This window comes from Anguilla rostrata, chromosome 9 (assembly GCF_018555375.3).
Source record: "Anguilla rostrata isolate EN2019 chromosome 9, ASM1855537v3, whole genome shotgun sequence".
Taxonomy (NCBI): Eukaryota; Metazoa; Chordata; class Actinopteri; order Anguilliformes; family Anguillidae; genus Anguilla; species Anguilla rostrata.
In genome coordinates this window covers 24,829,183-24,900,909 of record NC_057941.1, presented here as the reverse complement: position 1 = coordinate 24,900,909, position 71,727 = coordinate 24,829,183, and the positions used below count along the sequence as shown (strand labels likewise).

Genomic DNA, 71,727 nt, shown 5'->3' with positions numbered 1-71,727 from the left:
CTATTTTCAAAATAAGTTAGATATTGAAATGTAGAAATGTTGATATTGCGGAATTAATGCATGAACTACCACGGAGGTTATGCGACGCTGAACTTGGTTCCCGGATCGCAGCTCCAGATTCGTAATTGCCTGTCCTTAAATCGGTTGTGTTATGAGATTGTAGGCTATGCATCGTATTTGCACGTTTGCAAAGGCTATAATGTTATGATATTATTACTGATGGTGCATACATATTTCAAGTTTTTTTAACCAAAAAATAAAAAGTTACATATAACATTCCAAAATAACTTAAAAGACCAGCTCGCTGCTTGTTGTGGCTTTCGCTTTTCGCAGTTTCATTGAGCGTCTTTCACTTCGCTCGTTCTGGCTTGCCCTCTAGTGGCCAGAAAATATCAAGAGTACCCATCTGCAGCCTGCAATACTACAAACCACTCCCACTACAACATATGCCTACTAGCCAATTTTAGAGTTGTTAATTCAATCACTGTTTACTAAGAGTTATCTTAAAGACGTTACACATGGTACAATTGTGATCGGTTGTGCTACTTTTTGATCGGTTTAAATGATATTTGCAAACGTGTTTATTCAATCACTATCTAGCTCAAAGGCATTTCACATCGTAGGCTATAATTTTGTTGTTCGTCCGAGGGGATTCTTGGAGAAATTATACCACTTTACGCGAACATTACTTGATTGATAAGCCTACATTAAAGTACAGGATGTTTTACATTAATTGCATTCTCAATCAGTGAATGAAATGTGATTGACACACGTAATGAGAAATGATTAGGCTTTAACCTGTAGACTTCATCCAATGATAGCGAATTAAATAGCTGCAAAAATTATTTAGGCGGATGGTTGACAGGTTAATAAACAAGCTAGATAAATAACGAGTGGCTTAACTATCGTGAGAAAAACAAACAGGTCTAACATGTTTTTGGGATACATGTCAATGTATAATTCTGTCATTTTGATAATATAGGAGGCTAATTCATCCCTTTTCTGTATGAACTAAATTTACATGCATTTGTTGATCTGTTTGCTTATTGTTAGCCTACATTCTGTCTATGAAATGTAGCTACATGTGATGGATAGCTACTAGCTAGCGCCACTACGGTTGGCTATGTGAGTCTACGGTACAAATGCTGTCAAAATACAAAGTCAACAATTTTTCCTATGAGAACAAATAGTCACAATATGTGTATTTTATTCGTCTTATGACTGTCCATGGGTCGATTTAATGATTTATTGTGTCATTTGGGCACTGTTATAATATTTGTTGTGGACCAATGAGGTACAGTTCGCGTCACTTCCTGATTACTGCGGACGACTAAGCTACTGGGCTACAGTCTATGGTCACTGGGGTGGGAGGTGGCGCCTCTTGGCATTGACATTGCGGCTCCGACCACGGTCAGAAAATGCAGGCATCCCATTTCGTAGTGATTTAATTATGGCGTGTGCTATTTACAGCTGCACTAGATGACCATAAAATAATCTTCATGCAATTTTTTTCAGTTATGTTGCCTGTCAATATACTGTAGGCCAAAAACTTTATCATCAGCCTTCCAATGTAATGACTAGACAGCACCCATTTTAGTTTCAGGATAATTGAAGTAACTATATTATGTTACAAGTCTGCAATATGCATTTTACTGCAGTCTCAACACAGTAGAAATAGGATTAAAATACTGAAAACAAAGTAAGAGAAAATCATGAGAATACACAGTCAATGGCTGACAGGGAATGGGCAGCAGAGCTTGTGAAATGGATGGAACCAGGCAAGCCAATAGCAATTTGGCAGCACCAGGGCAGAGCAAAGTGATTGGTCAGCTCACTACCAATCAGACAGCAGCAGAAAACAGCTGGTTGATCAGGAGCAAACAAAGCTGCTGGCAGCTGGAGCCTGATGGGCCAGCTTGTCCAGGGTATCAAAAGTGAAATGCATAGATGCTGTCAACACAGTGATATAGACTAGTTTGGGTTCTGCATGCTGATCAACAAGTAACCCTGTATCATTTGGCATCAGATTCCACATAGACTGTTAGGGAGCAATGTAATGAACACATGTCCTGAATGTATGGTCCAGCTATGGAGTGAAAACCAATAAAGAAAACATAACTTCAGTCTAAACTACAGAAATACAAGTTCAAAAACTAAACAGACCATATCAGAAAGGATTTCGTACATTCATTCAAGCAACCTGTTTTTCTTGATCTTGTAATATAAGCTGTTGTTTAATGTCTTCATACGTTTGGCCACCTTAAAGAGTGCAATCCTTGTTTCTGTTTATGAAGGTTTAGTGGCAATTTGCCATCATTTTGATTTTAGTGTTAATAAATTGGTATAGATTTTTAGGAACTGATTGTATACGAAGAGTATATTTGTTTTTTAAACTCCCATTGATTACATTTGTAGTTTGATGACAGTAGAGGTTTTCTTCTGGCAAGCTTTCCAAATAGCCTGTTAGAATCTGATTGTAATTTTGAGGACTTTGATACCAAGATGAAACCAACTTCTGCAATTCTTCAACTGTGATCCTTGGAGAATGTTTTGACTCAACAAGACCAGGTCAAAACCTAGTATATGGCTGGACCAATGGTGTAACTTCATAACTCGGCGACCAATGGTGTAACTTCATCACTCAGTCACTCAGGCACAGACATTTGCGTTTGTAGGGCTGGCCATTTTATATAGCCAATGCCTGATTTATGAAGGTAAACAACTTTTTGCAACTTTCATTTAATTTGTGTGTTCTCTAACTGTCCACACAGTGATGGATGGCTAAGGGAGCTTGGCACATGTGTCACCTCATAGGCCTATTCATGAATATATATATATATATATATATATATATATATATATATATATATATACACATACATATGTGTGTGTGTGTGTATAAGTCATGAATTACTGCTTAAGAGTTCCTCAAAGACTCAGATAAATTAAGAAAAAGTAAAATATAAATACCAATGTACTATGTACAATTTCTAAATGAAGAATTTTTTTTTTCGAATCTCTGTGTGTGCGTGCACATTAGGCTATATAGGAGGAGAGGCATATCTCTGTTGATGCTTTGTTAGAACTGCGTTGTCCTGTAACACCATATACGACACAAGGTGGAGCTGTAGCCCACTACTGTCGCTGAACTCGGTCCAGAAACATGTATTCTGACAGTCATAAGCCATTGATTTATTGGTAACGGTTCCTACAGTCCCCTAAATACTAGGTATTTACCAGGTACATTTGTGGTAAGAATAGCACATAATTACCCCTGGTAAAAAGGTAACAATCGACTAAGACATTCAGGAAATTCAATTATGCATTAATAAACAATGATATGGACCAGATGGGCTTACCAAAACTGAAAGTATGGTGTGGCATCGTATTCCCATTGTAGCCTAGGGCCTAGGCCATATATTGGAATTTTGATGCAATATTGAAATTAATGAAATATTCATGTAAATCGGCAACGGATACAAACACTGACCAAAGGGCAAACGATTTTTAGAACAATGTATTTGAATCTGGCTTCTCTGAATCCAGCAGAGATGCAGTGTTGCAACCGAGAATATAATGGGCCTATGTCAAATGAGTACTGCTGAGCCTTCGACAATCAGCTGACTTCCAACCAATTGTTTCGTTGGTTCGTGTTGTTCAATCAATTTAATTAAATCAAGCCGTCCGCATCCACTGTATGCTATTATGCCTACATTTGAAATTATGCTATCAAAACGAACAACTTTATGTTGCTTGCATGTCACGTTCACTCACATTCATATATTTTCTTCTTGTTTTCATTTCTCTTAACTGGTCATTGCCTAAATCAACCTTTTCTACTTTAAAATGTACATGATACCACGACGTAAGAAGCTCTCATGCTCTTAATGGTTTGATAAAATATTGTTATTACCCTTTTATTTGTATTTGAATGAGCACACAGTAGGAAAATTTTCGGTGGATCCCAGCGTCATTATGCTCCTGGCAACGAGGGCAATTAACGGCAGGCTGTAATGCTGTAATGATTATTTTTACAACGCGTGGATGGATAAATGGCTCTGTCGAGGGACGAACTTTTCCCAAAAGGTAAGCTTCCTGGCTTTTGTAAAAATTCGCAGAGATCCTCTCCAATTAAACCAGGTCGAAGTGGCATGTAGGGTAGTGCCACCGTGGGTGATTCTGGGAATATTATAGGCTTCGTTTGGAATTTGCGAATCATGGGACTTTCCATTGGAGATTTCCACGTCCAAAAATCCTATCGGATTTTCTTCCGGGTGAATGCTAAAGCACAGTCCAAAGGACAAGTCAGCTGCTCTTCCCATATCAGATTAATAAAGCGTAATCTACGTGGGATACTATGTGAAACAAAGAGATGGTTCATGCATTTCTCGAATGAAAACGTGTTGTTTTAAAGATGGGTGTCTGTTTTGGAAGTGTTTTGTGGTTTTTCTTTCTTTTTTGCATTGTTCGTGTTGGTTATGTGGTGTATTCAATACGACCATTACCTTGGGAAAATGTAATCGCAGAAGTGAGAAGAACAGTGCAATGAAATAATATTAAACATGGAGAAAAACTAGGAATAAGAAATCCTTATGTAAACCGTGGACGATTATTTCAGGAGATGGTGTAAAAGCAGATTATTTATTTTAGCCCAACCCCAGGTGCCCTCAGTTGCCAAGTGTCTTCGATGGCTTCCTCACAGACTGCTCTGAAGAATAAAAATCACAAATCTAAAACCGTTCTGAGACAGTTCACTGTTGCTGGAGTTGTCAGGAATACCCTTGCTGTAATTTTACTTGGGTTTTTCACTGTAGGAGATATCAAAAACTTGCTTAGCCTACCCCTTTTAACAAGAGGCACGAAAAATGTAGAAACTTCAGCTTTTGTATATATAAAAAAATATGACTACCCACTGACAAGTGGAACATCCGGTTCTGTCAATGCGATTGTCTGCAGTCTTTTTTATTTTCAGCGCCACACGGCGGAAGCTTTTCGGGAAGCCCCTGCAGTTTACAGTATGACGTGTGGATAAAAATAGACGCAAGGTGTAGCCTGTCTTGCATAAGCATAATTGCTATTTCCATATCATTAGAGTGCTGTTCAAGAGTCTGTTTGAAAACTCAAAAAATACATTTTTAAACCTTTTGTACTGCATGCCACATCAGAAAGACTTGGACCGTCCCCAGAAAAGTTTTCTAGTGAAGAGATGTTTATCTCCAAAGCCAGAGATAAAGCTCCCATCACGAAGATGTCAACTCGCGAAAAGCCTACGTGTTACAATTTACTTTATGTGTAATGTCATGCTGAATCATTAAGGCTCGGTCTATGCACTGAGGCACCCGATGAGGTTCTGCTGTTTTAAATTGCATGCAGCGGCGGAAGGATGGATTTCTATTCCCCGTGCAGGGCTTGATGTACCCAAATCCAGTCATTAACAATGGGAGGCTGATTGTTTTTTTTTTTTTTTTAATGTATTATATTTTTTCTTACCTCGGTGTTCCAGGAAGAACGTTTTTTACTAATTGTGTTATTGTTTCTACCGAGCACGGAGTTGCCGATGGGCACCCGGGTATTTTCCGCAACGGCCCGGGATAAACAAATTATATTTTGCATGTATTTATCCTCCTTGGGCGTAGGCTACTGTACAACAGCACAGGGGCCTCTATGATGCAGGTCAGGGCCATATGGGTCTGCTTAGTGACATGCTGAGTTATCATCCGTTACTGCCCCCGTGTTCACTCCACTATTTATGATTAATGCTCCGATTCATTGTATCTGACGTTAGTTTCCTTATACCCCACTTGCTCATAACGGAGAAAAGAAACTTTAACCGCCATCTGGCTTTGCCGCCCCCCCCCCCCCCCCCCCCCCCTTTTCATAGGTTTTGAAATTGATACCAGACTTTAATAAGATCGGGCTCTCCGTTATGTGTGAGCTTTAGAGAGTTCAGGCCTACGTGTTCTTAGTTTATGTAGATTTAGCTGCTGCTGCGATCAGCAGATATGCTCTGCTTGTCATATTTATGTTTCTCCTGAAGGAATTTGAAAATATAGCTTATTTATGATCCCAGCTGTAACTCATAACCATGAAGTTATATAAATATTCTCTGTTAAGCTGCCCTGGCCGTATGGTCAGTGTCTATTTAAAACAGTCCAGCTTGCAGAGGGTAAGATTGGGAGAAGACCTTACCCTAAGAACAATGTAGATTTGCTGCTAAATTAGAACATTTTTGGATATCAATTCAATAATGTTTACGCTATTAGGGGAAAGAGCCTACACTGTAACAGTGGACAAATTGTTGTTATAGCAGAAAAAAGAAAATGATGTAAAACGGCAGTGTCCCTTTGATCGTAATGTAATGTAATGCAATGTATCCACTGTAAAATCCAACTAAATACTTTCTTATTTATTTATTTTTTATGGTGCCCCCAGCTCCTCCCCCCAAATCCGAGAGGTTCTTGCCACAAACAGTGTAACTATACATTTTCTCCTTCAGTTGTTTTTTATTTTTTTCTCCTTACCTTGAAAAAGAAAAGGTTCCAGTAGACTTAATCCCACAAATATGGTGAGCCAGATGAAATAGCTTCATGTTTCTTTCAGTGTGCGAGTCCAGTGCTTTTATGAACCATTGGTCTAATATATTTTTACCTTGTATCGGCCATATATAATTTTATAACACATTAAATGTAATGTTTTAAAATGCAAAATGTAATTAAACTGTTAAAATATATACATATAAAAATAGAGGATTGAGGATTGAGGAAAAAGTGAAAATGTAGAGGTGTAATACCTGAAGGCAAGAAATATTGTACTCACGTGTGACTTTACATACTGGAAAAAGACACAATGTGAGTGCTTTTTCCGGGTTCTTCCTTAACCTCATAATGAAACATGAACTGCGATTTCTGCTGATCGGCTGTATAACTCTACAGTTTGACATAAAGGTCTGGAGTCTGTTTATTATTCTCATGAGTTGCTTAGGAGATGCATTATATCACTTCCTGGCCCCTGTGGTGACAGCTGGCCAGTGGTGTGCAGGTGGTTAATGGCTGGATGCTGAGAGTCATGGCTGACACCTGGAACTTTTGCACCCAGAAAAGGCTCAGAGGGAGTTTGCACCAGCCATGCCAGATAGCAGCACCCATAATCCTCTCCGCTCTCTGGTCACATGATGACCAAGGCTGCAGTGTCAATATGTTTTCAATTTTGTCGTCTGTTTAGTATGACATAGTGCTGAGTCAAAGCTCCAGTCAAAGTTTTTGAACCTCATTAACAGACTTGATTTAATGAAATTTTAACTTTTCCAGCTGAAAGGCCTGGAGCAACAAGCATTCTTTCGAGTTTGACAGATTAGAGGTTATCAGAATATACATCTTTGTCTGATTTTGTCTTAGCAGCCAGTTTATTCATCAAACAACATGTCTTTCCTAAGTTTTTTATTAATTAAAATCTTAGCAAAGTGTCTGCCTCAGGAGAGCTTCCCTCACTTTCCCTTATCTGCTCAAACTGAGGACAGGGCCCTCAGTCACACTTAACGGCCTCTTTCAGGGATACACTCCCCCATGAGCTGTCATTGGGTGGGGGGGAGGGGGGCTTCAACAAATCGCCGACCGTCAGTCAGGACTTTTCACCAGAGAAAGGACAGAGTAACACTTCACTCATGCCTATGGCATGTGGTGAGAAATGAGATTACTTATCTGTGCTTTGAACTTCTGACCACTTAGCCTCCCAGTTATGTTGAGTGGTGGTGGTGGGGGTTTTGGGAGGGACTTGACAGCTCGTAGGGAATTATGTGACCACTGGAAGGCCACAGCTTTGAAACCACAAGGGCCAAGAAATACATCCTGGGAAGAAGGGACTTCGAACATAAATAACTGTGGCTGCGATTCGGCCTGCGATCTCTTGGGCTCTCGATTCCCTTCAGAAAGGGGGCTGGGTCTCTGCCGCTGCTCTCTGTGTCTGTTGTTCGCTCTGTTTGTTGTGCAGTCGTGCTGTTTCAGAACATAAGAATGCAGGAATGTTTGATAATCAGAACAGACCATTCAGCCCATCTAGGTCTGTCATTTTGCCTCCTGTTGAGAGTGCTCAGCACTGTGCCAACCCTGGCCTTGACCACCACAAGGGTCTCTGCCTCTATTGCTGCAAACCTGGCAAGATGTTCTGGTAAATGGTAAATGGACTGCATTTATATAGCGCTTTTATCCAAAGCGCTTTACAATTGATGCCTCTCATTCGCCAGAGCAGTTAGGGATGAGGTGTCTTGCTCAAGGACACTTCGACACGCCCAGGGCGGGGTTTGAACCGGCAACCCTCTGATTGCCAGACAATCGGTCTTACCTCCTGAGCTATGTCGCCCCGTTCTGTAGCTATGTTCTGTGCATCAGTGACCTTCTGGGTGGAAACTGTATTTCCTGATATGGAGCTGAACGTCCCAGCACACTGGGTGAGAAGCAGGAATATGCCATGGACACCCTGGTTGCCAATCCATCACAAGGCACACATACCATTGACTCATACCTACAGGGAGAACATGCTTTCTTGCTGTGAGGTGACAGTGCTATCTACTTTCTACTTAAGGACAGCATGTTGGTGCAGTGGATAGCTTTGTCAACTCACAGCAAAAAGGTCTCAGGATCAAACCATGACTAGTGCTGAGTATGGTTTGCTGACAATAAGTAATTGCCTGGATATTTATTACATTTTCAAAGAAAGGAAACATTGGTCATATCAATGACTGTCAGTGCATGGCACCCACCTGTGTGGATGTTCTGACTGACCTGTCAAAATCTTGGATTTATTAGTACAGCATGCTGTTGCCTCATCGACATTTGGCTGAGAGACTTTGCATTTAACATTTGGCTGAAACCTCTCATTTTAATTAAAGTTCCTCATGTTGAATGACTTCTGTTGGTGATGTCCACATCAAGGACACTATGTAGGTGAGACTGCAAACTTAATTGCCTTTTACGCATTCACGTGTTCTGCGTCCACTAGTCCTTTCTCTCCATGTCCTGCTGCCCTATGGACTGCTGGGATACGATCATGTGGCTGCAGGGAGAGACATGTCGGTGCTGAGCACTCAAGATTTTTCTTCTTCGTTGTATTCAGGTTCACTTATGATGCTATTTTTTCTTCAGTTCTTTCTACTTATTTCTACCATTATCATTGCTAACATTTGTATTATTGGGGGTGTTATTCTGGGAGAATCAGAGTGTTTTGGGGTTGTGCTTCTGTCTGAAAGACTCAAGGCAATAATACTGTCATGTCCTTTTGTTTTATTTAATGTTGTCATACTACAAGCACATATTAATACATTTGTGATTGTGATTGAATAAACTCTTTTTATATTTACAAAAATACACTGCAGTTTGACATTAGGTTATTTGAACACTGTCTTATAATGAATGGTGCTTTTGAGAAAACTCAAGAAGCTAACAGAAACATCTTGAACTAGTTATTCAAACTTGCACAGTACTTTCAGGGGTCATGCCTGGGGCTTTCTCTTTAATTGCTCAAATTAAATTCCTTTCAACCGATTAAAATGATAAAAAGCAACAAACAAAATATCAATGGCTTTTTCCGCTGCTGCCATATTTGTATTTGCTGATGAAATTGAAAGCAAATGAATCTGGTGGTGTCCTTTTTCTGCTGGCAGTGTCCACTTCAGAGGAAGTAGAAAAATCCTGTCCTTAGAATATTGGGAAACTCCTGCTCCCTTCCTCCAGTTTACCATCCTTTTAAAGTGATATCATGTTCCACCTCCCCCACTGGTTTAATGAAAGGTAGAAACAGGTGGGGTGTGTGTGTATGTAGCCAGTCACAGGGTATGAATGTCAGTTCTCATGAATGGTGAGCAGAACAAAAGCACAATGACAGGGACAGCCCCGAGTCAGGGGAAAGAGCCAGGGGGGTGTCTGCATGTGACGCGCTGCTTCTGCTTCGTACGCGGTGCTTTTTCATACCACGTGCCTGGATCATGGGGGTGCAAGGTGCATGGGCCTCTTATTCACGGGGCCCCCATGTTTCTTCAAACCTATCTTTTAATCACAGGCTGTAACTGACATCTTCTATCCTTCTGCAATAATCGCTCCATGTTGCTTTCTGTGGGCTGTCATGCCTGTCATGCCTCGAGCCATCGGGGAGCTCGGCCGGAGTGCCTGGTCCTCGTCAAGCAGTATGTTTTTTTTCTTTCCTGGAGCTTGGCTGCATGTTTAGAGGTGGGAGTTTGGCTAATACACTAGCAGCTTCTTCAGTTCTGCAGTTGCAAAACCTGCCAAGTTGTAGTCAACGAGAACACAACATCTTCACCCCTGAAATAAAAAAAGTCAACAAATATATTTGAATGTAATGCGCTTGCCAAATGATACATTTTTCAATTGTGCATGGACTGGTTAAATAGTGCTGAGGTAAGTCTGACGCACACAGTTACACGAGCAAATGTGAAACCATTTTCTTCATCAGTGGGTGAAGAGTGGTTCATGAGAATTTGCGTAATACTGTAATCACTGTAGCCTATTTTGTACAAGAATGACATGGTTCATGGAAACTAACCACTCTAATAAGAATATTTGATGGCATCCCCCTCAAATTATTATTTTGTTTTATCTCAGAGCACTTGCAAAATAGTACTGAGATTGCAAAAACGTTAGAGGGTGTATGTCAGATTATAATTTTACTTTGTCAGCCACAAAAGGATAGGTGTTTTTGTTCGAACACAGTATGGTACATTTAATCAGCCATCAGCAGGGACCCTGACACTGACAATCACACCCCAAAGCTTTGTAATGGGTCATGAAAATCTCCAGCATGTGGTCTCAGAAGATCGTAATATAAGTACATTTTGTCAGATTGAAATATAACTCAAACTGTTTGTAACTAATTCATATCATCATGAATATAAACTTATCTGCTTTGCCAAAATAAGAACATTTCAACAAAAACACAGCTCTGTGTTGTTATTTTTCCTGCCATTAGCACATTTTGAAATCCATGCTAAGAGTCTGCGCAACAATGCCTGTGTAACCACATCAAATGGAAGCATTGCTAGTGCTTCTCTACAGTGTATACCTCTTGTTTTGGTCATTCAGCTTTGGCAACTTTTCAGACCTACTTAACTGTTTCAAGATGCCAGTTGCATCTGTTTCCACTTACGGTCTCGTTTAATTAGGATAAGGTATTGCCCAACACTGTCTGTCGGACATTTTTTGTTGAACACTTATAATCAGGCTTGTTGTAGAAGTGTTGTAAGGAAATGTCTCACCGGACCATGCAGCATTGACCTCTTAACTTTCTTTCTGGAATGGAAACTCCCTCCCTTTCCTTTTCCTGAGCCAGTCAAATCAGCTCACACCCACACTCGTTCAACACGTCAGTTTAACATCTACGGTGAGTGTGTTGTGTCGTGTCATGCCTCTGACGACCTCCTTTGCAACCCACTGAAATATTCTACGTCTTCAGCATCGTAAATAAACCGAGCATCTCCATTTTGCCAAAAGAATCGAATGAAAACAAATCTCACAACATTGGTTGTGTATGGTCAATCTTTCATGGGGCTGTGCCTGTTTAATAAACGATAAAGTTTGAAACACCATGTGACTGGAATGTAATAATCCTATAAGCTAATAAGCTAATAAACAGTGTTACTAATTTGGAAAGTTGTTGTTTTGAAGATAAAATGTTTTTTATGAGGCCAGAGATATCATATTAATAAATTGGTGAAGTCCTTGGTGCCAGGTGTTGAAGAATTTGGTGGAAAAAAAGGCAAGTGGGATTTATATAAGGGACGATTCTGGAAAGGAAGAATCGCAGCCCGTGTGTCTTAACACATGTTTTCTTTTTTCCTGGGAGAGCTTCTGGCCCAGTGGGAGAAGCCTATGAGGAGCCCCTGGGTGGTGGGGAGGGGGGTGTAGGACAGGACGGCCCGTTTGTGTTGTTTTTGCGTGACGGGGAGAGTGGTAAGAGCCTATGAGTGATGGTGACGCGGCCCCGCGGCCCGTCTGCTTCGCGTCAGGAGAGTGCGTGCGCGAGAGCCCAGCCGTGCCTGGCTCCTGGCTCACGAACACCCCATTGCTTTCCCATCTCTCCATTGCATGATCACCAGACTCGGAGGAGACGAACACCATCACATAACTCATGGAGGAAATCTGGGGCTCCCTTGTTTTTGGCCATACCTCAGACCCACTGCGTCATAGGAAGTCCTGGGAAGTGTGCTGGGTGAGCAAGCAGAGTAGGTAGAACCCTCGGCCCCTCTCCCTTAATTCCACTGGTCATAAATACCACAGAGGAATGCCTGCCAGCAGTAGCCTGACTTTATTAAAATTATTTGAATGTAGGCTACTGCAGACATGTAAGCCCTCTATTATGAACTGTGATGACCATCCCTGTGTAATATCACTTGTTGCATTGCATAAAACACATTTAAGTTGTGCATAGTTACCAAGAAGCTATTTGTGATTGTTGTGATGTTGCTGGGCATTGAGCAGAGGCCTTTACAATTTTTTCCTGAACTCAAACACTGGAGAGTCAAACCCTACCCAGCAAATTTTCAAGTTCAAATGTACAAAATGATGGGCCACGTCAAGCTGAATAGTGGTTATTACGAACATATCACATCAGCACCATCATGAAAGATTTATATAATAATAATAATAATCACCGAGTATACTTTTTTATACTTTATTATCATAAGACCTCTAGTATGAAGAGAAAGGAATCTCTTTTCTAAACTTCTCACAAATGTGTATCAGTTCTACATTTAGCTATTTGTATGAAAAACAAACAACATTTGCTGAGAACATTCTGTCCTCCTTTTCATACTTTGATGGGCTTCCAAGAGCACCAGGTTGGGATGGCAGACTGTTGCTAAAGTTGCTAAAGTTTATAAAGTATTGATTACTCACATAATATACTGCTAAATAATTCATACATGCTTACCTGTAAGTCTATCCATGCTCTAAAAACAACAACACTCACAATGATACACGTGTTTCATTACAAGATTATTTTTCTTTTGCTTTGAACCCATTCAGACATTGTCCTAATTATTTTATGCTTGGAAAGTCCAAGATATTTGTTAGGGTTAGTCATATACAGATTTTTCTTGTGAGCCAAAATAGATGTAATGTCTGATTGCAGCTACACTACTCCAAAACTTTATTAAACATCTTTAGATGAGGGAGAAAAAAGTCAATGAGTTGCTGTGAATTGAAATGAGACATTTTGTCTTCTATCAAGACATTGTGTAAAACTTTGTTTAATAAACACTTCATGACTTTTAATAGGTTTGCTAGAATTCAAAGTCAAGCATTCCCTTAATAAACAATCTTACAAAATAAAACAAACTTACTGCTTGTTTCTATGAGGAATTTCTCCTTGTTCCGTAATGGTCTGTGCATAGATACGAAGGGGCTGTTTATAAATTGTTTTGATGCAGTTTTATTAATAGAAATCTATTGAGATTATTTTAAGAATGTGCAGAAATTCTTTGTACAGTGCTTTTTTTTCGTCATTTTGTTGAGGCAGACTGATTTGATATTTTAATACCTATGCAGGCCCATGAAAGATTTCCAGTATCACTGGCTGCATGTTTTACCAGGATGCATTGAGGGCACTAAGGTGATGTGGTACAAGATGAAGGCTGCTTTCACTCTTGACTTATTGATGGCCAGTGGCCAGTGCTCAGTGACTCAACCTTGGATCAGAGAGAAAGAAAGTGACTGAAGTCTGTGTTCAATTAGAAGAGCAATAAAGAAAAGCTCTGCCGGCCTCCTGCGCTCAGTGCTTATCTTTGGCTGTGTCACAAACGCAGAAATACGGGAAACCGTCGGGAATCAGAGGAAATGAAGCATTTAGGTGGGGTGGCAAGCCGTTGTCAGCATCAAAACCAGGTTCAAGACCAGGCTTCTTTTGTACTTCTGTGTTGTTTTGGTGTGAGGTTTCTTAGACCCCCCCTCCCCCTCCACCATAACTGAGGACCCAGAGGCTGAGACGTGTCTGTCTTTGGGTAAAGTAACCTCTGGTGGTGTTTGTTTTATGTAGATGTCCATTTTTATAAATAATTCCTGGTGTGGGAAATGTAATGGGGAGTTTTGAAGAATCGCCCAATATACCCTCCCTCTCTCCAGACTCCCACAGGCAGATGGAAAATGCATCAGGCCTACAGTTGCTGGTGGATGCTCTGTCTTGTGCAATGCCACATGTGTAGATACTGTAATTGATCCCCAGTGATAAAACAAGGCCTGTGTACTGGAAGAAAAGAATGTGGGTTCTGCTCTGGCCTTTAAAGGACACATTTGAGTTTGTCTTCCCCTGGTATTTAATTGAGTTCTGTCAACCTTTGTCCTTTCCTTGTATTCCAGTGACAGTGAAGCAATGATCATCCATGAGATATGTCCATAATGACTATGAATCTTGCCTTATGTATGTGGCAGACATTTTTGTAAATCAAACCCAGCATATAGGATTTAATCGCTGCAAGAGTCGAAACAAGACAAAGCTACATGATCTAAAAAGAACAAGACAAGCTATGGGTAAATTTACTACTTTACAAGATATATTTACCTGTAAGAATTTGCACAGTCTACTATGCAGTCTAAACTGTGGTGATTAGATATGGTAAATTCTGTGACATTGTGTGATGTTAGCAGGGAACAGTCCTGGAGATTCTGGTTTGGTAGAACACTGGCTGGGTGCTGGACACCTGTCAAAACAGCATTGCTTGAGGAAAATGTGTTCATCTGAGGAAGGGTAGGAGAAAGGGCCCTCTATTGTCTGTGTCTGGGTTGGGGCCTCAGGAGGCCATGTCATGGAAGAAAAAATAAATCAGGCTGCTATGGAAAGTAGACCTATAATTGATTCCACTTGTGCTTGTAAAGCACATGAGTGCTGCTTCATCTCTTCCCTTAATAAGAAATGAAATTCAATAAAATTGATTTCCTTAATTGTTCATGGAACAATAATAAAGACATCTTGCCCAATTTCAGTTTTTTTAAAATGTCCCCACTGCAGATAGCTGGAAAGAAAATAGTCTGACAGCTACATCTACCTTTACTTTTACGAAGCCTAGCTTACATCATTACTGTTGTGAGACCATATTTTATGAAACTCCCTGAGTTTCAATAAATGTTTTAGATCTGATTGGGGTCGTTTCATCATAACTTTAGAGAATAGTGTTTGTTTTTATTATGGGCTGGTAATGAAGAGCATTGACGCAATGGTTAACCGTGATAAATTTTGAGAATCCACCTACAGTTTCGGGTCATACCAGCCATTCCCGTTTAGATGTCAGATAATAATACATTAAATCAAAAGGACAACGGGACTGCATTACAAAAATGTAGCTGCATGTTGATGAAGCCACTGATGAAATGTAATCTATAAACTATTTTATATCATAATGTGTACACAAAGAAAAGCTTCTCGCTGAGTATCAGTAAATATAACTTGCAATTGTTGAAAAGAGAGAAAAAGTAACATGAAACTATAAAATCGCTGCTCTGCTCTGTACAACCACAAAACCACAATATGTGCCTTATATCACTCCTTAAACCCTCAGTATACTGTATATATTGTGAATTCTGAAGAGTACACTTCTCACCATCAAGAGAGCAGAGTTTTTACTGGGCTAAATAACCAGCTGGGGGCTGGGGTGATGAAGGGGATGACTAATTCACAAAAGAGACAGCAAATGTTGTGTAGGTGGGTGAAACCATATGTGACCACCTCAAAAGAGCAACACCCAGACGATAGCCCATGTTCTACTCCCCTGTAAAAACAGATTTGAGAGCACCGTGATGTTGTGTCTGGTAGTGACTTTCATTTAGCGTCTGAGGCTGGAGAAGCTCAAGCTGTCTGGAGAGACAACCTGGGGGTTTTGTCCATGTGGGAGGTAGTGCATTGATGGTACTTTGTTCTCACCATTTAAAATAGACAATTTTAATGCCAAAAGGACATAAAGCGAACCAGGAATGTGTTTTAGGGAGGAACATTTTGGACATGTGGAAATCATAAATTGTAGTTTCTTTTTTATAATGATATGGCTATTTTTAACTGTTACAGAAAGGCAAATTACTTCTTGTGTTATCTATGCATTCTGTTATGGTGGATTCCAGGTGGTTGGCTTTTGTATTAACATGTATAATAATTTATGTGTATGTTTTCGCTGCTTGAAACTATTAGGGTTAGAATCAGGTTAGATAAATTAGAATTTCACTATGAATTACATCTCTAATTTGATCCTTTCTTGTACAATAAACCATATTGTATTTGTTTGCCTTTGGTGTGCTGCCAAGCCAAACAGTTTAAAGCTTTCTCAATTGTTCGTTTATTCGTTTTGGATTACACATCTGAAAAATGAAATGCCTGTAGACAGTGTTTCTTCAGAATGATAAGCGCATACCACAAGACCATAAATAATATGGAAACCCCAACAGCTGGAGCACCTCAGCAATGGAGATGTTATATGTCTGGACCTTAGTTAATTTTTCCAGTTTCCCTGGTCTCTTCAGCAAGCAAAACTTCAGTTCAGGTTCAATCAAAGCTACGCTGAGCTTTCTAAACACAGTTTTAATTGACTCACCCCCCCATATATATATATATATATATATATATATATATATATATGTGTGTGTGTGTGTGTGTGTGTGTGTGTATACATGCTACATGGCCAAAAGTATATGGACATCTTATCCAAAATTATGGCCATTAATATTGAGTTGGTCTGCCCTTTGCTGCTCAAACAACCTCCTCTCTTCTGGGAAGTCTTTACACTAGATGTTGGAGCCACGCTGCAGGGATTTGCATCCATGCAGCAAGAACAGCATTTGTGAGGTCAGGCACTGATTGGGTAATTAGGCCTGGCTCGCAGTTGGTTTTCCAACTGATTCCACACAGAATCATCTAGAATGTGATTGTATGCTGTAGCATTAAGATTTGCCTTCATTGGAACTTAGGGGCTTGCCAAAACCATGAAAAACAGTCCCAGACCAAGGGGTGTCCAGACACTTTTGGTCAAATATATTATATACCAGGTTCATTTCTGAGCTAACAAGTGCACCATTTCTTCTTAGTAATGTTCCAGACAGTTGATTTTGGTTAGCCTATATCTTCATGTTGACAAATGCCAATAACAGACTCCAAAGGCAATCAAAAGGCTAAAATCAATACTAGATACTGAAAGCTTACACCTGCACGAAGGAAGCAATCAAACACACCTGATTAATCAAAAACACCTGTAATGCTTGTCCCAAACATTATGACTCTCTGGAATGGGAGAACTATCATAGAAAGTTCTGTAATTTCTACATGGTGAAACCAAGATGTATAAAAATGCCCTTAAATAAAAGCGGAGAAAGTGCCCTTTAACCGCATGTGAATTGTTTTATTACACATCTAAAATTGTGGAGTACAGAGCCAAATCCATAAAAACGATGTCTGTGTCCCAAACATTATGGCACTCACTGTATATACGTGTGTGTGTATGAGTGTGCGCTTGCGTGTGTGCATGTGTAGCTTCTCTGAACATATCTTGTTTACCCACTCTTCCTGTAATTAATTGAATGAATCATACTACAACAATATTTTCAGTGTGTTCACAATTAAGAGCTACATGAAAACCTGCTATATTTTTTCACAGTGCCATAGTTTTGGTAGGAGGAGTTTGGGCAAGTCTGAATTGTGTAGAACATCCATCCTGGTGTCACTTCTTCTGAGAAGTTTGATGCAAGTTGTACGTTTGACCCTGCCAAGAAGTGCGTCGGGAAAATAGGAAATGAGGCTGCCTAATCCGTCATGCCCAATTCCCAGAGCCGTCTGGCTGTCCCGCCCAAGAGAGAGTTATAAACATTGCATAACTGATTTTCATGTGGATCTCATGGCCCATTTTGTAAATGAACAGACCTCATGTGAATCTAAAACCCAGTTTAGACCATTCCAACATCTTCCCCATAGATTATGATGACAATTATGATGTGCTCAAAGCCTCAAGAATGATAGAAGACATTTACTAACGCTATAAAAATCTTGGCCGTGAGTACAGTCTACCAGACCAGACAGCTAAGGGAATTGGACATGTCGGTTTGCGTTTGGGTGGACATCAGCCTGGCTTCCTATTTGTGCGATACACCAAGATAGGCAAATAAACTAAAGTCTGGACAAGTTGTTTGGAACTGCTGCTTATCAGATTGTTCATGACTCTGACGCTGACTGGAAGGATGTGAATTATCTTTGTTTGTTCCTTTCAAAGCCCTCAAATCAAAGTTTTTTGCTGTTGGAATCCTGCATAGTAAAATGCACACTGTTAATTCAACTCTTAACAGATAATATTTGGCCCCTCTCTGGAATATGGGACCAGTGTTATCTGTTAAGTGCTGAATTAACACTGTTACAGTTGAAATTACACTGAAGTTTTTACTGTGTAGGGTTCCAAAACTTATGCCAAGCTACGATCAGCCATAAGTTTACACCTGCCATCGGGAAAGACGTCTTAACTGCCATTTGCTCTGGGTGCAGTCAAATTTTTTGTTGTTTCAATAGGAAAACTGCAGGGCCTTGGTATTTGGAGAGCGTATCACAAAGTGCCTACAGATGGAAACAATTAAACATTTGTGTTTTTCTAAATTAATTAGCTGTAAAGTACTGTATGTTTTAAAACAGACACACGCACAATGGCATTTTCAAGCCCCACAAACTTGTAAACCTGTGGTTTCACCCAGAAAAGTGCTACACTCTTTTTGTGTGGTCCCTGTGTTTTGATTAAACTCCATTACTAATGTGATTCAGGGTTTGACTCCAGCCAGGGAGGCCTCAGCTTTGTCCATGACATAGACCTGCAGGCATTTCCTACGAGCATCAAATGGTTCTCCCCTTCATCAGCCCCTCTTCCCCAACCCTTTTCAGCCGCCTCTTCCTTTTTTTACCCCACTTGGAGGGTAAATGACTTCACTGCCTTTTTGCTCATGGAGTAACTGTGAATCATGTGGCCCAAATCAGAGGCTGTTTGCAATTAGGCCAGTCTTGAGTCTCCTCAGGCCTTTCTGCATCTCAGACTGGCCTGTACACACAGCCCTGCTGGTATAAGAGCTTTCTGGAATGGGTCCAAACTGAATAATGAGTCTGAAAATATTCTCCTCTCTCACTTTGGTGATGAGGATTGCTCCAAAAATGTACTCAGATAGATCCATTTTTGGTCATATTGTGAACGGTAAGGAATTCTAACTTTGACATACTTACACTATACTTTAAGGGATGCATTACTTAGCATCTTGTGGAGAAACACTGCAATCACAAGGATTATGGCAATATATTCAATCTGTTTATATAAAACATGGTTTCTCAGTAGTATTGGATATAATGTTGAAAAAGTATTCATCATTATCAAGTGTTTTGTGGTATATGCTGGAAATAGATTTTCTGAAAACAGGTTTTCTCTAACTTCCGCATTAATGAAAGATGGTATGACTCAGGTACAACATAAAATCGTGATCCAGGTGTACTTGGAGAATGATCTATTGTTTAAGAATGTAAGTGATGAGCTGTATTTATGTTCTACCTTCATGCCTCAGACTTGTAAAACCTTGGAAAAAGAATGTTATTGTTCAACGAAAGCATCTTTGAAGTTAATTTATGAATGGATTTTATTTAAAACTGTCATACATACCACACAAAGAAGGCATTTGGTTGTATCGCATTCTGAAGGAATGCTGATAATTATTTTTTTTGTCAAAAACCTTCAAGGCACTTTCAGTAGAATAGTCAACTGTATTCTTTGTGAAATTAAGGGGCAGGAGGTTTATCTTCAGTTTTTGAAGGGTGCTAATTTGGGTTTCATGAGTGGGGAGATCATATTGCTTTGCAAGACGCCTTTGTGCATTAGAACCATGAACATGCCCATTGTCTTTCTCGTCCTTTTGAGACAATAGTGCATTTTCAGATGTTTGCCTCTGTATTTTTCGTAATTGCCATATTTTCGGGATCAGAACATGCCACCATACGTGGGTGTTTTCATATGTCCCACAGAACATATAACTAATCCAGGGAAGTATAATGATTTATCAAATCAGAAAACAAATGAGGGAGTATTCCAATTAATATACAGTCATCCTCATCTGTGTCTCCATCCAGACCTGGGGCAGCACACAGCCTGTGACTTAGCAGTAATATTTATGTGCTCGGAGGTCCTTCCTGTGGGCCTGCATCCTGTTTTCGGTAGTCAGAGGGGTACTGCTGTATCCTTGCCAGCCCAGCATATCTAAAGTATTTTCGTTATAAAAATAGAAGCAGTGCCTTCATTGAGAGCTCTGTGTCTTGTATACGACACACAAGCCAATGCCCGGGAAAAACAAGGGATGCAGATCCTGAAGCCATGAAAGGCCAGATCATCAGGGAACCATTTCCTGGCAGTAAGCGACGGCTGCTGGGATTCTATTATTAAGAATCTTCCCAGAAACACTCTCAGCACTGAGAAACACAAACCTGTCAATCCATCACAAAGCTACAGTGGGTTTGTATGAATGATAATTTACTTTAGAACATACAAAACATATATAGTTATACAGTAGTTCAAAAATATTTTGTTCATATACACAACAATAACAGTTTCATAGTAACAATTTCCTTCATATGCTCTGTAATAAGTTGCACTGATACATTTCTTGTGATGTCTTTTCATTGAATTCACTAAAACTCAATCAAGAGAGAAGCACCTTCTATGAACAGGTAACAACACCTACCTGTTACTATGTATTAGTTACTGTACACAGAATGACCTTCTGAAACCAGGTCTATTTGTGGTTTCAGGTGTGATGGTCGAGGTGATTTCCAGCCTGGGAAAGTCATTCAGAAGTAGTGTCCAATGAGTCAGTGAAATGTGAAGGTGAGAAGACAAACCAGGTATTATTCTAGTGTAAATGGTTTTTCAAATAAATATCTATAAATATGCACAAGGAAAGAAAACACTTCCCTCTGTGGGGAGCTTTCCTCTTTCCACTTTAGTAGACACAATCTGAATGGAGTAATACCTTACACACGCGCGCACACACACACACACACACACACACACACACACAAACAGCAAGGAAGACTGTACTTCCTGATTGTAGCATTATACTTTTAAAATTGTCCAACAATAATACTGACTTATTATTTGTCATATGAGACTTGTACAGGCATAATTATATTCATTTCAAGAAAACAAACAAATGGAAAAATAGATCATTTACAGAACATGTCAATCATTCCTTGTTACTTCTCACTATAAGGATCTTTATAAAAGATGGAACTCCTGTTTGAACAAGCATTTGAATCTCTGTGCAGAATATGAGAAATCCAGTTTAATGCTGCTCTTAGTGTTATTGACCCTGTGTACCCCACACAGAAGGAGCAGACAGGTATAGTTAAACACACCAGAAGAACCTGAACTTGTATAAAATGTAAAAACAACAATAACAAAAAAAAACAAAGCATCCTTTCTTAAAGCTTTTTTCAAATTTTTGATTGTACGGTTCTGATTGATACTACGTTGATCATGTGGTGTAAACCTAATTCTCAGGTATAATTAAAGATTTAAATTTGGCAATAGTTCATGGAAGGGATGACTAGCAATAAATCCCTGTCAAATTCCAATGAATAAACACAAAATAGACATTTGTTCCCACTGTGGCGTCCCACAATTCCCCTGTGTGCAAAATAAGTATGAGGAATTAAGGACCCATTAAAATGTCTTCTTGTTTCAGAACAAATTGACTTTATGTGCTTTGTTTAAGCTTCCAAATCCAAAAAATTATTTAATTAATCAAATCTATGACTTGCCTCAACAGAAGTTCCAAGGTAACAGAGAAAATCTCAGTGGGAAAACCTGACGTGCTTGCAATGTCAGGAAAACCACATTCTTGGAATGCACATTTTAAAATTGCACATAATAATCTTGTGCAGGTTAAATGAGTTTGTAATGCCCTGTCAATAACAGGAAATGTATCTGCGGTGCCCTACAAGCTGTACAAACAGGCCACATTTTTTCTGCAGGTGTTCTGACATCAAGGCTTCTCTGGAGATATTGCTTGAACCTTAAATCCTGAATACACCACCTCCACACAAAACACATTTCCTCAAAATAAAGCAAAATCAATTTCCACGTGAATGTCCTGTAAGGATTACACATCTGAAAGACAGATAGATTTTCTTTCAATAGTAAATTCAACAGTTACAAAGCTTAATTGTACTAATTATCCTTCAATAGTGTCTAGACACCATAAAATAAAAATTGTGCGCTCAGCTACATTATCGTCATTGCCTCTTTGGAGAAAACTATATTGTACTTAGCATGTCCATTGCTCAACATCTTCATTTTTGGGACTTCCTATGTTCTAAAAAATTATTAAAACCATATTCACATTTTTGTGTTGCAACCCCAACCATTTTACAGTTATTAAAGTGCAAACCATTCATTTTTAAAAAAGATTAAACATGTCTGGGAAAAGGCCACGCATAGAAATAAAACCACCTGAAGGACCCCATGCAATCAGAAATTTCACTCTCCATGTTCTGTATTAGTCATACAGCAATGTACTGTATATATTTTATATAAGTTAATTTAAATTTCTTTCTACCCAAAAATGGTGAGCAGACAACACGCTGTGCAAATTACAAATTTTTTCAGACTTGATTTTTCAGAATGAAAAATTTCCAAGCAGGGGGACTTCAAATTATATAGGTAGGAATGCTTTCGATTTACTTGCCTCATAATAATTATCTGAAGGCAACGACCTCACACAATAGATTTTATTTTATATGGAGTCCAAGAGGGATCAGATGTACTCTATCAGAGTAAAATAAACTCTATCAGAGTTGATTTAACGCTTTACCGTGTGTCTGTTGCTTCACTCACTGTCTGCACTTTCAGGCCTTGAAGCTACGAGTTAGTCTGTATCTCCTCGGGTGGCACAATTTAGAGAAGAGAACGAGAACTGCGATCAGCACTAGGGCTGTGATGGTGATAATGATGATGCCCAGACTCTTCCTGTCCAGAGTCTCGCAGCGCTCCTGCTGCACACTTGCGATGGCTACCTCCTCGCGCTCTGAGCTCTGTGTGTACCGGCACGTGACAGAGGAGATGTCGGGGATATCCAGGGAAGATCCCTGAACCATGTGGAGGAACTGCAGGTTGCCGCAGCAGCTGAGAGGGTTGGAGCCCAGGTAGAGGGTCTTGAGAGTCTTCTCCAGCGCCAGCACGGTGCTGTACTCCAATGTGACCAAGCTGTTGCTCTGCAGGTTGAGTGATTCGATGGAGGACTCCTTGTTCCACAGTGGGAGGGCCGTCAGCCGGTTCAAGGACAGATCAACGTCTCTCAGGCCACTGAGGAGGGACAGGTCGGTGCTCAGAGCCAAGAGGTCATTCTCCCTGAGAGACAAATGAGTCAGGGACTTTTCCAGGCCGGAGAAGGCATTCTTGTGAATGTCCAAGCCTGGGTTTCTGGACAGGTCCAACACCCGCAGAGGGGTCCCATGGAAGGCACCCTGTGGCACGGACTGCAGGCCGGGTCCAGAAAGGTAGAGCCTGCTCAGTGTGGGGATGGAGGAGAAGAAGATGCAGTTGCCTGCCTGCGACCGGTATCCTTTTGGGGACAGCCTATGGTGTGATCCACACATGGTCAGATAGCTCTGCTGCAGATGAAGGTCTCTGATCCTGGGCAGCCTGCGGAAAATGGAAGGCTCGATGGGGCCGAGCACATACCCATTCAGGTACAGCTCCTCCAGTGACCTAAGCGTGTTCTCCTCAAAGGAGAGGTTCTGCAGGGCATTGAAGCTGAGGTCGAGAATCTTCAGGTTATTTAGAGGGCTGTTGCGGTCCACAGAGAATGACTCCAAACAGTTATTGCTGAGGTTGAGAAACTCAAGAGCTCCCAGACCTCCAAAGAATGACGCTGAAATGCTTTTTATTTGATTGTAACTCAGGTCCAAGTACAGGAGTCTCGGGAGGTCATTGTGGGCATTTTGGCTGGCAGACAGTGCGTCTTCCATGATGTTGGTCGTGTTCACGCTCCTCATCAGGTTTCTAGACAAGTCTAAGTAGATCAGCTTGTTCCTTTTTGGGAGGACAGGAAAGTAGTGAATCTTATTTTCTTGTAGGTCAAGGTGCAGGAGCTCATATTGAAAGTCAGAATCTACAGTCTGAAAGGACTCCAGGCTGTTCCTGCTCAGGTTTAGCAGCTTCAGCTGTGGGAGGTTAAAGTCGGTGATGCAGGTGATGGAGTTCATGGACAAATCGAGCTCGGAGAGGTCTGCCAATGACTCAAATGCACCTTCCTCAATCTCCAAGATGACGTTGTTGTGCAGGTCAACATTCCTCAGGGCCGAGGAACCAGAAAAGGTGTCTTTGCTGATTTTGGTGATACTGTTCCCATCCAGGGAGATGTTCATGAGGGATGGGGCATCATGCAGAAAGTAATCAGTCATGCCTGAATACAGGCCATTTCCTGACAGGCTGAGCCTTTTTACTGTGGGAAGGGGCCCGACCTCTGCTTTCGACATGGCAAAAATGTCTAGGTAGTTCTTGGAGAGGTCCAGCTCCTGGAGGTTAATCATGTCTCTGAATAGGCCAGGTTGTATGAACTGGATCTTGTTGGAGTGGAGGTTGAGGTGGTGAATGGAGGTGTAGACGGCCAGGACCTCCTGGGTGAGATTTTGGAGGAGGTTCCGGGATAGATCTAGAGTGTGCATGTCTGGGGGCAACTGTGCTGGGACAGTCCTGAGGTTCATGTCATTGCAGTACACATTATTCTGAACCTGTGGGCAGAGCAGAGAAGGAGCTATGTGAACACAGATATTCGTAACATTCATTTCATTTTAAACAGAAGTGGATTGCGCTGTTTCTTAATGGCAGTACTTTAGGTTGCAGACAGAGATACAGGTTAACATAATCCTGTAAATAAAGAACATGAAATTCAAGATGAGATTAGGCTTAAGTTTAAAATGTTATGACATATTCCCTCATTCAGTGAAACTGATTTTTATGCTGATGGTGACTTTTTATACCCTAAATAAAACATAAAGCAAGTTACTCAGGAAGTAAGGTTAAGCTGTAAATGAGCTTTTGACTTGCAACAGCATATACAACCATTGTGCCGGTAAAGGCAATATGTTGAAAAAGAGTAAATAATTTTGAGTGTGGATCTTTCATGAACAAAGTGATATGAATGGCAGACGTGTGGGCGTCACACACACATGTCCGGGGATGCATCTGAAAATCTTCCCCTTTTAAGGAAACTTGTTCTAGCCAGTATTTTTGTTTTATTACTCACTGCACTTATAATATTTGCCTGTGAGGAGAATCTCAATGTTTTTTCATCTGATAAAACGGCTATTGCATGCTTTCTCGTTGAGCTGGATACAAATTTGTTATATGGAGCCATATTCTATGATTGTTTTCAATCATCAGTGTGATTTATAACTAAAACCATGCTGCCTTTGTGTGCACTCTTAATAAATCCCATAAACTTCGCATACACACACACATGAGAATGTGAAATTTATTGTTTTGGCATGCTTGTGGTTTTGAAGTCAACAGCATGCATTCCTGAGCATCTTGAGCAAACCACAAGCTTGAGTTAATTAACTATTTGTTCATATATCTATTCCCTAAAAGGGTGACCTGTAGGACAAGACAGATCATGAACATGATAAAAAATATATTTCATACAAATTATTGAAGATATTCAGACATAACTCAGCAAAAACATTCAGTCTATTCTGCAAGTAATCACCTCTGACAACAGGAAATTTTTAGACTAAAAAACTGTTAATTCTAAATCAATCATTGAAAAAACACGCAGCAAATAACTATAAAATCCTCCTTAATGTCTAGTTCAAATATGACTAGCTGCCTAGTTCTGCCTACATTCTTCTTATTAATTCTCAGTAATTGAAACTGTACACCTAAAATTATTTCTATTTATCCTTTTTTAAGCCTTACAACCAAATAAGGGGAAAACACCAAAGGACACCTTGACAACATGCACAGAAGTGTGGTGTGCCCTTTCGTCTTTTTTTCGCCTACGAAAAGACAACTGAGTTCCACATTAATACATGAAAGTGAGAACATTCCTTTCTGGAGAGCTGCCCCCCAGGCACTGCATTTAATTCAATCCATTTGGCTTTCAGACACTGAGCCTCTTCGTCCAAATACGGAGCTGGATCAGCAGCTGGGCCACTCGCACACATTCATCATCCACTGGTTCTGGATGGAGCATGCTGGAAGCTCAACAAGCTAGCCAAGGTTACTGTACTGCACAGCATCTCCCAGGCTAGAGACAACATCCTCATGCCAAACCTGCGCCTTTCTACAGTGCCACTCTGAGGACGGAAGTCTACACTGTCCAACAACGATAAATGTCACAACTCACATGATGTACTCTTATCACAGACAAACGTAACCTTGAAAGCCCACTAGATTTTTCAGAGGAGACAAAAGGATGCAACGCTCACTGCAGAATTCCAGGGATCAAGGTGTAAATAAAACAGCCAAAACAATGTAAGTGTTACTACTATAACTGTCTCGTTTTCTGAATTAAATAAACTTGGATCAGTTGATCTTGAACTATTTTCTGGGAGCTAATGAATATACATTAGTCCTAGAAAAAAAACATGCCAGCAATATCAGCTATAATGCGACTGAATTGTTTACAGCTTTATTTTATTTGCTCTTTACTTCTGATTTTTTGGAGAGAAAATTCAAGAAAGTGAAGAAACAAGAAAGTGTGTCACTGTTCTCTCGCAAACATTCAGTGTAACAACACATTCTCAGAGTTATGGAAAAACACTGTCAGTTTGGACAAATTTATAAATAATACAAGTTTTGCTGAGTGTAACAAGCAGCATAAAATACAACAATCATAATGATCTGGTAAAGCAGATGCAATCATGTCAAGGTAAACCAATAAATGCTGTTCATTCATCATCAAAGTATTGAGAGCATTCTCAGATTTGGGATTTACACATCAATTGGACTGCTTTCATGAAGTATACCACATAATTAAATGGTGTGCCTTATACATCTCCAGGGTTATACAGCTTCATTGATGGCTCTCAAGTGTCAATAAGACAGATTTCATCAGGCTCTACAACCTCAGTTACCAAAAACCCATTCATGCAAAGAACAGAGAATCCATTCACCTGAGCCGTAAAGAGATATTACAAAAAGAATACTGTCCCCGCCAGATAAGAATTGGACATTTCACCGCAGATACAGCCAGGTGGCAGAACTGGCAACCAAGAGTGCTGCCTGGTACACTTACCACATGGCAGAGCGAAGGCTGGCGTGGACGGAAGGTTGCTGTCGCTTCATGCACAAAGGCCAGGAAGAACCAGAGGTAGGCTCCCATCGTGCTAGCAGAAGGAGAGGAGCAGAAAGAACATGATTACGCACTTCTGACTGAATAATATGACTCACAACAGAGGAAACACCACCTTAATCAGAAATCACACGGAAGTCTAAGCATGCAACACTGTTATTATGAAGCATTTTTCTTCCATATCAAGGCAAATAGCATGTTAGATTACTTAAATGCTAGACTGGATGTATTGTGACACGTTCCATAGATACAATTAGTTACTGTATGTTTAACAACATACCAGTATTTCAGGAATTTAAAATGTTCTGAATGGTGATGCCAGCAATGTTAAACAAATTCAAGTTCAAGAGGTTTGCACAGGCAGATGCTACAAGGCTATCAGCACCTCATGTGCACTTGTAAACAGAAATACCTACAGAAATACCTACTAAGCTAACATGGAGTTACACATGTTAAACTCCTAAGGACGAAGTCCGCTCAGCACTGTGCCTTAATATCCTACTACATCATTTTACGTCATAGATATTTTTAGTGATGTTTCTTCCACTGTCACTCTTTATTATGCTTGTATGACGTAAAAAGGAAACACCCACAGACCGGACTGAAAGCTTAACTGTTGCACTATGAGCAAAAATAGTGTACAATACTAACTACTGTTCCCCTTTTGACTCATGACTATTATTAAATAAAAAATAAATAACGAAACAAAGGAAAATACTTAAATAGCTAAGAATACAATAGATTCCAGAGCAAAGATCTAAACTTTTATATCACATTGTTGACTAGTCATCAAACTTTCCAATAGCATTTCCTTCATGATTCTTTAAACAAAAAGACTTTATTTTACATTGCTTTAATTGGGCTATCTATACATACTCCATTTGAATTATGTGGACAGGAGGATACAGCAAATACAGTGTACAATCTCAAGAAAAATATCTGCTTAAAGACATAATAGTACCCTTTAAAAATCTGTTCAAGTAAAAAATCCATAGTGTAGTTTTTTTCTACTACACAAAAAGTAGAAGAAGACCAACTGTTACCATAAAACGAACAAGAAAACAGTCACTTCATTTAAATGAATGACTATGCTGTTCCTGAATATGGGTAATAATTAAACCACAATGCTGCCTGTCAGATCATCCTTCTACAGCTTTTGCCGTATGCAAAGTTGTCACTGGCTAACTTTGGTATTGATGTACACTGGCAGTCCTTCTTCACACATCTCCCTCTCTTTGACTCTCTGTCTATAGCTCTCTGCATCCTGGCATCCATGGAAGCATAATCCTCTCAACCTCCATGCCTTTCCCACGCCCAGACAGTCCTCTGTTTTTTCTCAACATATCCACATGCCGTGGCACTGCCTACATCCACAGCCTCCTTGAATTCAGAAAAACATGGAAAACACCACGCTGTCTACAGCCATGAATCTCGGCGACTGCGGCGGTCCGAGTTTACCTCTTGTGGGTGTTACTTTCTCCTGCGGACTGAGCTGCTCATGTTGCTGCTGCGGTGCTTTTACATCCTCCCTGACAGAAGTACTACTAACTCTGATTCAGCCCAGCACCTTTCAGCTCCAGCAGCCAGCTAACACATCCTGTGGGAATATCCTGCATTATTGTTTTTCCCTTCTTTTTTTTTTTGGAGAGGGAGGAATTCCTTATTTGGGAAGTCCTCTCTCTCTCTCTCTCTCTCTCTCTCTCGCTCCTTGCTACTGCTGCAGTTCAATAGGGGTGGCTTCAATGCAATAGGCCACAACCAATGAACATTTTAAAGACCACTAAGAGGAACTTAAAACAATCATCAGTTCTCTGAGTTCTAGGCTAGGGTAAGAAACTACAGTACTACTGGCTTAAAGAAACAAAATGACAACTACCACTCAGCACAAAACCGTATGTTAACAGTAAATAAAACTAAGCTAGTTTTATGAACTGGTATTTGCTTTATATATACACGGATGCAAAACAAAACCATAACAGAAGAACATTGCATAGCCTACCTGAGGGCAATATCGAATTCAAAGTAAATACTTCAACCGTTCGATCGAGTTCGGTATTTTCTTTATCCATTCAGAACGAATCCCTACTGTAGCCACCAGGACGCGATGTGCTGTGCTTGTGGCGAATACACCAGTGGGTAATATATAGACACTTTGGGGATTCCCAGATTCCCGGGAGATGTCCCATTCACTGGGATTTCCACCTGTGATCCATTGGGATCGTTATTACTTTCTTTTCATACATTCAAAAGTCATTCATTACGTAAGTGCGAGGAAACCAGAACTCAATATAAAATAGATAGTATTATTAATAATGCATATATGTGGTCAGGTTAATAAGCACTATCGGCTAAGCAACATCCAGCACAATTAATGGTGAGCTGAACCATCAGATCGCATAAATTCAGCCAAATGCATATGATAAATGGCCGATTTTTAGGCCTGTGTCTTTGTATATTGCATGGTTATTGCTAGTTATGATATACTTTCAGGAATGAAGACCACAATTTTGATTACAGTGATAAATAACTGGCGCTAATTCGTAACTGCCATGCATCCACTGTCATGAAACTGTCATGAAATGCAGTTGTAATGTTACGATACATTTGCCAGGGCCTGCCAACTAGTCAACACCAGTGCAGAAATAATTTACTCCAGGCTGTATGTTAACGCCATGGTTGACGCCTAAGTGGAGCACAAAGAACAATAGTACGATCAATGTCTCCCTCTAGCGGAGGGATCCATAACACAAAGGCTTGATCCCCTCGCACGTCTTTACAGTCATGCTACGTAACAGCAGTAGGCATAGTAACTCAAATAAAAGGGGAAAAAATGAAAAGAAAAATCAATCAATGATTTTTATTGAAGTGTAATTTATGCATAGACGGCAACACATATGCAAAAAAGACTATAGGTACAGTATAGTATGGCAGTGGTAATTGTACATGTAATATTAGATTTTCATTGCAAAGAAACACTGCCTTATCACCATTATCATATCTCACAATAAACAGGGTTCATAAATTTGTGTGAAAATGTTTAGTTTTTGGGGAATTTTATTTTAAAATTGATTACTGCCATGGAAAAAATGTCAGATACCAAGCAAAAACACAATGAACCAAAATACTGGAGAAAAAGTTCATCAGATGAAATGATTCGAAATAATGATGGTTTTATGTTAGAGAAGTGTGCACTGTGGTTTTCTTGTTGCACTGAGTGATAATTTCAAAGTCAACTTGATGTTTTTAAACAAGAACCTGAATCACAAGTTAAATATTTAACAGGCAAATTTTGGAATTCAACTGAAAATATGATATTGGCAGCATCCTGCTACTCTCTGGTTAAAAAAGTTAACAAACCAGTAAAGCAACTTTGGGAAACAAACTGCTTTGTTTTTCGTCAATCTACTTTGGCAATTAATGGCCTATGAAACCGTATCTTTTTTACTGTTAAATTTATGGTTCCCTCCAAATGCATTCACAAATAAATAATGCAAGTCATACAAGCAACATTTTAGTTCTCAAACATTTGGACAATATTCTGCTCTAATAATAAATCAAAGGAATCAACCAAACTAACATGTATGCACATCCTGCTTAGTCAAGGCTGAAGAAAAACAAGAATGAACAGCTGCCCTCTTGGGATTTTCACACACTACAGTCTCTAGAGTTTACAGAGAATGGTGTGGTAAATAAATAAAAAAAACATTGAATGAGCAGTAGTTCTGTAGGTAAAAGCGTCTTGCTAATCAGAGAGAACAGAGGAGAATGGGAAGACTCGTTTAAGCTAACAGGAAGGCCACAAATGCTCAAATATATGAGTGGTGTGCAGTCAGAAGGGCATCTGTGAATGCACAGTGCGTCAAACCTTGAAGCGGATGGGCTACAGCAGCAGCACCATGCTGACTCCCTCTCCGGTCATCTAAGAACAGGAGGATGAGACTACGTTGGTTGCATGATCAACAAAACTGAATAATTAAAGATAGCAAAAACATCACCTGGTCTGACAAATCTCAATTTCTGCTGCAACAGGCAGATAGGAGGGTCAGAATTTGGTGTAAACAGTATGGATACACCCCACCTTGTATCAATAGTGCAGGCTGGTTGTGGTGGTATAATGGTGTGGGAAATGTCTTCTGGGTGCACATTAAGTTCTTTAATACCAACCGATCATCATTTGAATGCCGCAGCATACCAAGCCATTGTTGCTGAACGTGTGAATCACATATGACCACAAACTACCCTTTTTGAAATGGATACTTCCAGCAGGACAATGTACAGTGTCACAAAGCACACATAATTTCAAGTTGGTTCCACAACCATGACAGTGACTTCACTTGACTCCAATGACCTGCACAGTCCCCATATCTCAATACAATAGACTACCTTTAGGATGAGGTGAAATGGGAGGTTTGTGACATGAATGTGTAGCTGAAAAATCTGCAGGAACTTTGTGATGTTATGAAGGCAGCACAAACTGATTTCCATAAAGAATGTTACCAGCACCTTGTTGAATCCATGCGGCAAATATTTCAGGCTGCCGCAAAGACAAAAGAGTTACCTGGTAATAGATAGGTGTACCTAATAAAGTGGCTGATAATATATATGTCTCAAAATAAGAGATGTATAGATGTGTAGAGGTCTACCGTTTATTTATATGTACGCTCTAACATACAAGGCATTCTAATGTAATAGTTCATAGTTAAAACAAATAATACTTGGAACCACGAACCCATCAGTTACCTCTACGACAAAAGCAAGCCAAGGTAGCATTGAGCCATATTCGAGCGCACTAGCCCTTTGTCTTCGACAGATGGGACAGGCGCACAATGATTACTACCTAATGGCCCCGCCCATTCCGCAACGGCAGCATTGGAGATCCCAGAGCACATGCAAACTGACAGGTTACTTCATTTGCGTCGGTCTTGCCTACGTCGTTCGTGCCCTCATAAAGGGACATCCATCCACGTCTCCATCATTTATGAACCGTATCTGCTACATTGGGTAGCACTTAGTAACTACGCTTCTCAATAATACTAAGCTATCACCGCTAAAGCTCTGCGAAATCCGAACCACGTTCAAAGGTAAATTGTCTGTTTCTTATTGCTTTAGATGCCGCTTTTACAAATACACAAGTACGAATGTGTCTGTGATTCTTTGTTTATGTTTTTAAATGCGGGTATGTATTTATGCCAAATTATCTAATTTATAGCACTATTGGAACAAAGAGAAACCAATAAAAAACTGTCCTTTTGTAGACAAGTCATACTATGTATTGCCAGGACAAAGAAATATAAAATAAAGCGTGCACGGTTGCTTTAGTATTAAAATTATGACCAATTATAACGACGGATACAATAGCTGCTCTTGCAACAATAGTTCAGCTTCAGCCCGAATCATCGCTCCTCGTTTGCTCTGTCTGGTGTCTCTAAAATATCGCAGCAGACGTAGCTGCCGCTAAAATACAGTATATTCCATTACACGGCGTGTATGCGGAAGTTGGTTGCGTTTGTGTATCTAGGGATAATGCGTCCTGTGTGAACTATTTTTCCGTGTTTGCATGTTTGTAGAGACATATTTTACATGAAAGGATTACCCTTTTCAGGATTCTTTGTTCCCTTCAGAGTTTGCATATTAGAGAAGTTAATGTTGACTGGTAGTGACATTGGTTTGTCAGAGGGAAAGTGTTGAAATAGAAGAGTAGAAATATGCTTTTAAAAAGCGACATCTGCATTAAACAATAATTATGATTTCAACACTCAAACAATTCAGTTTTGTTAACATGGGCATTACCCTGCTTCTTTTAATGAAGTTGTGTTATATATAAAGTGCACATTTATTGTTTTTGTATCTTTATTGTTTCTTCAGATGACATAACTTGATATAATTCAAGCCTGATATAAGAAACTATTTTTAACATGACACAAAAACCAGGTACATTTGTACCTTTGGCTTCCACTGCTGCCTGAGAGCAAAGTCTTTGTTGCACAGATCCTTTAAAGATGGGATATGGAAGTGCCATTGAGTCCGAGACGGGTCAGGGGAAGGAGGTGGATTTCTGTCTGGGGTCCTGCCATGCCATGCACATCCTGCAGGTCCTCAACTCTTACCGGCAGAGCGGCACCTTGACGGATGTGGTGCTGCAGGTGGACGGAAATGAGTTCCCCTGCCACCGCGCCACTCTGAGTGCCAGCAGCCTCTACTTTCGCACCATGTTCCACAGCCAGATGCAGGAGAGTCGGCAGCCCCTGGTGCAGCTGCAGGGCGTCACGGCCCAGGCCATGGAGAACCTGCTCAACTTCATGTACGTGGGCAAGGTGGACGTGGACGAGGAGAACGTGGAGAGCGTCTTCAGGGCTGCCGACTTGCTGGGCGTGACTATGCTCAGCAAGGCCTGCGTCCAGTTCCTGGAGAGCCGGGTGGACCACTCCAACTGCCTGAGCATCATGAACTTTGCCAGCTCCTACTTCATTAGCCCTCTGGCCGAGCAGTGCCGGCAGCTGGTCTACCAGGACTTTGTGGAGGTGTACAAGCATGAGGAGTTCCTCAACCTGACCAAAGAGTGCCTGGTGGAGCTGCTGTCCTGCGGGCAGCTGCGGGTAGACCGGGAGGAGGTTCTGGTGGAGGCTGTGCTCAGGTGGGTTCACCACGACCCCTGCGGCAGGAGTGGAGCTCTGCGGGAGCTCCTGGAGCTCCTTCGGCTTCCCTTGGTCGACCCCGTCTTTTTCCTCAACACTGTGGAGGCTGACGACATCGTCCAGGACTGCAAGGAGTGCCAGCCCCTGCTGACAGAGGCCAGGAAGTACCACATGTTCGGGAAAGAGGTGAACTCTGCACGAACGCAGCCGAGAAGGTACAGTAACCCCCCCCCCCCACACACACACACACACACACCTTCATGGAGGTGGTACAGAAGGTCACTTTCTATGACTAGGTACAAAATTGGCCGGAAGCATTACCACGTGAGTATCTGTATAGGAATTACACTACAGAAAGAAAAATAACCCTCGTCAAAAGGCATTTCAACATAGTCCTCTTCAGTGTTGAGAAGACTGTTTCGAAACCTGTTAGTGCAAATACCTAATTATAGGATAAACACAGGAGCCATTTCAAATGTACAGTCATTTTTGGCTTGAAGCTAAAACATGAAAAACTGGCTCAGAATGATAAATTTGGGATTTATGGCCAATGCTCTGCAGGATTGACTGAGCAGCTTCTAGTATCACCAATCAAAGCACTGGCTGCAGAACGGTTTCGGGAAATTAGTTTGTGGTGTAGCTGTTCTGCTCATCTTGGTGTGTGTTTGTATCCAGGTCATCGAGCAGAGTTGAGATGATTGTGGTGGTCGGCGGCTGTGACAAAAAAGGATACTCCATGCTGTCTTTCACCGAGAAGTTCAACCCTCACACCAAACAGTGGGCTGCAGCACCTTCTCTTCCAGGATATGCAAAGTCAGAGTTTTCTGCCTGTGAACTTCAAAATGACATCTATGTTTCAGGTAAAATAATGAAATACAGGAGGTGTTCACTTGAAATTCTTAATGATATACCTTTTAATATATTGCTTTTAATCTGTTTCCCAGTTGTTGTTAAAGTTTTTCCACTCACAGTATAATATCTGCACATATGCACAGATATTGACAACATCATTAATGGGTAGGGTGACCAGATGTCATGTACTGAACGCATTAAGAACCAATAATAATGCCAATTACAGACTGAAAGCCCATTGAAATATGGTACAACTGAAATACGGGTCACAAAGGGCAGGTGGCAACACAAGACTTTCTCAGATTAAGTCAGGACACGTGACAAGACGTTGGAACACGGTTCTCTCTGGGAAAAAAGATGGAAGGTCTGGTCAGCCTATTACTAGGAACAGTCTAGCGGTCATACACAGTAGTACAACAGTTGCTATAACCTTATGCAGTATTGTCATGCATGCCATTGTAAGTCAAATGAATCTATCGTGTGACCCGACAATCTCATTTGTATATAATAGATCACATACAATAATGATCTTACATTCTACAAATCCATGATACGTAGTTCGTTTACGGAGAGGCGGCAAACAATTTGTGTTTTGTGAACAAACAAAACTTAAAATCAAAAATATGCAGGAAACATCTCAGTTGTCGTTAAATTTGGCAATAGTGTGACGTAAGTAAGGTTCATTTCTGAGGAAGGTTTAGTTCTGTGGAAGTGATTTTATGACTTCCCATGAATTAGATTACATTTTGTTATTGTTTGCTTTGGATAGATCAGATCATATCTCTCAAAAAAATGTTTTTGTTGAGATCGTAACCAATTTAGTGAAGTTTCCTTGATGCTGGCGGCAGAGCTTTATCTCACAGATTCCTCAAACTCCTAAAGCAACAATGTACTACACCTAGTGGTAAAAAAACAATTTTGGTGATTTAGGTAGAAATCAATTTATGTTCCTGAGAGAACATGAAAGGGGCAGGCATTAAGAAACAAGGTAAAGAAATTAAAAACCCGTAAATGTTTTAATATCAGTGTGCTAAGGATTCAAAGTTGGATGCAGTTACGTTGACCCTACTTGGCCCTGATGTCGAGACTGGGAGCATTCTTGTTGAACGCAGCTTTCCTCTTTCAGGAGGTCAGCTCAACAGCTCGGATGTGTGGAGATACATGTCACAGCTTGACCAATGGGTTCGCGTTGCCTCCTTGACAAAGGGCAGGTGGCGCCACAAAATGACCGCCCTCCTTGGAAAGGTAAAAACCTGTGCATCAAAAAAACGTTTTAGAAGATGTGTTCATATTTTCTTTGGCAGACATCAGGTGTATAGGTTGGATATAATACTACTATTAATAATAAAACTAAAAAATAATAATTGTTACAATGTGAACAATAATGATGATGATGACGATTAATTTTTAAATTACTACTACTAGGGCTACTACTAATAATAACAGTTATAATAATAATCATCATCATCATCATCATCATGTTTCTCATGGATTTTTTACCATCCAGCACATAATGGCACTTTAAGAAGCAGTAGCAGTAGCAGCAAGAGTCTTTCTTTCTTTCTGCTTGATAGTAATACAGCATTTGGTTTTATTTTTAAAAAATTACATGTGGCAGAGGGAGCACTAACTGTGCATGTTTGTGGTTGCAGCTGTATGCTGTTGGTGGCTACAATGGTCATGAGAGATTGTCTAGCGTTGAGTGCTACAGCTCTTATGATAACAAATGGGAGGCAGTGGCTCCTCTGCTTCAGCCGGTTAGCTCCGCCGCGGTGGTCGCCTGCAACGGGAAGCTGTACGTCATTGGAGGGGCAATAAGCGATGACTCCAACACCGATCAGGTGAGCCCTTCCTCTCGGCATGCCGTCCGCTGTCAGACTTTGTTTTTATGGTCACATACTTGTATTTGCAACCTAATCCATAATTGCTGCCGAGTGGTTCCAACTAATCATTGTGTAATCCTCTGTAATACCAGAGGCAGCCTGTTTATCCAGCTGCACTTGAAATGTGCAGGGTACTCGAAAACCGGAAAAACATCTCTTCTCTCATTCATTTCATATTGTGAAAAAACCCACTATATCAGCAGAGGAAACGAACACATAAAATGAGCTGGTAATGAAACTGAAACCAGGCCTTCACCCTCATCAAGAATGTGCTTAATTCATGGGTACCATTATGTTTTCAGTATAATTTAGTTGCATTGCTCCAAGTGTATAAGAACAAAAATAATGGAAATTGCTAACTGAATTACCTGTGGTAACCAAAAGCTAAGTACTCTATAAATTGCTAATTGTTGTTAAAATATGATTCAACCATAAGTTGGGCCAGTGGTAGAAATTTTATTTTTAGTATGCACTGTTGGGGGTGAGGAGTTTTCAACAATGTATGTGAAACATGGGTTTGGATTTTCAGAACTAAACACAGCAAAGTTATTGTGTTCTGCTCTATATAATTTCAGTCCAAGTAACAAATTCAGTGCAGACCCAAATATGTTGAACCCATTTGTTCAGCACATTTGGGTTTTTCCATAAATTGAATAAAATAGACATGTTATTCTCCAAGTAGTGCAGTACAGAGAATTTATTTTTTACCTTTCATTTATTCCTTGCCCTATCTGAGATAAAATTAAAATATGAAGAGTGTTTGATGAGGACTTTCAGAGGCTTTTGCTTCCAGATCTCTTGACATTCATGCATGTCATGAATAATATAAACCAAAAAAAAAACAAACAAAAAAAAACAAACATGAGATGATTGCAGATCTAGACACAAAGTGGTTTTGCTCTTCTTCAGAGGAGGCACACGCAGATGCGTGCCGTCACAGAGTCATACAAACACACATTCCAGGCTTCATTCCGAGCGGAACAGGCATGCTCTGTCACATCAAGGTTGAAACCATCTACTGTATGCCTGAATAAACACCAGTCTCAAAAACTAACTGGAACTTGTTTTACTGATCTGGAAACACGGCTGTCAGGTCTTTCCAGACTCAGTCCTTGGCCTCCAGGGTATGCTTGTTTTGTACCAACTATGATTGAAACTTTAGGAAACCTCTGAGTTACAACCAATTAATTAGACACTTTTAATATCTATACAGGTATATAGGTGGAATTAGTAAGGAGTAAATTCTGAAAGTGTGGAAAGGAAAATGTATTTTAAATTATTAAACAATTTTTCAACTCTATTTAATCAAGATTGGCTACAGCAAAAGCCAGCATGCACAAGGGGGCTTTAGGACAGAGTTTTATGTTGATCACATGCGTAAGTGTTGGCGAAACACTACTGTACCTGAAAATGTTTCCATTATCATTTTTGTCCCAGGTACAGTGCTATGATCCATTTGAGGATGTGTGGAATTACGTGGCGCGCAGTCCATTCTCTCAAAGGTGCACCAATGCCACTGCGCTCAACAACACTATTTATGTGATCGGGGGCCTCCTGGACAAGATACACAGCTACTCTCCAAAAACCGACACCTGGAGCAGTGTTGCAGACTTACCAATGAAAGTGGTAAGTCAACTAAACACTACCGTTTAAAACAAAATAAAAAGAAATGCGTTACATTCATGACTACGTATTTTCATAATATGGAAATTCCACATCCATTTCCATATTATGCAAGTTCTCTCCTCAAGGTTCCCACACTCATCCTATGCCACAAATTTAAGTCCTGGTCTTTTCAATGACCAGGAATAGAATGTGGAGTCTCACCCAGGATCAGCTTATAAGACAATAGTTATATAGCTGCAGAAAATGTAGACATACACAATCACCAAAATCTCTTCAACAAAACATCCAGGCACTTTAAAGTGGTTATGGGAGGTTTCATGAGTCCAACAATGGGTAAAACTCAATTGACTTGTTTGGGGCGCTCAAAATTCTGTTTACACAGAACAAAATGATAGCTTACAATTAGTGACTCACTGATAGAGTACAGTGGTTATGTTAATTTTTTGGGGGGGTTTGTGAAGCCTTCCCTTCCCATTACTGCTATAAAGTGCCTTTGTTGTTGACAGATTGTGGTGATTGCCTAGAAAAACTTTATGTTGACATTTCATATAAACAGTTTCATTAGAAACCAATGTGGTTGCTTGTGTTCATGGTGGTGACCCATGCACCTGGCTTTCCCTCTGTCCTCCAGGAGAGCTGCGGACTGACCGTGTGTGACGGGAATGTTTACATCCTGGGAGGGCGTGATGAGCGCGGCGCCGGCACCAACAAGGTTTGGGTCTTCAGTCCGGAAAGCGGGCAGCTGGCGGAGGAGTCGGCCATGTCCAGGTGTGTCAGCTACCACGGCTGTGTCACCATTACCCAGCGGCTCTCCCAGAAGCCCACCTCCTGAAAGAGCCATGTAAGCTTGTGCCTTACCTCTCCACTGGCTCCTTTGGGCCTTCCTGCAGGAGCACAGCAGGGGAACACTGCATAGTGAGCTGCTCCTGCTTAGTTTGACAAACAGAAACTGAACTATTTAACTGTAGCATCCAACTTTGTGCCTGTGAGAACATCATGTCCTGCAAATCAGTGTTTATTTCTACATTTATTTAATCACATAGGCCCCTGATTTTCTGTAGTGTTTCCAGGACATACCATATTACAGACTTTAATTGTATTTAATTTAATTGTGTTTGTTAAAATTGCTGTCAAATCTGAAAGAAATCTGTGAATCACATTGCTTGCCTACAGGGAGTATGATACGCTAGAGCAAATGGTAGGTAGAATTTTTAATATTTCGTTTCATAATTTGAGTTTTCATAATAGTTGAAAAAACTGAACACACAATAGGCAGAACTTCAGTGTTTTTCTGCACGGTTATGTTTTAACAAAGCAGAATATGGCCACAATTATGTCCTCCATAAAATTAATGAAGGGTCTATATGGTCAGAAACTTTAGGAAGAAGGAGGCCTCCATATTGACTGGGCTGGGGACTCCACTGATGAAGACTAATTTGGAACAGTAGCACTGTACTTTTGAGGAATTACAAAGACTACCTGGAGGAGGAGGGTTCAATGGCTAAATACAATAAACAATTTGTTCATTAGACCTACAAAGATAATGAAGAGGCACTGGTGCATTTTTAATAGTCCCAGATGTTTGTGATTGTGACAAAAATCTAATTGGAATTTCATTACACACATGTTGGAGAGTGATCTCATGATACATCTATGGTATGTGAGGATGGTATTTCTTCATAATTGCTGTAGTCAAAAGTGGTTTCTGGGAATGTCTACTCACCATATACTTACTGGGTGGCTTGGGATGTACATTTCCACTGTGATTGTGATGTACATGTACTTATGATGCAAGTAGGTAGTTTAGCCAACAATGCCAAATTTTGGGTAAATTTACCAACTGACATCTTAAGTTTTTTTTATCTTGTTACCAGCAACTACTGCACTAGTTAGATTCTTTTAAACGTACTCAGGGTGTGCTCCAAGCTTGGTAAACTGCTCTCCCGTTCTACACACCTTGGGCATGGAATGAGCCACAAAATACCATTATTTTAGAAGTACTACCTCCTTTTAATACTTTGCAAGGTCTATTATGATCAATCTTGAAGGAAACCTGTTTCTGTTTCACATATCCTTGACTTAATATGGACTTGATGTGGACTGTGTTATGGATATCATTGGTATGGATTGTATGTTTCTCTTTTCAAATGCCTCTCTCTCCTTAATTTTCTTGTATGTATTTTTAAAATTTTATATGACCCTGTGAGATTGCTTTTCATGTGAACCATTTTTTGCTGCCATCCTAACCAGGACTCCCTGGGAGAAGAGATAATGTATCTCAATGGGACATTTCTGGCTAAAGATATGATTACAGTAAATAAAATAAAGACATGCGATGAATGATTCCTCCATCTCGATGTGCTGTATAGTGAAGCAATATTTCCTGTAATTGGAGAACAGATTACCTGCTGGAAGAAGGTATCTGTTATGTTCAATAAGGTGCAGATATGTTCAATATGTTGTACACACATGCTTTGATGAAGGTCTTCGACTGAAATGTCAGCAGCAATAAAATTTGAGATTTGGCCAGGGGTGGGGAAGCATGCCATCATAGCACAACCAAAAAATTAATTAGATCTGAAGGTTAACTATCTTCTCCATGAGTAAACCACTAAACGACTTGTTCAAGTCTTATAATATCATAGGACCATAACACATACTGTAGAACTTTATACAAGACAGGAAATGAGAAGACACCCCATATACACTCACCGGCCACTTTATTAGGTACTTGCTAGTACCCGGTGTGGTCTTCTGCTGCTGTAACCCATCTGTTTCAAGGTTCGACGTGCTGTGCGTTCAGAGATGCTCTTCTGCATACCTCGAGTGGTTATTTGAGTTACTGTTGCCTTTCTATCAGCTCAAACCAGTCTGGCCATTCTTCTCTGACCTCTGCCATCAACAAGGCATTTTCGCCCAGAGAACTGCCTCTCACTGGATATTTTCTCTTTTTCGGACCATTCTCTGTAAACCCTAGAGATGGTTGTGATCCCACCAGTTTCTGAAATACTCAAACCAGCCCGTCTGTCACCAACAACCATACCACGTTCAAAGTCACTTAAATCACCTTTCTACCCCATTCTGATGCCTGGTTTGAACTTTAGCAGATCGTCTTGACCATGTCTACATGCCTAAATGCACTGAGTTTCTGCCACATGATTGGCTGATTAGATATTTGCATTAACGAGCAGTTGAACAGGTGTACCTAATAAAGTGGCGAGTGTATATGGAACATGGAACAACTAAAGTGCAAAAAAACTACAGTGAAAGTTTAAACTCACTCCACCTGTACACTGTACATTTAGTTATAATTAGGTATGTTCAACTTGTATAGGATATAAATTTGAATGATAAATTTAGATATTTCTGCTCTACTGAGAAGACCAGAGACCAGGTGCATAAGTGATTACATTTTTCATACTTTAATACTGGACCTTTGATCCCCTTTAAAGTACGTGCTTTACTGTCCATGACTAACACTGTTCACATCATCACCTAATTGGTTTGACAAAGAATGTCAAATCATTGTCAATTCTACAAGCAAACTGACCAAACAATTCAGATTTGCTTATCCTTGCTCTTAAAAAAATAAGGAAAAACGAAAGCTTCTCTCTGTCCAAAAACAATAAAATACTGTTAGGAAGTCATCAGAGACAAATACATTTGGAATGGCTTTTATATAAAATTAGAACAATAAGATACAAGAACGGTTTTCATATATGCATATAAAAAACATTACACACAGAGCAAAATAAACATGATTCTTTGAAAAAATAAGCAGAGGTGTTTAAGTTAGTAGATGAAATGCAAAAAAGGCACTAATGTTACTACATTCCAGTTTTAAGACATCAAACAAAAAGCAGGAAACATTTCTGTTAACAACAAAACAAGTAGTACGTGCCATCTTTGATATGCAGTACATAGTGCAGATCGTTTTTGCGATGCATGATATTTATACAGGCACAACACACGACTTAAGCTAAGTTTACAAACGGCAAAAATGACGATTTAAACATGATTTACAATTCAGTATGGTGTTCAAACATACTATCAGTGGAATGATTAATGGAACCTGCATTCTTTCAAATGTTGACACAATACATTTCATAAGAATTTGGACTTGAGAAACATTTAAAGGTTTTTATAATGAAAAAACTACCTACACAATAGACATGTACTAGCATGGGACAGCACAGTAAAAGGTCCAGCATTTATTGAATAATTAGGAATGGTTATTAAGGTCATCTTAACATACACACTTCTATCCTAGAATTGATGGTAGGTGGCATTGAAATATCGTAATTATATCTCACATAATTCTAAAAGAATGCCACTACTGTGAAATGGAAGACAGCAAAAACTTAAAAATTAAATATCTAAGACTTTGTGGAAGGCTCAGTACAAAACGTTCACTAGTTAGCTCCTTTTCAACTAATTTTTACATTGACATTTGCAACAGAATTTAAAAATGCACAGAACATGTAGGTATTTTAATGGGGCCATTTTTAGGCACTAGAACATTAAAATGGACTCGCATACTGGCTTTGCTAGCTTTGTTAGACACAATGCGAGTCAAAGACATACCACATACGATGTCTGAGACTGGCAAGTTTATTTTAATATAACAGGATAGATGAGTGAATGAATGAACGAAACATTGCTTTTATATGACACTTTTCCAGTCACTCAAGGTGCTTTACAGTGATGTGGGGGAATTCACCTCACCCACCACCAATGTTTAGCACCCACCTGGGTGATGCACGCCAGCCATTTTGCACCACACATTAACAGAGGTGGAGAGGGAGAGAACAAATTTTAGCCTGTTTAAATAAGGGGATGATTATGAGGCAGGTGGAGAGAGCCAGGTTGGACAATTTAGCCAGGACACCGGGGAACCCCCTACTCTTCGTGATGAGTGTCATGGGGTCTTTAATGACCACAGTGAGTCAGGACCTCAATTTACTACACCCCCCAGTTTGTTTTTTGTAGGGAGTGTGTAGTGTTCCTACATGGATTCATTTGGATATCAAACACAATTAAATTTAATCTCAAAAATCCCTTTGTGTTACAAGTTCAGTCAAAAAAGGGAAAGAAATTTCCACTACAAAACATTTATGAATGTTTTGCGCAGCACAAATAGTTTGGAGCAATCATAATTTGCCTGCTCTGCTAATTTTAAGCCCTCATTATCTACATCTTTTAAAGTCAACACATATTCTTGTTAATCCTTGGATTTGTTAGTTACATGCAAATATAATTTTCTGTACAATGTTCATTAAAGTCATCATTTGGCTAATTATTTCATTTAAGCCAAATTGCTTGTTTCATAGGCAGTTTGTGATTTACACGTCTGGTTAAGGCAGTAGTTCATTTATTATAATTATTGTATAGAGTCAGATTCTAGAGAAAACCTTGCTTATCCATTCCTCCGATGGAGCAAGAGAAGTCTCTAGCACATTGTTCCAACAATCTCTTCACTTACCAAGATTATGTACCAGCAAAAAATAGCTTAAGGTAAAGCCTGAAGTACTAATGCATTCTCTATTATAGCTACAAGAATTAACTTTAAAAAATAAAAATGGCAAAGCTGATTTTACCCTGCCTATAACTAGTCAGTTGAAACAAGAGTTTGTGGACTATTATGGGTGTATTTTTTAGTGTCATCTAATCTTTTCAGTGCATCTAATATTCTACAAAAAAAATATTTGGGGGAAAAAAACTGAAGAGATACATGAACATGCAAGGATTTATCTGGATTAAATAACAATGTTATATTCATTCACAAAGCCAGGAACCCAGGAGCAGCAGGCAGCAAGTCACTGCCCTCCAGTCAATTTCAGCCGGTAGTTTCTCCCCTTAGTTTTTACGAATGTCAGCATAAACCACTGGCTCCATCTTGTGGAAGGAGTTTGGGTTCTTACTGCCTGAATGATCAAGCTGTGCATATATCACCGGTCCCTGTTGAAGGAAAGTGTGGGATAGGGCGTAATTAGAAACATTAGAATACCCTCTTTTTTCGCATCAACAGAGCAAAGGAGGACATCTCTATGTTCTGAGAACCATGTTCTTCCTGGTAATAATTCAAAGTAGGAATTTCATCCAGCGGTCCCAAAGTCTACCACACAAAAAGAGCTGAACAATGAGCAGCCTTGCTTGCCCAAGCCAATGCTAAATCCAACAGGTACCTGATACCTTCAGTGACCAGGTTGGCACGGGGCACTTTCAGACTGCAGACACTTTCAGAAATGCACAAAAGGTAATGTCCCAAGATGTGCAACACAACAACAGGGCCTTATCCTGGCCATCTACTGCACCACCATAGACCTGTCCCAGCATGTTCCTAAACTTAAGGTGGAAGGTGGGACGCTGAATTGCTCTTTAGTACACACCCTGTACACTGAAGGCCAAGAACTGAGTATACACCCTGTAAACTGAAGGACAAGCACTGAGTGTATACCCTGTATGCTGAAGCACTAACTAACTAAGCAAAGCACTGAGAATGTAGCACAATATGCACACACTTATTTCAATAATATGAATGTTGTTTTTACAATGGACAGTTGTTTGTATACACTCCCAACTCCTACCTGAACAGGGGCAGACGGACTGCTACACCTGGAGCCCTCTGAGCTGGACTCTGCTTTCTTCCCCAGCCGCGTTGCTTGTGAACTGACACTCTCAGTCGAGGTGCAGCTTTATTTTAGTTTATTTTTTTATGTTGGTTTTGGTGGGTACGGGAGGATGCATTTAAATTGCGTGATCGAGGGGAGGTGGGCAAGCAAGCATTGGCGCACAGGTAAATGGCACACACAAACACACAAAAACAGAAACAGAGACATGTAGCGAAAGGTGAACACAATGACATTTCACATACTGTATGACATGGGAGATTTTTTTCATCAATGTGTCACTATCTATTGCTTGAATGGCTGAAAATTTAAACTGAAACAGTATCATTATCATTATCATAATAAAAGGACATCACATGGATAAAATAGACAATTATTGAAAAAAAAAATGAACGGATAAATCACATTTACACCTAACATTTGCTTGCGGTTGTGGAAAGAATTTGTTCACTTGTGTTTAAAGCAGGGATGCACAATATGTAAATTTACATATTTACATCCCTACTGCATACCTTCAATCACATTGCCCAATCATAGCCATAATCTTACCAGGTTAGTACAAAGTTTGCTTCCCACTATATCAGCCATTAACAATATGATTATGATATTATCGTGCATGCCTAGTTCGAAGTATGATGAGACTGATGGTGTCTTTGTTCTGCACCGTTTAAGCCTTAAGCCTGGATTATGTTGTACAAACACTGTAAACAAAAGCCAACATGCATAGCTGAATTACAGTCTTAGGGGAGAATGATGCCTCTAATCACTTCCACAGACAGTTAAGACTTCTTTATTGCTGCTGTAGCCTCACAACCACAAACAGGCTCAATCACTAACAAAAACACTCCAATCATATAGCCTGAAAGTCATAATATCGTAACGCCAGATTGACCATGTGTACTTGCTAAAGCAAAGGTATTAACAGACCATTGACATTTATTAGACACAAAAAAGTAGAAATAACTGAGAGCTTACATCACACGTATGTGGAAAAACAATCTCACATTCCTATCACCTGACACCGTACCTGAGAATTTCAACTGAAACCCCCAATGCTGTCATCATTAGCCTGCAGGTTCCTACGTCACTTAGTAATGTATACATTACATTCTGCAGTAAAAAGTATTATTTAAGAAACCTTTCAATCAGTCCATTTGAAAAATATGAACACTTCCTTCACCACTCCCTACACACCACTGGAAAAAAGTGAGTACAGGTTGGTAATGAGATTATAAACAAACAGTGGAGAACACGACAGAACACATGGTTAGTTTTGGCAGACAAAACAGTCAGACAATGCAGTTAATGTTAGATGACCAGCCAAGCTTAGCATTGCACTTTTTACGCTTTTATGGGAAATGCAACTAAATGACCATTTTTCCCCAAAGCATGTCCTTTACAACTTCTGTGTGGCAAATCACTCCACCAATTCCAGTCGATGCTGAAGTGGTTGAACCTCAATGTCTAAAACTAATTTCGCTCTTAATGGGAAAATAGGGATGCCTTCTACTCAGTGCTACTGAACAACGGAGGGACATCCATTTTCAGGGTTCTGAGAAGACCAAATGCTAATAGACTGAAGTGCAAGACTTAATAAATAACTGATTTTGATTTGTGTATAAAGTGAATGACAAGCCTAGACTTCAAGAATATTTTGTTTCCTCTTGGAAAGTCACTGTCACATATGAGCACAACAGCACATAAATAGCCCACTGCCACAATGTTTCTTGTTTAATACCTTCCATTGAGGATATTCCGTTGCACAATTTTTTCATCAAATACAGATTTTCAAAAGCTCCCATTCTAACACTGAAAAATTGTAGGAGACCCATCATTAACAATGTATGTTACTTAATGGCAAACAACTATTTCTGGCTTCAAACAAGCCCTAGATTTTGAACGACTGTGTGCCACATTTCGAGAAGTGAAATGGCTTACTTCAAGAGTTCCCTGTTCCCTTCAGAGTTACATGCTGTTCTCCAAAAGTCCCAATATAACATTTAAGACACACAGTAGTTAGCTTCTCCCATGCTATAGTACACAGTTCAGACTATTGCAATGCAATGTTAAGGGATTAAAGGAGGAAGCTACTGCAACCTCATGCACAAACACCTGAAAATTCAACACAACTGAATTTTCACAAGTATTATAATCAAGCTAACACATTCAAACTTCTAACACAGATCATTTTAGTAGCAAAAAGGACATGGTTAAATCCCACAGAGAGGCAAGACATCACCCCAAAAGAGGAATGCCTTTTGAAATGTGTTTTCAGAGAGGAAAGGCCCAGTGCCAACATAAGCTCCTGTTACATGCAAAATCACGCAGCATTGAGGTCAGCTGCTCAACATAGGCTTTGTTCTAGCCATGTTGACATACATCAGACGGACACAGTTTAAGGGTGTAAGTCCACTGAGTCGCTTTATCACAGCAAATAACTGCAACACACTGTACCAACCTATAAACACCATAAGGAAAGTCACCCACTTGACAATGCATAAAACTTGGCCAACAGAATATTGGCCAAGGAACACTTCAGGTCAGAAAAATTAGCCTAACCTCTGGTGAACAGATCAATGCAGTTTTGCACTTGCAAAGAACAATGCAAGTTCAATTCCACTTCAGCTTTTTAATGTTCTTGTGCACGCTCTTTTCTCGTGAATATTTAATAACATATCAACTGAAAGGGAATGGCAAGATGGCTTTTTTGCTTTTAAAAGAGAAAATAACACTGATGACATAATTTCATATCAACAATTCTGACACTAGACAAATTCCCACTGGCTCGCTCTCTCTCTCGAAAAGTATATGAATTTGTGGCCTGTCACTTCTGCGAAATAAAGACTAAATCTAGAGACAAAGTCACTAAATAGGTAACACTAAGTAGGTCTACCTCAGTTTGCGGTTACAGACATGACTGGACAGAGTGACTGCATCACCTGCAGCACTTGTAGCTCTCGGAAAGTGTGAGCTTGCTCTAAATACGTAACCTGAATTACTGCGAGTAAGGTTACAGTATTAATTATTGGCTTGTTGCTATACAATGATGGCAACAACCAAGGCTCACATAGCAGGTTACCTGACTGTTCTAATGGACAACTAGCAGCTCAGCTAAAGGAAACACTAATCAGGGAGTGCGCTACTGCAGGGCCTTTCTAACCCCAAGCGGACATCACTAGTGGCCACTCCAGCATTGAACCAATGTTTCCATTTGATAATCTGTACCTATAGGGACAAGGCTTTGCATTCAATTATGTTAAACTAGTGGGTTAAATAATATAATAATAATCTTATGGTGAATAAAACTAAATTATGCCTACTTAGGAAATCTGGTGTTCCACCACATCACCAGAAGGGGATGATAAGGTAGCCTATTAATTGAATGTGGAAAAAGAGATAGAGAGGACTATAGCTGAATAATAATAATAATAATAATAATAATAATAATAATTCAAAAACCTGTGGAATAGGATGAGTGAACTGGGGCCATGGGCTTGCGAATCTGGTTTTGGTTTCAAAACTGTTACACCCTTATACAACACCCACAGCTGTGTAACACTTACCGTCAAACTAGCATTTGCCTACTTAATGGTTTTATCACCTGTATCATTTTCTTTATGCCAACAATTAACAAGCTCTCAAATTCAAGCAAGATGCAATGTCCACACTGAGTTAAAATTATTGCATTTATGACCAACCAATTCTTCTGGGAGCCGGCATTTAAAAACCACATTAACATCTGAAACAACTATGCTTATTAATCAACTGCCTATTGTTAGTTAAAAACAGGCAAATTGCTGTAAATGAAGGAAAACTGAGAGTGAGACCTACCCTTCGTAGTCATGATTGGACTCTTGCCTCTTTATTATTAAGTAGGTGACGACTGTGATGAGTATTAGACCAATGATGGCACCAATAACAGCTCCGACAATGACCACAGTGTTGGTTTGAGGAAGAGCCTCTGGAATACAAAACAAAACAAATGACCATTTGCATGCCACACAGAGAAGGGTGTGCATGTTTCATCTTAAATCCTACTGTGCTTAAACCAGATACCAACAAATAATAATCAATCATTCTACTAATAGAGAAAAATAAAGTAAAACCACTACTGTTACACAAGGCCAAACATGACATAGGTTTTAGCACTTTGTGACAATGTACCTAGCGAGTGCAGTGTAGATAACAGGCCATTTATGTATGTGGAATTGCACATGAAATTCTGCAGTATGAAATGAGTTCTGCTTTAGGGGTTAATTCAATAAGTAACTCCTTTGCCTTTGACCTAACTTATCAAATATCATTCAGAAATATATTTTGAAAAAAAAAATTTTTTTGGAAATTTTTTTTTTTTTTTTTTAAATCAGTGCAAAACATTTATTATTTTACACTGCATTGTGTGGGTGTGTGTGTGTGGGTGCATGTTTATTTGAGCCTTTGAAATAGGAAACACGTGGAGGTTTCAAATGATCTGAAAAATCGAATTTAAAAGGCCTTCAGAAACTATTAAAGCATAACGCATACCACTACTGTGACCTTTATTAGCACACCACAAAGATTATACATAAATAATATATAGCCATTTAACTATGCACATCAGAAAAAAGACAATACAGGGCTTAATCAAGCATAGCTGAGAGGAAAGTTGGAACTACATCAAGTAGGCCTATACTCTGCACAAGTATCCTGGTTCTCCAGGATCACGGGAGAGAGCCAAAGACCCGTGAATCAAGCCAATCACAGATGCCCACACCTTCAGCCTGGACCAGGAGACGGTACTGAACACTGCAGATTTACCTTTCATTACCACCCGCAGCTGCGTGCGTGCAGGCATCACCTCGATGTCAGGGGGGTTCTTCACATCGCAGGCGTAGGTGCCATTGTCACTGAACTGCATTTTGGTCAGTTTTATTGAAGCATCTTTCTTGTTTAGGTCTCCGATCCACTCTACCCTTTCCTTAAACTGGGAACTGGCTGAAGGATAAGCCTTTCCCGCAGAATAGTGGAAGATCTTATGCAGAAAAGAGGGGACATGGGGCACAAATGGAAACACAGGTTAGCAGATACCTGTGAGCAGAATTCAAAAGCTGAATAGAAAAACAAAAACAATTATTTCCTGGAAAAACAAACACTGATGGAGAAACAATTGTGGGGAAAAACGCATTGCAAAATTCTTCTGGTTTGGTTTATCCCTGCTGTGAGGCACATCCTGCCTATGCGCAGAAAAAAGGGAAATGCTAAAAGAATAAATTAAAAAATACTGACTTACAGCTGAAATGTGAGGCTTTGGTTTGCTACATAATTGAAATAACTCCTCAAAGAGACAATACTTGAATGACATCTTCATAATTATATTTGTTGCAAGGAACTGAGATGAAGGGTAAATCCAGAAATACGTGGAAATCTGTTCTGATTGCAGGCCGGTGAATGCATTCTGTCTCTCCAATCATACACACAGTTGTAGGGTGGGCCCCACTCATTGCTGAGATAAGCCAACCATTTCTCTCCGGAGAGAGGAAATGGGAGGATATCACAAGCTAAGTTACAACCAGCCACAGAGCAGGAGGGAGCATTCGCACAAACAGACTCAAAAATAGTACTATATTCTGATTCTGTGAATGCGGGGGTATATTCTCAAAAGGCAACATAACGTTACAAGTTCACTATGCTAATGTAGGCCAATTGAAATTACAGAAACATAGCACTCATGTTGTACAATTCTTTCCCGGACTTTTCAAAAAGCACATGAACTGTATGTGTAAGAAACCAGGCTTTAAATGCCCTTATCTTTTAGTTTCCGTTTAGCACATCCAATGGGAAATTGAACTAATCATTCAGTTTCCAGGACAAGTTAAAAAAAAAAACTAAAATGAACCCCAGGGTACTTGGATGTATGCACACTACCAGAATCCACCCAACAATGCTACATTTTTATTCATACCTGATAGGTCCAACAAAGCATTTATCATGAATTTTACTTTCTCATGAAACAACATTTGCTGAGTGTTAAAGTTACAATCTCGAAGATTTCCATTTCGTTCTCTTTAGCGGTACCAATGGTGAGAAGCGGTAATTGCAGGTGTGTTTTTGGACTTCACTTCCCATAGATCCAACCGGATCCAACCAGTGTCGCCTGTGTGACGTTTGTCAGTTGGCACCTGGGCCACGCCAACTATTACACTTATTATTTACTGAATAAAAAATGGTGGTTATACAAGTAACGCTATTTACATACTCATTCATTGTCTAACATTAGGCTAACTTAAGCTGTCTTTACACTGCCGAGCCGGGTTAAAATGCTGTAGCAGACCTGGGGTAGAATTAGTGATGATCAATTTCCAAAAACGTTCTTCATCCACCTTTTGCTCGGTATGAACATCTTTACACTGCAGAGATGAATTTGTGGGATTCGCTGTGGCTCGTGCAATTATGTATCTCGTGCATCATCATCATGAATGATTGTTGTGTGATATTTTTGAAACAACTGCCCTGTTGTTTCTGGTTTTGCTAGCTAAACTGTTCGTGTAAGCTGAGCTGGATGTTAAATTAGCAATCAGAATAAGAAGAAAACAATAACAAAGGAGATTTCATCAAAAAAGGGCATCAAGGCTGAAGGAACATATGAGGAAGCGTAATAAAATAATAACAACGCTAATCCATACTGCCATATTCTTTTATTTAGTTTTCTCCGGCTTGACATCTTTATACAGAAATCAGACCCTGCTCCACCTATACCCCGGCTTTATTCCGATCGATATATTGATGAACTTGATGGCAATGTAAATAACGGTAACGTTAAGGCCAGTTCAGATCAATGATTCGCAACGAGACTAAACGGTTTTAGAATGTTGCAGAGAAAATTGCAGCGGTGTGAACTGGTTAATTGCAGAGCCTCTGAAGCCGTTGCCTAGGGTCTCAAAAGACCCACCTTGTCAAATCGCCAAGTGCAGTTTTATAACGTTTACAATCAGACGTCTCGGAATTTTGCAAGTTGCATCCAGTCTCGTTGCAAATCATTGATCAGAACTGGCCTTTAGTTAGCTACATTGCAACGCTGCAACAAGGTAGCATTGCATTTGAGAGACGGTTTGTGAGGTCGGTACGGTCGGTAGCGTTAGCTAGCGTTTTTTCTAATTGTTAGCTGACATTAGATTGTGATAATTACATTAGCTAGCTAGCTAACGCAACATTACCTGATATGAGAGATGGACACTGTGCGCAATGTTGTCTAAACTAATGTTGCCTTTATTGACATGGTCCGGTAGCTAGCTTTAGCTGTGCAAATAGCTATGTAATTTAGTAACGTTACATTGTCATCAAATGTAATACGAAATCTACATCAACAAATAATGACCTCTCATGTTACACAAAAACTTCCATAGGTTCCATAACCCCCCCCCCACCTTAACGCTAGCAGACACCGGAAAAACCAGTAAGCCGCTCACACACAAGTGAGTTGAAGAGCAAGTCTGTTGCGTTAGCTCTGCCTACCCTCTCTGGCGGACCAACCACTGATGGGTGATGAAAAACGAGTCACTATCTATGCGCCGCTTGTGATTTATTCCCGGGAATGTCGCCAGACACCCAGTTCTTTAATCATAAATTATAATAATAATAATAATAATATAAATTAATATAATAATAGGCTCAATCACCATTGTGTTACCTAATTCAGCGATAGATAGTGACTTAACAGACATTTATTTTAATGAAAATCTTTGAGATTATTACTTTAAGTACAGTAATTAAAGACTGCATTCCTGAATTTACAAAGTACTTTCTGTCATATTGCTGGTAACATCAGATGCCCATGTATTCAGATACAGAAGGCAAACTCGGTTTGGCACCAACACACTGCAGAAACCATCAAGAGGAGGGAATTAGATCAAAATCTGAGGCTTGTAAGGGTGAAAACAGGACATTCACTAAATATGATTTACATGCAGGAAATATGGGAATTGGCTGCTAGATTATCCTGACAGTATGAGAGAAATGAAAGGTAGGTGCCTTACAGTGACTGGGGAGGAGCTGGATCCCTCAGCAAGGAATGTCCAGGACACAGAAGCTCCACTGCTGATAACCTCCCTCGATTTAAAAGTGCACTGAAGAACCCCCGTGGTTCCATTCTCCACCATCACCTCTGCTGGCGTGAACACATCAATAGCAGTGGCTGGAAAAGTACCTGTGTACATGAAAACACAGACTTAACACACAGCTTTTTACGTGGAATGTGTGTGATAAACAAACTGTGATTTGGTCTTTAAGCTCTTAACTGCATGAACAAGTAGCATCATAAATGGTTCTCTATTTGTAGTGTTAGTACAGTAGTAGCTGCTGCATAATTACAATGGGGGTATGCAAACTGAAAGTAGTCATGCCCGATGCCCCAGGGTTGTTTATTAGCATTCCTTTACAGCACTGTGTTTCACTGTTGCATGTCGTGCAACCAGTGATTAGCAGTGAGGCACAGTGGGACTTTCCATTTCACTTCCAGGGCATCATCAAGCCTGACTGCGAAATAGCCTACAGCTTCAGCAAACAGCTACTTTCTTACCTGAAAAAGTTATAATCATCTCCCAAAAAAGAAAAAAACACTTGTTTATCATGTGCCCTGCAAATTCACTTGCCTGTTCAAAACTGAGCCCACAGCACTACTTAAAACACCCCCTCCCTAAAGGCAGTGTAACAACATTCTCCAAAATCCCAATCTAACTGAAGTTTCCCCCACAATGTGTGCTCCTTTTGAAAATTTTCCCCACCATAAAAGTACCGGATGAGTAAGCTGAGAGGAAGCAGACAGCAGGAGAGAGAAAAACATGCTGACGCAGCACAGAACAAATAGCTTTTTCCGACAGCTCTTCAGCTTTTGGCACACAGAAATTAAGTACACAGAAATGAATTTGCACATTCTTAGAAATATGTATTATATTATAGTGTGTGTGTGTGTGTGTATATATATATATATATATATATATAAAATTAGCCTATCTTTCCGAGTTGAACAAAAACAAATTTTAGACGCAAGGAAAATATTGCAGGAAAAAGGCACACCTCAAAAAGCACCGCTTTTCATCACAATTGCTTACCAGAAGCATATTGATCATTGTGGATATAAAAAGGAAGCCCAGGAGCAACTCACTTTACTTTCAGATCTGCTATGACGAATTACCTTTTTGTATTCAAGAATGTAAAATGTGAATTTAAAAAAGTTTTTCTTCTTGAGGCCTAAAAATTTGTCATACAACGCTATCATGGAAAACAGACAAGACCCTTCAAAGCTCTTCTTTGTCATCTCCAAAATATATATTTAAAAAAAACAAAAACGGTTAGCTTCTGAAATAATACTGGACCCACATTACCACCCCTAGGTGATATAGCCTAATTTTAGCCCTGATTGACTCATTTCAAGGTCAATATATGCTTTAAGCCACCATTGATAACATGCAAAACAGTTGAATAAAAGGTTATGTGAACCCTGCCAAATGACCATACGTTATTCAGACATCATTCTACAGATGGACATGAAAAAAAAAACAATGTTTCAATTTTAGGTTACGTTTAAGTTGATAACATGTAGGACCACATAGCAGCACCTCTCTGCATTATACAGACAAAACCTAAGCATTCAATGAGGCAATGTTCTTGAAATATTTTCATAACATCATATAAAGTGAACTTAGCTGCGAGTTTCCATTTTCAAAAGTCACTTGAGTTCTCATGACTTAACAAGACACCCCGGGGGAATCTTGCAGAACATGTAGTTTAAATTTCCCTTTCATACGCAAAGCAAGAGCATTAATATTTAGGTCCTGACCTGGGTCCTAACTCGGACTTGAAAAAGAAACCAATCAAAAACATACCAACTCACGTGTTTGCCAGTTTTAATTTCGTTAAACATCGACCGTCCAACTCGTTTAACACTTAAAGGCATGAGATCATTTATGTGGTTAGAATTTTCATAACTGAACATTCTATTGCTGATCTAACTGGTAAGGGAAAGCATTGGAATTCTGAAACTGATTTAGAATTTTGAGAACACAATCCAAAAAACGCAATCTTCAAAGAGTTAAAGAAAAGCAGCAGAAGAATCATATTTCACATTTCAAAATAAAGGAAAGCTGCCATCTGTTTGGCAATGATTTTCAATACAACCAAGTTGGCTAACGTTAAATAAATTATACGTACCCAAATCCAACACAAGCATAATATATATTTTTTTCAAAGAGAAACTAACTTTATATTTTATATTGACCACTAGCTAATCTATAAGTGCAGAGAAATCACACAAATAAGAAGTCCGACAAGCAATACATAAAACTTTTCACATAATCAACAACAGTAAATATAAGTATTGCAGCTATCACGAGCAAAACAGGTAGCTGAGATTAGCAACGTTATAAGTTTGCTGACCTGATAAGATTACTGATTATGTGACTACAGATGAAACTGTATCTCTAACGCATAGAACTCGTTCGAGTGCTTTAATCCAAAAGTTAAAACTACTTCATACAATCTACATTTAGCTAGCAAGATTACAGACTGCCTAGTTTAGGTGGCTGGATGGCTTCCTCGTTTAGGCTACGTCCCGTATGTTCAAATGCTTCTTGTTTCGTCAAAAACAGGAGAAATTGAAGATCTTACCGAAAAGGAGAACTAAAGCATATCCAATGAATAAGTTATAGAAAAGCGACATATCTTTATATCTTATCTCCATCCTTAGGTGTGTATTAGGATAAAATTCGCTTTTTTGTTGCGCTTTTTTCTATACTCGTTAACGCCGTCCCTCGTCCTCTTCCTGCATTTCCACAGGAAGACTCGCCTCTTACCTATCTGAGCTCTTCATTGGTGCGTGCGGTAAAAGTGGCTCAAGCCTAGAGGCAGGTACACACGTCAATCAATATATTTGGTTCCCCCCAGTCTCTGGTTCCCCCCATCTAGGGTGCGGATGTGGGTTCGTCTTTCGCATGTTTACAGGTTAACCCGGAAGTGTGTGGGATGGTTAACCATAGACATATACATACTGCAGAGCCATAGAAAGAGACAGTCACCATAAATCACGGCTGTGTGCCTGTGATTGGTTGTCGGCACGGCGGACATTTTCACAAAATATCAATTGACGTGCGAACTACCACGGCGGCGTCTGGATGACTATGAAAGTTAGCTGTGAAACAGGACAACTCACAACCCACGCCTAGTTTTCATATAAATGACACAATCACGGTAAAATATTTTTACAACTGTGATTGGATGTTGTTCTAATTAAGCAACTGCCATTAACATTTAATCATATGTTGCACGCAATGGCTCGTTGGTCTAGGGGTATGATTCTCGCTTAGGGTGCGAGAGGTCCCGGGTTCAAATCCCGGACGAGCCCTTCGGTTTTATTTAGGTGCAGAATGAAAGTAGGTAGCATATACCTCTTCCCTTCCCCCAATTTATTCCCTTTACAGTTTTGGCAAAAGTAAAATAAATTGTAAAAATAAAATAAAAAATTACGTAAACGTTATAGTTGGGTCTATCACAGCAGTTGTGTAATTTGTTCAAATAATTATTTAGTCTTATAGTAATAGCCTATTCATTCAAAGTCAAGTCAAAGTTTATTTACATGGCACATTTACAACAACCACAGTTCACCAAAGTGCTTGAACGGACTTAAAATACCAAAAATGAATATAAAACTAATAAAAAAATAACAATAATAGGAAACAATAAACATGGTAATAAAATAATTATATAGAAGATAAAAACAAGGTGACAAGCTCAACTCGAATTGAATACCAACGACTCAGCAGCGACTTTAAAGATTAGGGTCTGAGCACTTCTTATATGAAAAGGTCGGTCAATACAGTGGTCGGACGAGACGGAAATGGAATTGTTTGGACACAGGGATGTGGCTTTCGTTTGGGGAAAGAAAGAAGAAGCATTCAACCCCATGAACACCATCCCCCCGGTCAAGCATGGCGGTGGGAATGTAATGCTTTGGGGATGTTTTTCAGCCAATGGGCCAGGAAACCTTGTCAAAGTAGGTCTCTCCTTTAATTTGTCACCTATCGGTATGTAAACACACGTCATTATTATTAAAGAAAAGGGCTCGTCCGGGATTTGAACCCGGGACCTCTCGCACCCGAAGCGAGAATCATACCCCTAGACCAACGAGCCACTGTGGCATAGGCAGCAGAAGTCACTTTTTACTCGTTCCGTTAAATGTGATCATAATGTTCGAAATAATCTTGAATCGTTAGAACATTTTGCCAACGTTACCAGAGGTTTAACAGACGCTATTTTACTGTAGTCTAACTGACTAGCGAACATTCCGAGTTCCACATTTTGCGAACAACAAACCTTAGACTATATCGAAGTAAGATATAAGCGATTGATGGCGCAGCTAGCGGAAACAAATTTAGCAACAGAACGCTAGACTCAATAGACTAGATAGATAGCTGGCTTTCTCCTCACTATACAAGGTGAACACGATGTGAATTAAAGCCAAGTGAATGAACTGAGAAACATATTTTTTTCGGACCGCTAAATTGCAAGCTTTATCATTGTGCTAGTGAGAGTATGTTTCAGCATGAAAATGCAGATGATTCAAGAAAATGTATTGTTATCTAGAGCATGTTATCTAGCTTTGGAAATATAGAAAATTCTTGATTTTCAAATGAAAACCCGTCCACCATCTTGTTTGAAGAAAGACGACAGCTTCTCAGTTTGAACACGAGAACGTCAGGCGCAGAGTGGTGTGACATTTGAAAATGTCGGTAAATGTTGCGCCCCCGACAGTACCACACTGGTAACTACCTGATGGGGTGAATCTATTCTATGCATACGAAAGAATGAACGTCCTGTTCGTAACAAACGATTTAGGTGCAGTTTTAGAAGAAATCATCGTGCCAGTAAAGTACACGAACTTAATTTTACAAGTCTAGAACCTCATTGGAGCTGCTCGCTATCTGCTAACTCATAGTCTACGAATGAACGTGTGACAAGAGCTGAATATTAGTTCTGTTGCGTTGACATGTTTCTCAGGGTATTTGGCCATTCAGCAGCTGTAAAAGTCATAACTTGTTTCAAACAACTCGGGCACGTTTGCCGTTCATCCCGATAATACATTATATATGTATCTTAATAAAACGAATATTGGAGAGAATATTTGTCGGAGCTCATGAGTGTTGCAACCCGTAGCTACTCTACCATTTCCCTGTGATTCATTTTCAGCCTGTGATTCATTTTCTCTATCTACCCCCGAAGCTGAACTCTATATGGGGCATGCCCTGCCATCCCAATCCCAGTATTGAGATCCTTAGGAAATGGTCTCGATTAATGATTGAAGCTCGCTCAAAGTAACCTGTCCATTTAAGAATTATTTATTAAAATTTCACAATTTTAAGAAAGAATGTGCTGATTATGGGCCAAGCAGAAACGGTATCTTTTTTTATTATAGATTTTAAATGTAAAGCATTCCAAGGAGCAGTTCGCTATATGAAAATGTGCTGTACAAATGAACATTATTGTTGTTGTGATTATGGTTATGATTATGATGATGATGGTGGTTATTATTATTGTTATTATTATTATTGTTGTTGTTGTCGTCGTTGTTATCATACCAACACCTTTTGCTGCTGTATTTTAAAAGTGATATTTAAAAATGATGTAGAAATAAGCTGCACTCCATAACAACTGTAATTTTCTTGTTATACCCATTTTCAAATACTTGTTCACATTTTCATCAAAAGAGACTAATAAATTATGACTGCAAGACGTTCTCAACATTATGTTACTTAGTGGCCATTTTATAATTTAGGCACATATAAAACCATTGACGAATGAACTGCAGAGAAGTGTTACTTTCGCACTGTCAGATATTTTAAAAACTTCATCATTTTCAAGTCTAGAGCACCCTCTGCAGTTGTTGCTGTGTATAACCACACATACTAAGATGCTTCCCTAAAGGGAAGCTATGCCGCTCAGATGGCCAAGAGGGGACGCTCGAAGCGCAGTAAGTACAAAAATGAATGGGACCAGTGGGAGGACCGGCCAGGCCTAAAGAATACCGGGCTATATTTTCTAATCGTCAAAAGAAATGTGTCTATTTTCTGTTTAATTAATCTGATACGTCCCATAGTTTCTGAGAAAATTGCACTTGAATTTCTAATCCTGAGTGACGTAAGTGCGTCACTCATGTACATGTTGAAAACTGATTTACGGTAGATGTAAGTTCCTTGGTATAACTAATAAATAGCGCCACCTAGTGGGTGCGTTTAACTTGCATTGATTGTTTAACGCAGCTACACTATCAAGCTAAGCAGAGGCGAAGAGAACATTTTTGGTTAAATGGCAACCTTTTTTGGAGAAGTTGTATCCGCATACTCGCGGGCTGTGGAAGAGGACGAAGAGGACGTGGACAATGAAAATGAAGAGGATCAGCAAATCCGAAAAGAGATTGAACAGAAGAGGTGCCAAATAATTTACTAGCTTGCTGGCTAGCGAGCTAGCACCCGGAAGCTAGCACATGGGTAGCAAATGGCATGTTGCTATGGTATAGTAGTTTGTAGCCGCAGTAGTAATAGACAGACATGCTCACTTGGTAGTTATTCATGATTCGTATTTAAATTGAGTTTACTCTTCGATCCCAGCAAATCACTATTTCGTTTTCGTTTGCTTGCGTTGGTGTATAGCTACTCACTTTTTAGCTCATTTCGCTAGCAATAGCCTATACGCTACTGTATACTGTAGCTAACAAATGAGTAAGGGATCAACCATGTTAAATGTGTTTTGATGGCTACATTGAATGAACGTTTATCCATAAACAGCTTGTTGACATTAGTGTTCTTGCCTCTTGTATGTATGTCGTCAATGTAAGGTAACGTGAAAGATTCTTTGACACAGAAACTTTCTGCTGTTTCATTAGCCAATATGACCACGTATGTGCGCTACTTTCACTTTCTGTTTTATGGGTAGCACGTACTACGTGTGTGATTGTGACGATAACTGTGTTTCAATATATCCGATCACTTACTATTTTTGGGTATAGTATTAAGTTAACATTGTGTCAGCGCCAGTTTTGTGTGCGTGTGTGCGCCCGCTGTAGTAGTTTTGCAACCAAAACTAAAAGGGGAAGTCTCTTATTTGTTGCTAATATAAATCAATAAATCGGGAAATTGAAAATATGCCAAAATTATTTATGAGATAGGTATCTGGGTTTACACTGAAATCTTGGTTCTTTTTCTATAAAATTATACCATGTTTCAGTTTTTTCCAAAAATTGACACCTGATTATAAATCAAATGTACATTCAAGCCCAGCAGCTAGCTCCTCTTTTGTTATTAATTGTTTTTTCTCATTCTTGAAAAGGGAGGTCTATGTCAGCTGGTGCCCGGAGGTTACACAGTCAATAACAAACTCCCCTGACAAAACTTTACAGTGTTCAGATTTTGTGATAGCAGTGGGCCCTAATGCAGCTGGTAAGTACATATAACTCATAACTCTGCCAATTCCGCCCACATATCCCTTTATCATTGTTTTTGTTGGAATTAACACCTTTTCTTCTCATGTCTGTGTCAGGTTTTCTCTCAGCCTGCATTTTGAACTCTGGGAACTGGGTAGCAGTGGGCTCTGTGTCGCTCTGGAATGAGAGGAGCAAGGACTCAAGCCGGCAGCCTGGCTGTGTGATCTACAGACAAAGGGACTTCCCAAAGGTCAGTAGCCAAAGCAGCCTGGCACAATGTTGCTAAGGTGCCCTCATTTTGGATCCTGGGTTGTTAGTTCTTTTGAGGATAAGTTCAGTGCACTTGGACTTGTTTTGATTTCGAAACAGTGTTTCTTGCTTTTCTTTGGTGCGTTTCCTGCCTGTTTGGTGAATTAGAATTTGAGGGTCATGCATAATTTGTGATCAGAATGTACGGTATGTTTAAGTGCTTGATGTAACACTGTCTATGGAAGCATTTTATGTATAATGTTGGCTAAACTGTCTCTCATTTTTGCTTCATGTGCACAAATTGAAGTTGAAAGCTGATGCTCATTTTTATCCCTGAAGGTTTTAATATGCCAGTGTACCTGCTATATAGCCGAAGATCAATTATTCCAATGGACAGAAAAGGTAAAGCTTTTGACACAGTCCTTAGAAGGCTTTATTTGCTGAACCTTTGCACTGTAGTTGTGTGGTGTGTGCATGAGTGATTTTGAACAAGTGAGTAATTAAATTTTTTGATAATTCAATACATTATGTCGCTTAAGAAGTACATTAGGACACAGGCTGAAGCATTATTTCTTCAGATTACATTTAGATACTCGCAACCACTTTTTTTCTAACATGATCTTGTCCCTGATTGAATTTGCAGATGTTTTCAGTTTATTGAAGTTACTTATGGGTATAATTGCGTATGCTAACAGTATTCTTGGTTTTAGTGCTTTTGGCCACTCCGTTAGACTGTGACACTTACTTTACTTTTTGACTGTACTGCTGCTGTTATTAACCAGTTTCAGTGCTCTTGTATACTTTGTTTTGTAAGTTACTCTTGTTAACAGTGTTTGTGCTAAATGAATGAAATATTATATTGTTAGTCACACTCTTCTGTTAGATGAGTATTCTGAGATCCCTTCTGTATTTTAGGTGTTTGCCTGCATTCAGCAGAGAGGTCTTAGCGTGATGGTCCTATCGGACTGCTCCATGGCTGAGTACAAAACCCCAGACTCCCTGTTCAGCAGCGGAACCCCGTTCCTGCGAGCCCTAAAGACCAGTCGGTATGGGAGCCAGCCAGCCTGCCTCCTGCTGGAGCAGCCGAATATTGTCACAGGTCTCGCTGCTGCAGGTATGTCCATTGTATGGTGAAATTTTTTTGTCCCCTGTCCCTTCTTTGGATGAGCTGAAAAGTTGATTGTCATATTGCTGGATCTGAAAAATGGTGATGTCCTAATGTCTGTTTACATTTTTGTGGTAATTAATATTATGGAATTCTCTCAGTGCTTAGCCACTGTCAGGTTTGCCGGATTCCTGCCGTTCTGTATCAGTGCTACAGTGACATCATCAATCCGGACTCTGTCACTATGGAGACCTACAAACCTGCACTTTCTTGCCTGAGCAAGCTGATCAAGGTTAGCTGACATGTTGTTTTGTTTAATACCTGCATATTCTCTTGGCGATTGTGTGTTTGGGAATAGAACTCGCTTTTGAAAACCACTCTGTGTGGATATATCTACTCCCTTTCCCTGACAAAATAAGAAAAACATTACCTTTCTTTGTCTGTTTTATTTGTCTCTAGCTGGACACCTGCCTGAGTACTGACATCCTCAGGAAGTTGGTACCGGTCAATGAAGCTCAAAGTAACCTCTACACCTAAGAATGGAGAAATGCTGTATTTTTTATTCTCTGAAATCCGCATCATTCTTCCCTTGCTGTATTTTTTAAATTGATGTTTAAAAATAAATGTGTAAATATGTTGCACTCCTGTCCTTGTAATTTCTCCTTCCTGCATGCACACATCCAGGCTATTCTAGCCCAGTTCTTTCCAAGTATGAATTATGTAATATCTGTGATAGAAAGCACTGTGACTGGATGTGAGGCATTTGTGTGGAATATAGGAGTGAGATGGACTTGCTAAATTTTGGGCATTCTGTGCAGCCCGCCATAGGCGTTGTTCCTCTGTCCCTGCACCATTGTGAGAGAGTGTGTAAATTTGTCAGATTTGAGTGAGTCTTGGTTGGAAGAGTGGAGTCTGTAGTGACCATACACTAGAGGTTATGAACTGCATGCTGGGAGATTCAGCCACCACCTCCCCATCCTACTGTCCCATCGATTTTGTGCTACATCCAGGTGTTTGTGTGTGCTTCAGTTCTGAATGTTTTGATTCTTGACCATGCCAAGATTGTACTTAATGTAGTTAACATTTATCGTTTTAAAAGGCAGAGGCTTGGCTATAATGCTTGAAACTAAATAGATACATAAATAAAATTTTGGGAAGTTTTTTTCAGTGAAATAATTACCTGTATTTATTTAAGTTTAGCAATCACTAGAATGCCTTTTAGTGGCACTGTACAACAGTAATGAACAAAGTTTGAAGTTAAAACTGTTGTTAATAGGGAGAATCAGCTTTCATGGTCCTTGCAATACTACTCGTAGCCAGGAGGTGGGGTTGGTGCTCTCTTAAATGTGTCTCCAGCTGATATGGACAAGTCGTCTTGGACTATGGCCATTTCATTTTTCTTTTCTTCATACCCTGCATTTAATTTCAGTGCCACATATTTTTAACGAAAGGGTCAAAGAGACTTTAATTCATGACTATCAAACAGAAATGAAAGCAGTGTCACACAAATACGTCTCCATATTTCCTTGTCTCCTATTTAGCTTTCTTGTTTTTTTGCAAACCTTATTTTTCTATTTGCTGTTTTGCTAGTTATTTATTAAAAGAGGATTCCTCAAGTGATTTTATACTTATGTATCACAGTGTGGTTCAGCATGTGCAATGGGCTTTTAGAACACCCTGTCAGAATTGCAGGTGATTGACCAGTGAGTTATTGATAGGTTTCAAAGCTGAAATGCCTGCGGGAGATACTTCACACTGAAGGAGCCACTGAGTTCAAGCGCTGCGATTGAGAAACCTTGCGTTTGCCTCCGCTGACTTCCAAGGAACAGCTTGTTCTCACGCTCCTGCAATCTCATTATAGTAAGGAAGTGTGACTCTGCTAACTGTCCCCCTTCCCCCTACACATACAGTATATGATAATTACAGTGTTCAGAGGAGATTGTTTTCTTGGGGGTAAGTCTCAGTCTCCGCCTCCTGAGTGCACAGCGTGTGCTAATGAAAATACAATGTGTATTGAAGCGCTAGCCGGTATTGTCATCCTAGGCTGTTTTTTTGTCTGCCTTTGTGTTCTTGAGGGAATTGTGAGGTCAAGTGACTATTGTTGGCACATCAGGTAGAGTTCAGTGCTTCATTCAACCCTGTCAGTTTTGGAGGCTCCTAGAAAATGTGACAGAACACAGCAGCTCTCCACTGGAGTCAAGCTTCTTTCGGGAACCAGCACACCCCTAAAATGTTTGAAAGAATTTTTGGAAGCAACAACACAATTTTATTTTCAAAATGTATGAAGTAAAATCCAAATCCAAAACGGTGGCAGTTTGAGTGATGATTTGTCATGGAGTGCCTTGTGTGGGAATATCTTCAGCTGTCCTCTGCAGTACTCCTGAAAGTTTGAAGACTGCTGCGTGAAATGTGTTTTGGTGAAACCTGTTTGGGTTCCCACAGACTTTTCCTACTTGGTCATGTTCCAGTATTTGCAAACTGTTTATTTCTCTTGTGTATGTAGATTATAGATTTTTTTTTTTAGAAACCTATAATTTGGATTCTGTTAAAAACAGTTTTACAATAAAAAAAGCCTAAAGATGACTGCACTAAAACACTTTGTTTTAAAAATATGCTCTTCTTGTGTCTTATGTTCCTTTGCAATGCCTTTCTGCAAACATTTATTCAAATCAGAGAGTTTGTTTCTTACAAGATTTATTTTTTTCTGACGTTATTCAGAAAACCCATTACTGTTATTGCTGTACAAGTGCAACTTGGTGTTCAGGGAGCAGTTCATACTGTTATTTCCAAAGGGGCGAAAAACAACAGGAATGGATTATATCGGCAGAGGAAAATGCAGAGAAGGTCACTCCTTACCCTGACAGGGACATGCCAACTGATCCAGGGATTGTACCTGTGGTTCCAAAATAGCCCATTTAACCATGTCTCCATAGAAATGACATTGACGTCAATCGTGCTCTGACAGGAGCCAAAATGGAATAGCACAGATGAGCAGCCCAGCCCTGTGTTGGTGCTGAAAGGGGTGTCTGTCAGTGAGGTATCGATGAGCAGGTGCTGGTGGTATCCAGAGCCTGGCCTGTCCCCTCCCTGAAAGTTGATAATAAAAAGTTACCAGATGTCACCTGAACAATAGCATTTAGTCAATATTATTCTCATTCTTACTGGTATGTGGAAAAATGTGTCAGTGTTTACATAGTAATGAGTCTGCTATTGTCATCCTATTATTCTGACGCACATAGATTGCTTTATTGTAATAAAAGTTTTTTTTAAAACTTCCTTCCTTGAGCAGACTGTAAGTGCCTGTAAATGATGTATGAATGTAAATAAATGCCAAGTATATCTTCTGGTTCAGGTTGTCTTTCCTGTTTGAGAAGATATTACACATTCCCAATTAATTTTCACAGCACACTCTCACTATAATCTCTGTTTTGTTTTAATGCCATTGCATGTGCAATTAAAAGATTAACAGTGACATTTATTTTCGGTGACATCTCTGGCTCCTGACTGATTCTCCTTTTCAAAGATCTGTACCACAAAAGAGGCACTATATAGGCTACATTACACTAGTGCCAATTCCTTTGCCTTTTAAAATTTATGTCCAAGGATGAGACTGATGCCACTGCCTTGACCCATAGGAATTTTGGTAACCTCTTGGCTCAAAAAATCAGATAAACTTTTGGCATCTGTGTATTGGGTAGAAAGTCAAAAATACTACAAGTTGCCTTGCATTCTTAAAACACGTGGACAGAGTGGCATTGCGATAACTGCCTTGGGGGTTTCAGGCATAGAAACCTTTCACGGCTAAAAAGCGAGAATTGTTTTTGAAGGGATGATGTGTGAGTGTCACATTCTTTTCTCATGCTTGTCTATCTCATTCCACCCCACCCACCCACCCACCACCACTCCTGGGCTGCATTGAAGCGGTTTACAGCGGCATTGTTTTGTCAACACTGAGGTGGTAGGTGGGTTTTTGCTGCTGTGAGTTCTTGTGTGGTTTCATGCGGCCACCTCGCCATCTCTCCACAGAGCACTCTGACCACAGACCACCAAGACCATGTTATACAGTGCTGAAGCATGTCCAGCTGTGGAAGAGGTCTGGCTCTGTTCTCCACAATTTTAGATTTGGTTAACCACAATTCACATGTGGTTAAAGTACATATTATCAGCTTTTATTTAAGGGTATTTTTATACACTTTGGTTTCACCATGTAGAAATTATACATTGCCCCCAATTTCCAGGCTACCATAATGTTTGGGACATTGTAAATGTAATGTAAATGAAAGTAGTCAAGTTTAGTGAAAAACTACTTTGTTGCTTTAGAATAATTTTGGGGTCATTGTCTTGATGTGGGATGAAGCACCGTCCAATGAGTCTGGAGAAATTTGCTAGACCCTGCGCAGGTAAGGTGCTTTGGATCTTTGGCAGTTCTTTTGGCCATCACAATGTACTCTTGCCATCACCCTGATAGCAGTGAATTCTGGTCTCATCTGTCCACAAGATCATTTTCTAGAACTCTGCGGGCTCTTTTATGTACTTTTTAGTGTACTGTAACCTGGCCATCCTGTATTTGCAGCTAATTGGTGGCATGTGTCTCACACAGTGTAGCTTCTATAGTTCTGTTTGTGAAGCCTTCTGGGGACAGTAATCAATGATACATTGACGCCTGCCTCCTGAAGTATGCTTCTGATCTACTGGACAGGTCTTTGGGGGTTTTCATCATGGTGAGAATTCTTCAGTTACTCTAGCTACTGTAGAGGTCTCCCTTGGACAACCAGGCCCTTCGCAATTACTCTGCTCACCAGTGCTCTCTTTCTTCTTCATGATGTGCCAAACAATTGATTTTGGGATGCCTAAGGTTTGACCTTTGTCACTGACCCTTTATAAAATTTTATTTCTCAGCTTCATAATGGCTTCCTTGGCTTTCATTTCATAGTTTTCTGAGGAATTACATTTAGGCTAAGTTTTGGCAGATTCTACATGTACAGTCCTGGTACCTGTTCAGACTGCTTCTGTAATCTCCCATTTGCTTCCAAGCTATATACTCAAGTTCTTGCAGGGAACCAACAGGGCTGCAAGCACATGTCAGCAGAGTGTGTGACTCGGTCCCACTGTGAGAGGTATTAAATTGTGTGTTGTTTATGGAGGGAAAATTTCAGGCTGCCCTTTTTCTTAAAAGTGAAAATCAGTGCTCTTTGGAGTTGCCACTTAGCATCAATCAGCTTATATTTTGAGTCCAAACACACACTTTATGTATCATGCAGTATAAGAATCATAATAATTTTTAAATGGCTGGTGCTGACCATCCAGGTCTGCAGTTAATAATGCAAGTGACCAGCCATGGCCTCATGTTCATTTGTGGCAATAGATATGATTTCAGTGTTCTTTATTGCTGGCTGTCTTTACTCAGTGTTGGCCAACTTAATGAAAACACTGTGTTCAGTGAGGTCTGTACTGCTGTTGTCTTGTTCATGCCTTTACAGCTCCCCACAGACACTCCCATTGTCTACTGTACACATGAGCACAACAGTCAACCGTCTGCTCTATAGTTCTGGGGGAATCCCCGGTGTGATGTAATATTGGCGTACCCAGTTCGACACACCCCTGGCCTTTGCTTCTTACCTTAATTGGTAAAGTCTCTGCTTAGTACATCAGTTTTCAGATAACAGAGAAACTAGTGCTGTCAAACAAAAAAAAACATCACAGCATACCACATCAGAAGACGGTCACTATTGAATCAAAGTTACTATAAAGGTTAACCCAGTTTTTCACATTACACATCTGCCGCTTACTTGCAGAAAAACATATACATGGATATGGAATGAATAGCTTATATTTGAAGGGCTATCTTTGTGTACAGTTTAAGATATTTACTTTAGCAGTTAAGTTTAAATAACCTCTTTGAAGATATAGCAGCAGTTTTTTTGCCCACAGGCAAATTTTCTGTTACAAAGGTTTCAACTTGCCATTTTTATGGTGAACAATCCAGCTGAATGGGATCTCAACCTGCGGTCTTGTAAAAAGTAATGCAGTTTTCTAACTTGGTACAGTTGGCTATAACTCACTCACAGTCATCATCCCTTCCTTACAGATTAATTGTTTTCGCCATGTCAACGGAGACCTCCGCTTGACACAATTTAATTCATTTTCTGATCAGACGATGTTTAATTGATTTTCTGTCTATACAACAATTTCCATTGAACTCACTAACAGGCCATAAAAACAATGCCTCACTATTAGGTCCAAGTTCTTAGTAAAACTCGCCACGTAGTTCCTTATTTTCACGCTAAGTTCCTCTACTATAGTGCTGACAGAAGACATACTTTTTCTTAGATGAAACAAAAAGTCAGAAAAGCCAAGCAGGAAGTGATTAGAGGTTGGATGTGAAATCAAATGAAAGCAGAAATAGGAATAATCTTTAATGAACAAATTCCCAATGTATTGCTTTCTGGCAATTAAGCTTTAAATTTTTATTTTTGCACATTGCTATTATTACTGAAGTGAGTCATGCATATCTCCACTTCCGCTCAAAAAACAAACCCTGCAACTTGCTCACCAAAACAACCCTTCAGAGTGTTAATATCCATTCTAAATTAAAAATGGAATTGATCGAGCAAAGTAATTTCTTAAGAGACAGGAACAGAGAAGATATAGTATCATAATGACACAGTTAAATTAATTTTCTATCATCCTTGCTTGGCAAATATGCTGTAATGATTTCCTCCTCATAGAGCAAGGAGTGATCATAGATTTCCAGCTGAGGGTGTTGTTTGAATATACTACCTAAAGAAAATGCATTAAATAAACAAAAAATTCAAGCAAAAATCCATTGACAAACTAAATCTCACAGATATGGAATGTGGAATGAACTTATTCTATGCATTATGTGGCACTCCTGTATACTTGTTTGATATTTTTGCCGGGTAATGGAAACCTAAATGGAAAAGGGCCATGCCAGCAGAGTGAACTACTCCCTGGGATCTCTTTTTCTTGGCCATGGGGAAAGTGAAAATCGTACAAATTTCCACAATAATACTGATGAGTGTTGCCTTCAGATGTAAGGAGAAAGTTTTGAGAGAGAGAGAGAGAGAGAGAGGTGACTCAGACTATCAAGCTGGGCTTTCTCAGAAGGTGCAGGGACTGAGTGTTTAATCAAATTTAGACATGTGCATGCAAAAAAAAGTTTATTGAACTAAATAAATATATACATTGCTGGGATTGCAGAAAGGCATAATGGAATAAACAGGATCCTCCCCTTTGAAGACCTTGATCTTTGAGCCTCATCTGCTGAGCTAAGGGATTGGCGGGTACAAGGCTGCTGCCCCACCCACTTTCTGGAGAGGGCGGCAGAAAATATGACACACTTACAGTAAAGGAAGCTGGCTGGATGCCAGCTGGAAAAAAATCAGCAGCGGTGGGGTGCTTACATTCCCCGCTCTTTATTTGGCATGTTCCTCCGAGTCAGGGCTAGAGAGTGCTGGAGCTGTGCCACGTGGAAAGAGACTGTTCTCTTTTAGTCAGACCGCTGTACAGTAGATAACCTCACAGGTTTACACACTCAAGGGCATAGCACGGGGGTGGGTGTTAACAGATTCCAGGCTTCAGCATACTGAATGTCTGAAAAAGGCACAGTTTCTACTCTTCACCACATTGTGGTAAATATTTAGTGTGTTATATATCTGTTTATCAGGCACCCTTAAACAGAACAATTTACAAAGATATATTCATACATACTACCATTTATACTGCTGGATATTTAATAGAAACAAGTCAGAACAAATACATTGCTCAAGTCTTGAGCCTCAAGGGTGCAAAAACAGTACCCACCTGGAATCTGGGCTTGCTGGCTCTTGTTATTGGATTAATTATGGGGTTGTTCAATGAATTTGATTTGACTATTAACAGTGCCCTCTGAATTTTATATGTTGTCATTCTAGAAGAGTCTAATGGACTGCTATCTCTACTACCAGTATATGTAAAAAGAGTGACTAAAAATGGTAGTTTTTGTATTTTTACCGAACAGGGTGAAAGCTCATTGTCTTTTTTGCTGTACTAATAACCATGTTAATGTGCCAATAGCTTCTTAAATGCAACAGTGCCCTCATTGATGAAACATGTTTATGAATTGTTCTTTGCTAGCCTTAATTCATATTCCATTTTGAACAAATATTTGGCTACACAAAGAGATTTGCTATAAGTTTAATTTGTATAAATAATATTCTCAAAAAGAAGCCTTGTGACTTTACTATGCCATCCAGATTGTGATATGTTTAATAAATTGGATTCTATGTGATATTTAATGGATTCTATTGTATGTAACCATAAATGGAATTATGATAAGAATATATAAACAGGACATGGACGAAGCTGAGATATTGTGGTGGGATACCTACTGCATTTATCTATTCAAGGTTTAAAGTGTTGTGATAAGTTTGAGGTGTGACATGAAAGCATGGCTTTGTTAGCCAGTAAGCATTCTCTACAATTAAGAGTGATGCTACACCACTTTGAGGTTTCAAGGATTTGATGTGGTTTGTGGAACTAAGATGAATATGATGTTTGATATCCACTTAAGTAATGCATTGTTATGGCGCATAACTGGGTTCACCATTTTAGTATAGTTTTCCTTATGTATGATAAAATGTAGGCACCCACATTTAGCACATTAACAAAGAAAGAAGGAATCAAACCTTTATTATTAATGATTGTACTTATCATGCATTCTTTCCCACTGCAACATGCATATCTTAAAGATGACTTATTTAGATGCCTAGACAGATACTGAAGTAAATCTTTTTGCAATTCAATTACTTTCTGAAGGGTATGATGGCAGCACCCTGTCTATTATTTGAACCTGCAACCTCTGCACCAGTTCCATGGATGCTATGCTGCACAGATGCCATGTTCCAGGAGGCAGCCTTCATTTTTGGAGCCTAGTTTCAGGCAGGCAATTATATAAAAGAAATGTATTGAAAAAAGTTAAAGAGCTGAGAAGTATAAGTATTAGCATTCAGTGGATAAATTTCAACAGCTTGGCATTTCCTTCAGCATGAGGCCTGGCTGTGTTCTCAGACAGCTGTGGAACGGGGGCTTGCAGTAATGATCCACTTGTGTATTTAAATGAACCCGAGTGCTGGTTGCCATAGAAGCCAGACGTCATTGCATGACTGAGGTTATTGTTATATTGTGGCACAGTGCTCGCAGTACTCCTGTTATTTTAGTAGGATGTTAGCTTGTGTTTCTCTTTCCATGAGCATGGCATAGATAACAGACCCATACAGTAATGAAGCTAATACGCAAGTTCACAAACACTTAAACATTTTAGTTTTTTCACCAAAATGATAGAACAGCACACACTTTTGTGAAATAAAGACTAAATCTTTCAATCTTTAGCCTGTCTGTATCACTGCACTTGCTCAACATGAACACAGAAGGCCTTTTGAAGTCATGAGGCTTTAATTGCTAATCAGAATTTTAACAGATCAGTTCACATCTATGAAATATACACCAGTTCTGATTAACTGAACTATAAACATTTGTCTTCTTTTTTGCTCTTCAACTACGAAAAAACAAACACAACAGAAAATAGAACAACAGAGCTGTAAATGTTTTGCCAAAACAGGCAAAATATCTTTCAGCAAGCCTGACATTGTTTAGAATGACTGTCTTTTTTGTAACTCTACAGTCTCCTGTCACCAGTTACACATCTTGTCTTATTCCTTTACATTGTCAATTTGTTAGCCATTAGACAATGCTTTCTTGGTTACTTGCCTTTGATTTCACCAAATAATAACTGGCATAGACCATTGCAGGTCCTCTTAGACCTAAATCCTGACACATCTGACAAATCAACACTTTTTACACACTATACCGTATCTGTTTTAAAAAAGCACTCTATGAAAGCCCATCTGGTTAGGACACACAGCATTTGGTCTCACCATGGAATCGCACCAGGTCTGCAGGCC

At 39.7% G+C, this 71,727-nt stretch overlaps 4 protein-coding genes and 2 non-coding genes across 10 annotated transcripts; 3 read left to right on the top strand and 3 right to left on the bottom strand.

The window, feature by feature from the left end:
- Positions 1-19,613: 19,613 nt before the first annotated feature.
- lrrc32 (leucine rich repeat containing 32) lies at positions 19,614-28,957 on the bottom strand. Of its 2 annotated transcripts, none has more exons than XM_064351253.1 (3): positions 28,800-28,957; positions 27,285-27,375; positions 19,614-24,777 (listed from the first exon to the last, which is right to left on the bottom strand). In XM_064351253.1, exons 2-3 carry the CDS (start codon positions 27,369-27,371, stop codon positions 22,891-22,893), a joined length of 1,974 nt encoding a protein of 657 aa, XP_064207323.1. In that variant the 5' UTR covers positions 27,372-27,375; positions 28,800-28,957; the 3' UTR covers positions 19,614-22,890. The 2 variants fall into 2 exon arrangements, with proteins under 2 accessions (XP_064207323.1, XP_064207324.1); XM_064351254.1 differs by lacking the exon at positions 28,800-28,957 and adding an exon at positions 27,622-27,811.
- A 3,218-nt stretch (positions 28,958-32,175) lies between these two features.
- Positions 32,176-40,688, top strand: klhl35 (kelch-like family member 35). 2 transcript variants are annotated; one of them, XM_064351249.1, is made up of 7 exons: positions 32,176-32,422; positions 33,207-34,191; positions 34,652-34,836; positions 35,955-36,073; positions 36,481-36,669; positions 38,149-38,337; positions 38,969-40,688. In XM_064351249.1, exons 2-7 carry the CDS (start codon positions 33,341-33,343, stop codon positions 39,167-39,169), a joined length of 1,734 nt encoding a protein of 577 aa, XP_064207319.1. In that variant the 5' UTR covers positions 32,176-32,422; positions 33,207-33,340; the 3' UTR covers positions 39,170-40,688. The 2 variants fall into 2 exon arrangements, with proteins under 2 accessions (XP_064207319.1, XP_064207318.1); XM_064351248.1 differs by having other exon boundaries at positions 32,178-32,422; positions 33,330-34,191.
- A 1,307-nt stretch (positions 40,689-41,995) lies between these two features.
- Positions 41,996-55,915, bottom strand: mpzl1l (myelin protein zero-like 1 like). Of its 3 annotated transcripts, none has more exons than XM_064351251.1 (6): positions 55,793-55,915; positions 52,979-53,148; positions 49,764-49,977; positions 48,798-48,927; positions 44,925-45,030; positions 41,996-44,295 (listed from the first exon to the last, which is right to left on the bottom strand). In XM_064351251.1, the coding sequence occupies exons 2-6, from the start codon at positions 53,099-53,101 to the stop codon at positions 44,194-44,196; spliced, it is 675 nt and encodes a 224-aa protein (XP_064207321.1). In that variant the 5' UTR covers positions 53,102-53,148; positions 55,793-55,915; the 3' UTR covers positions 41,996-44,193. The 3 variants fall into 3 exon arrangements, with proteins under 3 accessions (XP_064207321.1, XP_064207320.1, XP_064207322.1); XM_064351250.1 differs by lacking the exon at positions 55,793-55,915 and adding an exon at positions 55,608-55,780; XM_064351252.1 differs by lacking the exons at positions 44,925-45,030; positions 55,793-55,915 and adding an exon at positions 55,608-55,780.
- A 353-nt stretch (positions 55,916-56,268) lies between these two features.
- trnap-agg (transfer RNA proline (anticodon AGG)) lies at positions 56,269-56,340 on the top strand. Its single transcript has one exon. It is a non-coding gene; the product is annotated as a tRNA-Pro (tRNA).
- A 713-nt stretch (positions 56,341-57,053) lies between these two features.
- Positions 57,054-57,125, bottom strand: trnap-cgg (transfer RNA proline (anticodon CGG)). The gene has a single exon. It is a non-coding gene; the product is annotated as a tRNA-Pro (tRNA).
- Positions 57,126-59,209: 2,084 nt separating this feature from the next.
- On the top strand, positions 59,210-62,404 carry psmg1 (proteasome (prosome, macropain) assembly chaperone 1). The gene is made up of 7 exons (XM_064351247.1): positions 59,210-59,419; positions 60,318-60,427; positions 60,528-60,661; positions 61,000-61,062; positions 61,576-61,774; positions 61,927-62,057; positions 62,225-62,404. Exons 1-7 carry the CDS (start codon positions 59,298-59,300, stop codon positions 62,300-62,302), a joined length of 837 nt encoding a protein of 278 aa, XP_064207317.1. The 5' UTR covers positions 59,210-59,297; the 3' UTR covers positions 62,303-62,404.
- Positions 62,405-71,727: the final 9,323 nt, after the last annotated feature.

Coding starts and splice junctions, on each gene's coding strand:
- klhl35 (XM_064351249.1), top strand. CDS start 33,341: ATGGGATATGGAAGTGCCATTGAGTCCGAGACGGGTCAGGGGAAGGAG. Junction 34,837..35,954: donor AAATGACATCTATGTTTCAG/GTAAAATAATGA, acceptor TTCCTCTTTCAG/GAGGTCAGCTCAACAGCTCG. Junction 38,338..38,968: donor CAGACTTACCAATGAAAGTG/GTAAGTCAACTA, acceptor TCTGTCCTCCAG/GAGAGCTGCGGACTGACCGT.
- mpzl1l (XM_064351250.1), bottom strand. CDS start 55,680: ATGGAGATAAGATATAAAGATATGTCGCTTTTCTATAACTTATTCATT. Junction 48,928..49,763: donor GCTGCGGGTGGTAATGAAAG/GTAAATCTGCAG, acceptor TTTGTATTCCAG/AGGCTCTTCCTCAAACCAAC. Junction 44,296..44,924: donor GTCCGTCTGCCCCTGTTCAG/GTAGGAGTTGGG, acceptor TTCCTTCAACAG/GGACCGGTGATATATGCACA.
- lrrc32 (XM_064351253.1), bottom strand. CDS start 27,371: ATGGGAGCCTACCTCTGGTTCTTCCTGGCCTTTGTGCATGAAGCGACA. Junction 24,778..27,284: donor AGCCTTCGCTCTGCCATGTG/GTAAGTGTACCA, acceptor CTCTGCCCACAG/GTTCAGAATAATGTGTACTG.
- psmg1 (XM_064351247.1), top strand. CDS start 59,298: ATGGCAACCTTTTTTGGAGAAGTTGTATCCGCATACTCGCGGGCTGTG. Junction 61,063..61,575: donor TATTCCAATGGACAGAAAAG/GTAAAGCTTTTG, acceptor TCTGTATTTTAG/GTGTTTGCCTGCATTCAGCA. Junction 62,058..62,224: donor GCCTGAGCAAGCTGATCAAG/GTTAGCTGACAT, acceptor ATTTGTCTCTAG/CTGGACACCTGCCTGAGTAC.